The sequence below is a fragment of the Prosopis cineraria genome, unplaced genomic scaffold (genome assembly GCF_029017545.1).
Source record: "Prosopis cineraria cultivar Desert tree isolate PC_DT_omini unplaced genomic scaffold, ASM2901754v1 PC1, whole genome shotgun sequence".
Lineage (NCBI taxonomy): Eukaryota > Viridiplantae > Streptophyta > Magnoliopsida > Fabales > Fabaceae > Prosopis > Prosopis cineraria.
The window spans coordinates 27,654,576-27,726,664 of record NW_026555332.1 but is presented as its reverse complement, the minus strand read 5'-3'; the positions used below and the strand labels follow the sequence as shown (position 1 = coordinate 27,726,664).

Sequence of the window (72,089 nt, the reverse complement as noted above, 5' to 3'; positions counted from 1 at the left end):
ATCACCATCATTCATTTATGTCTATAAATGCAATTTATTGTTTATATTATTTATAAGCTAACTTCGAAACTTTCACTTTGGAGAAATGTTACATTCCGCACCGCCTGATATCACAAATCTGATTTTCTTTGAAAAATACTCTTAACCTAAGATGATATATGTGAAAGTTCTTTTTCTTAAATTTTGTGTCCAGGATTTAAGTATCTTTTGCATAAAGAAAACTTTGGCACTTAAAAGGCCATTTTGGGCTCCAGTGGGTAAATGGCAATTTTGTCAGAACCTGATTGAATGTTGAACTAATCAAGGTACTGATTTATATAATTGCAGTTACATCATGGTTTAACTATTCTTGATTGGAATAATAAAATTTAAAAATATGCATGAAAATAAAAATACTTTTGGAAATATTTTTTTATATTTTTTTATCATTTAGTGAAGTTATTTATTATTCATTACAAATAATCAAATATACTTCATTAATTTTCTAACCAAATCAATACAGGTTTTTATTATTAACTAAAATCACATTTCCTTAAAAAAAAAATTAACAACCAAAATCACCAACCAAGATATGTGTGCACGTGTGCATGCAAAATATTAAATAAAAACGAATCATCATGAGAGTAAAACACAGAAAATAAGATGATTTTATGTTATTTTTCTCAGTTGTGAAAGTTGACTGGATTGGACTGTAGATTCGTTCCCGGTCAATCCGAACAGTGCAATTCGATTCTAGCAACCCTTCCGGTGCATAATAAAATGTTGATATTTATAATCTTTTGTTTTTTTGACTTGGGGTTTATAATTATAATCCCGAAAATTATAATTGGATACACGGTAGAATGAAAACCTACAATATAGGCCAGGAACAAGCTCATAAATTAGACTAGGTAGTGTGGCAAAACATTTATGATAAGGGAAAATAATAATTAGAGACATTGTAAAGGCATTAATGATAATTGAAGATTTTGAAATATTGAGATGCTAGAAAAAATTATGATCTTTATTTGCAATTAAAATATTTTTAATTATTGAAATAATAAATAGAACATCACTCATGATTTAAGAAAAGTTGATTGTGAATTTAGGGAAGTTCACTTTGTGAATTTATAAAAAGTCAATTACAATTGAATAAATGGTTTCATGAATATATACATCGCTACTTGTGAATTTTTGAAAAATTACTTATAAATTTATGAAAAGTCAATTATAGATGGATATTTAGAAATATGAGACAGTCCTTGTAACAGTTCTCATCTCACCCCACCAGGAGTTTTTTAGATTAGGCCAACCTACCTCACGGCAATGGAAGTTAGTTTTTCTTAAGGTGCTATTTGGGTTATTTCTTACTCCACCAAAAAGATCTTTTGAAACCTTCCTAAACTCGAATCTCCAACCTTTACCAACTTAAGAAAGTTGAGGCAATGATGTGGCTATGTTTTTCATGTTATCATGTAGAGCTTGCTTCATGATCTTCTATCGTTCTTTCTCCCTATGTTCTGATATTTCCAGGGATAATGTAAAGAACCTTTATTTCTCATCCAGCTGCTTATTTATCTGGTCTTGAATTCCCTGCAACACTTATACCACAAGTCCGTTAGATATGATTAGTGGGTTGGGTTGTTCACTTCCTGACTTTGAGCCAGGGCTCGTGTTGCTGCTACTTGTTGTCACTGGCACTACGTGCTCACGATGTTCAGCTGCTTCAACATCAGATGATAAGTGTTTTGACCCTGTGTGCGAAGAGATCCCTTTTGGTTTGTGAGAACCAGCACTTGTTTCATTAGTCTTTTTGTCTTTTCGTGTCCTTACCATCTTTGTTACACAGGTCCCACTGGGCGTGCCAAAAATTGTTCATGGCTAAACAATAAATACCAGGCATGCCAAAGAAACTAGGTCTCAATAGATAACGAAAAGGGTCTTAAGCTCTTTTACCACAATTCACTCAAATGTAAAAAAATGTAAGGCTTTGGTAACAAGTGTTTGATTGTTATTGAAATATGAAATAGCTACAGATTAAAAATTGAAAACTAAAAAGGGCTAACGAATGTTGAAGTTGTGAGTCTTTGATTGAGTGTTGGCTAGTTTCTTCTGTATTTTCTCTTTATATTTATAGTGTTGGAATAGCGGAAGCCTTTCCTTTAAAACTTAGCACGTTCTACCGAAGAATCAGGAATTCTTGTGAAATTTATGGCACAGTCTCTTCATTTTGATAACTAGCCTGTTTCATCAAAATACTTAGGTGTAGACTTCGACATTACTTAAGATTGTGTCTTTGTGCCAACGATATAATATTTGCAGCTGATGATATTTTGGCATGTTTATTTATTATGGCCTTATTGAGCCTTGGGGCTGGCCCTCTTCATTGGCCCTAATGCTTTAATTACTGAACCCAACTAGCCTTGTGACCTATTTGGGTGACGTTTCATATTTAGTTCAAACAGTTTTGTAGCGTGACTTGATTTGGTTGTTAGGGTATGAATATTTTTGGAATTAAAATATGAGAATCTATGTCATGAATGTCTCTTTTTTTTTTGGGAGAATTATAAATAGCTCTAATTAAAAATTAATTATTTTTTCATTCTTATTTACAAGTTGTTAGGACTAATGAGTAATTAATTTTATTAATTTCCACTTGTATGTAATTCTCTCTTAATTTCTTTAGTCCAGGTGTATTTAAGCATGAACTGATATCTTTTCATACTGGGCTGATGTATTCAAATTATATTATTATGTCCTGGCTCTTGATAAGCGTTGAGCTTGACCATGAGGGTTTTAGGAATTGTCTTGCTTTATTGGGCCTAAAATTAACACCTTTTTTGTCATTTCTTGGAGGCGCAAGCAACTTCGAATCTATTCAAATATGATTTCAGTGTTCCCATTACGTTATGTCCCCTGAGTCGGGAAATGGGTAGTTCGTGAATTCAAGTCATAAACTTGGTTACTCTAAAAATGATTCATTTTCTAAAGCCAATCTCTTATTTAGAGTGATTAATATTTTTAAAATTAAAATTTTATTTTTTAAATATAAATTTTAGTGCTTAAAAATTTAAAATAAATAATAAAAATTTTAATTTTAGAGCATAAACATATATTTTAAAATTTAAATTTAATTTAAAAATTAAAATATTTTATATTTTTAAGGATAAAACAAAAATAGCTTAAAAGGGCTGATCGAACCCATTTTTCAGGGCCCATTAAGTTTGGGCTTCAAAGTCCTAAGTCTTTCTAAAATGTCATTTTTTTTAATTTAAATTTTTATAAAAATAAGTTTAAACAGGCAGTCAGTCAAACCCGATCCTTATTTTTAATTCTAAATTGTTATATCCTTTTAACAATTCTTGTAGGCTTCTTCCTGTTTAGATTGTGCTCCGCCTTTCTTGAGGGATTCAACGCTTAATGATTATATGGGATTCAATCCCCCAATTTTTTGCTTTGTTAACTAATATATTGGGCACTGCCTTCCTTTTTTACCCAAAAAAAAAAAAAATTTCTTGTAAGCTTATTTGTTATTTTTTTTGGGCTTAAAATACAATGTAAACTGTTCAAATCACTTCATTTTTCACAAATATTTTTAATGTAAAAGGTTTAAAATTTTTAATTTTCACTTTCAAAAATCTATGGTGTTACAATATGAAAATCTCATCTATAGTTGTCTCAATATTTGGATTAAAATAATTACATTTAACAAATGCTATTTTACAAATATATGAACATATTAAATATTGAAGAGCACCCAATTTTTATGAATTTTATATCCTTTATTGATATTAATTAAATGTATTAAATTAAATTATGACTAAGTTCAAATTTATGTTAAACTGAATAACATCAATTGCAATCGAATTTAAGGATAAAAATAACAAACATATGACAGTGCCATTTGTTATTATTTTAGGATGTTACGTGTCACAAATTTAAAATGCCACTTGCAATTTGGGATGAATTAGTGATTTAATTTCTAATCTTGTGTTAATGATTGATTAAAAATGAATTAATGATTTAATTTGGGATTAGGGTTCTAAGTGGTGAAGTGTTATATTAACTCATTGAGATGTTATATGAATAGATATGAGTAGAAGAGTAGAGTCTTGAAGCAGAGCGTGTGAGCATAGTGAGGATTTCCCTCACTATGCCACGTGTTGCGGTGGAGATATATGCACCGCGGCACATAGAGCAGAATTTAGATTAATAGGGACGTGTCCAACTCATGAAATAGAAGGGAGAAATGTGGGAGGAGAGCTCAGACGTGGAGAAGAGCAAGGGATCTGCTAAGGTAAGCTAAAACAGGAATGAGGATGGTGTCTTTGGCTTGTTAGTTATCGGGCAAGCCACGTACTGTCTTAACATCCAATTCTACCTTATTTTCTCTTAATTTTAACTAGTAAGAAATTGAATTTTGGAGTTTTAAGGAGTTAATTTCTTACCCTATAGTAATAGAAAGGTCCTTCGAAACTAAACTAGTACTTTGTGACTGGTTGGAGTCGAAACAATAAAGCTTTGAAGCTATAGGCAAGAATTGCTCTAATCTAGAAAGAAAGTAGTAAGAGAAATTGGCTAGAAATATTAAAGCTTGAAATGAGGGGTAATTAGTGGTAATGCATATAATTGAGAGTGAAATGTGAAGTTGATAGCGATTAAGTATTTAAATATGACATTTGGCACTTTTTGTCAACAGAGAAATTGACTTTGGGTTGCCAATTTTATGTAAATTTTAGCGTGTGACACATGAAATAAGAGAAAGGAGCTTGAATAAGGTTGTTGGAAAATGGGTAACCCTTTCTATCAAACAGAAGGATTGAGGTAACTATATAGTTTATTGCATTTATTAACTATTATAACTATGTAGAAGTGAATACTAAATGATAAATTGTGAATTTTATGAGTTTTATGCATGACTATTATTAAAACGGTCTTAGCATGATCTTTAGGTTGTGAAATGAATTTAAAAAGTTATTAATTTCAATATATATATATATATATATATATTTATATGATATGAAAGTATATATGTTGTGGAAATGTGTATAAGCAGTGAAAATTGTGAAAGAGCATGTCATAGGGGGTGAGAATTCACCCATGATATGTGAGGATGTATGTGTATAGAGATATGTGAGTGAAAAATTCATATGGTCAGGCTGGCACTATGGGATATTTGCTGCAGCATTATAAGGGCTGTTACCATAGGAAATCTGATACAACATACTATGGGACTGTTAACATGGAACGTCCGAACAGTCTAGCAACTCCCTAGTTTCCGTTAGGTGCAGTTAGGAGTTAACGATGCCTCTATCACAAGTGTGTGAAGAGGGAAAACCATAGTCCGTAAGTGGGTTATATTACATTTGGCCGGGTGTTTCTACTATTGAAAGTGTGCTCGGCTCAATATAGACAATTATCACCCTTGTTAAGCTCAGTGATGATGAACTTGGTTACTATGACATAGACAATTATGTACTCTTGATATGGTATACGATATAGTTTTTCAAGTTAGATTCTAAGCCAATTGGATTGTAGGTTATGTTTAAGAGATAACTAAGTTGACTCCCATCCTAGTCTTTATAGCTAGACTACCTTTCTCTTAGTTAAGATCTTTGTTGAATTTATATCCCCTTATGTCCTCTCAAGATAGCATGTTCTAGAAGGACTCTTACTCAAATAAAGCATTAAATAGATAACTAATATTTATAAAGTAAAGCAATTAGAAAAAAAATAATCTATAAAGTTTAACAGACAAGTGGATAACCAATATCTATAAAGAAATTAAGGAAAATATCGATCAAAGACCACTGGCAGATATATCAATTAAGGATTACTTATTGTCAAAACTTGAATGGATACTTGTCAATTTGGGTTAATCTTTTATCAATAAGTATCCATCAGATTTTAACAATAATTTATTCTAAATTAACAACAGTGTATTCAGGCTTTTTTCAATTCATTTTTTGACAACAACTAGTCTTTGACTAATATAAATTTCCTCTAGCGATCCTTCATCGCTATTTTCCCGCAAAATTATAAATATTTATAAAAGATTCAATAATTAATTAAAGAAAGTCATTAAAAAAATAACTAATTGTTTTAAAAAAATGCATCAAGAAAAGGCTAAACAAAAGTTAACTTACTGAGGAAAGCATGTTATAATCAAGAGATCCTTTTTATCATTATTAATGCCTTGCATACTATAATGCCCTTCTAATATTACAGACTACACGCTTACACACTTAGGATTAAAACTAAAAAACCATAGAATTGGTTGGTTGGGATCCCTCTTAAACTCTATTGAAAAACTAATTCAAATAGGTTAAAAGTTGTATCCATACAGAACAGAAGCAAAAATGTCACATATAGAAAGCATAAGAAGAAAACAGGAGTGAAACAATAATTTCAAGTTGAATTGGGCCATATGCCACACCGTGGCACATGTATCAGATTTTGCTGTTAAACAACATAGCTGATACAAACTTCCAACATGCAACTTTTTTGCATTCGATGTTCGATTGTGATGGTTCAAGTTTCCATACAAAGCTCATTTCAAAATCTAGCTAATGAAACTGGTTTTGTTTAAATTTGATAATTCATCTGAAAATTTGACACTCAGATGTAAAATGACTAGTTTAAGTAATTTTTAATCTCTTGAGCATTTCAATTTCCCACTAAGTGTCATTGGCTGTTTTTAGGAATTTGACCACATCCAATAAGACATTTAACACCTAATTGATCAAATATATACATAATATCACCAATACAAACAAGGTTGGTTGTTAAAATGCCCCTTTAAGCACACACTAGGGCAACACATGTTCTCATACATACACATATTCACACCTGGCCAAACGTTCACTTTTACACCAGGTAATCACACACACACACACACACACACACACACGGCATTGTACCTTAGCCATTGATTACACAACAATCATACACATCCTAAGATAACACATATTGGGCTAGGTTTCACACAAGGATACCAATGCATTAAATAATTATTCTTATGAATTCTTATGGCACATGTGTATACAAAATGATAGAATTCATGTTGATTACACCCACTAGCAGGTAGTAGTATTGTTATTGTTCTTGACTTGACTCTTTCCCTTTTAAGCTACCAACATCAAATCCTAAAAAATATAAATAATCATAGGTGAGATAATATTCTTAATAACCAAAATAATTCATTTAATATCTACTAATAGGAATAACTACATACAAGTAAACAAATCATTATAATTTTCACAAATACTAATTATATATCTATAGAAATTCATTTATAACCACTTTTCATAAAACCCAAAAACATACTTATATAATCATCTACCTACCGATCTTCCTAATTCCCTAACTAAAACCATAGATTTTATTAGACTAATCCATATTGATTCGAGCACATCTTAAATGGTAGAAAAACCCTGGCAAAGGTATTCTATCATACTTTTAAACTATAGTTTCCCCTTTTAATGCACAAATAATAGGGGTGTCGTTGACTCCTAAGTGCACCCTCACAAGCACTAGAGAGTTGTTAGACTACTTGAATATCCCATGGTAAGAGTTTCAAATAATATGCTGCACCAAATATCTCATGGTGCTAGCCCAACTATATAAATTTTATTTACATACATATCTCTACCATACATACATAGGGTGAACTCCCACCAATTGTCATGATTATGCTACTATCATACGCATATAGTCACTTTTACTTACTTCTATAGTCATATACACGCACGCACGCACACACATACTAAATTTTATTTTAAAACATTAATAATCAAGTAAACATTGTTAAATCACTTTTAATGCTAGAACATGCACATTGCAAAACATCTTAAATTAGAAGCCAGAAAATTATATTTTCACATTTGTAACATCTCAAAAATTATTCCCTTGATTAATTAAGTTAATGAAGGGTAAATTTATAAATTTAAATATAAATAAATTTGAGAATAGCTAGAGACAGCTATTGGGTTTAATTTTAGCTTTTGGATTGGGTTTAAATTATAGAAAAATTAAATTTTTAACACATTGTTCATTCTGCTACAACATAAAAATTTACAATGCAACATATTTTCTAGAACTAGCCTTTTTAAGAATGCAAAAAAAGAGAAAAACACCATAAAATAGAGGGAGGGCAACGGAGAGAGTGATTTCTCTATTAGGACATCAACTTTTAGGCATTTTAGAGGTAATTGGAGCTTGATTTCTCCTAGGTTTATCTCCCTTATCTCTTCTTCTTCTCTCTAAACGTTTTGGAAGTGAGATTTGAGGTTGGGAGATGATAATTTTTGAACCTAGGCTTTGGGTCCAAATCCATTAGTCTAAATAGGATTAATGGGAGCAGTTTGAGTTATCTAAGCTTAGATATAATAGTTTTATACATCCATGAGAGTGGGCTCTCAATTATGAACGAAATTATGCCATAAAGTACCACAAATGATAGTGGTTGAGATAAGTGGTTGTCATTGATGTCGATTACATTTTTGTTAGTGTTAGTTAGAGCTAATAGAAGTTAATAAACCTAATGTTGTGATTAAACTCAATAGTTGAAAGCTCTGGGTTATTAAAGTGTTGAAATTTAAGAGTTGAAGTAGGTAAGTTGTGACATTGATGATGATTTTAGGTTGTTGGATCATATATTAGTGATTATTTGAGTTGTTGAGAGCTAAATGAAGTTAAAAAAAATTAAGGAACTTATTAGATGTGAGGTTAATCTTGTAGCTAAGAAATTTAGTTATTGAAGTATGAAATTAGATATTAGAAGTAGTTATTTTAATGATTATTAGTGATGGGTGTTAATGTAAGTGTAGACTAACCTCACAAAGCACCTATAAGCTTGAATTTAGCTTGGAAAGCAAGTTATAATTAATGAGCAACCTTTGACCTCTCAAAGGTTTGAGGTAAATGGGGAAAACCTTATTTATATAATTGTATGTTAATTAAATAGTTGTTGAAATGTGTGGTAATGTGTGGTATTATACATGAAATGGCTTTTGAAAAATGAAGAGTTTTGTGCCTGATGTATATGTGTGAAGCAACGATGCCATTTGACAGTGATATTGTAAAAAATATAACATATGTGATATATATATATATATATATTAGTTATGGAGTTTACTGGGAGTGAGAAATTGATGTGGACATGACATAGGATTATGAATTTTGCCACATTTGCATAATATGAGTAACCTATGCATGGCATGATTATTGGCAAAAATTTGCCTAGCGAGAGCAGTAGATTGATGAATCCACATGGTATTGGCTGTGACCATTAAAATCGGGAGCTTGCCTTGGCACCAATTGCTTGAATCGAGAGGTAGCCTGTGTCCTATGGTTGATCTGGGACTATCCTACTTATTCTATGAGGAATTTGAACCTAATTAGTTTCCATCGATTCATGAGGAGGCTAGATTAAGGGTATGTGGTTGTTAGCATTAGGAGAAACTGGATTACACAAGTGAGTGAGTTGTCTCTAGATGGGTGGCTCCTCACAAGTGAAAGGCTGGGTCAGTCTTTAAAGGATGTGGCTATTGAATAGCCAACGATTTCATGTTAGAGGTAACAGGACAGTATAGGTTGGCATATGATCATGCATTTAGTCCCAATCATATGGTTGTTAGTATTATGGTATGATACGGTTTAGGAGTGCATGGTTAGTATTATTGTGACCCTAGGTTGTACATTATCAATATGTGTGTTTGTGTGTGTGTGTGTGTGTGTTTGTGTGTTTGAAGCTTGGTCACATGGTTGTTATTGTTGTGGCATAGGCTATACATTGTCATACATACTTTATATGTGTATTTATGGCCACTTGTATCCATTTTTGATTGATATGTAACTGTATAGATTAAGTGAAACTTGGTTACTTAGTGGTTTTACTCACCCTTCTGTTTAACATTTTACAAGCACTAGTTCTGAGCAAGAAAAAGGAAAAGCACTAGAGGCTTGGAAACTCAAGTTTCTATTGTAGGCCTCTTGTAATTTTAGTTGCATATATGTAATTAATTGATATTGCCAACTAAGATATTTATATTTTGTTATTACTTATGCTATTGAATATTGAGTACTGGAAGGTGTATTTTAGGCCAAGTGTGTATGGTATTTGTTTAGTTGAGATATATAAACAAGATCAAAATACTAATGCAAGTATAAATTTGATTATATGCATGGTTGAATTAGATTATATTGAGTTTTAAAGTTAAAATGCCTCCCCATGTTATTTTTTAAATCAAGGGGTTGAGGGTTGAAATTGTGAAATATGTGATATATGGTTATTGTGGTATGTTACATAGGTTGTCCTAAATCTATTGAGTATGGTCTGAGGGTTGGTGGGCTTTTCGCACTTGGATTGAGTTTTAGACACCCTAGTTGTGTTTTGAAATCATAAATGCTTGAGTTTTCCTTTTGGTGTTCAATTTTTGATTGAGAAATGATTTGAATGTGAAACTAGTGCCATTAGCTAAAGCTTAGAGAAAGCTTTCTGAAGACACCTAAATCACCTTAGTTAGACGTTGGATGGAGATTTGGTGTGCGTTGAAAGTTCATCTAGAAAATCTGCCATGACAGCTTGTTATTGTCGTGGATTCTGCTGTTTATCCCATAGTATAAAATTTTATGCTATAGCGTAATTATGCCAGAATTATTTTTTTGTTTGCTATTTTGACCCTAGTTTGATGTTATCTTACCTTGTAAGATGTTTATGCTTTCATATGCATGTTTTGCTTTGATTTTATTTTTTTAAAATGATTTTATATGATTTTATAGCATTTTAAGTTTTGAAAACTTGGAATCCCATTTAAAAATTTTATAAACTCAGTTATTTATTTGGGTTATTCCCATGATTACCTTGATTTTGTGGAGTTAATTGTGGATAAGTAAGGGTAACCTCACAACATTCACTTATATGGAGTTGTATTAGTTAATAAACATAACAAACTATTTAGTTATCTCAACCATTTTGTTCTTAAGAAAGGTTACCCATGGCACAATTGTCCTTACTCAGATTCCTTTTTCTCAGTCAATGTACAATTTCATAATAATCTATGGCAATTAGCATCCTGAGTCAATTATCGAATTAACTAAAAGTACTAATTATAAGACCTTCAATTCTTAAATGCAAGTTGGCACATACTTAACGTTAAGGTAGAGCTACCATGATATTTACAACTAATTTAATAATAAAAGATGTCATAGAAAGAAAAGGGTCAACCTTGGCTATATAAAAACTCAAAAAAAACTAAGTAAAAAAAGAATGTGGAGATTGGATCCCATAAATCATTTAATGTCAAAATTGATTTTAAAAGGTCATTAACCATTATACATCAAAGTTAAAAAGTATTTGTGAAGCATGAAAATTAATTATAGTTGAAAGTAAGTCAAAATAAAGTAAAAAGAATCATTTTCACTTAACAGGGATGTAACGTTCTCACTCCACTAAACAAAATTAACAAATGAAACTCATGGTCATCAAGGGTTTAACTCAAAGAGTGATTACTAAGGTTAAGTCTAAAAGTAAGTGTTCTTAAGTTTTCTAAATAACAATGAGTTTAAATTAGTCATAATCCTTCATATTAAAGTAAAAATAAGTTTTAGAAGCATGGGATACCTCAGAGAAATGAAAGAAGTCGAAAATTGTTGAAAAACAAAACATGTGCTGTGATACAGGGCAATGCGCCGTGGCTCTTGTACACTGTGCTGTAACGTGTTGCTCTCTATGCCATGCACCGTGGCTCAGGCGCCATGCACAGTGGCGTGTTGTATAAAATTTTTACTGGTTCTGCTATCATTTGATAGTAGAATTGGAGAACTTTTAACTAACCCTAATTCTTCATCCAATGTCCAAATGATGTGATCTAGGTGTTTGCGGAAAGCTCTTTACATGAACTAGCTAATGGCACAAGTTTTGCTTTCAAAACAAGTCATATTAGGAAGTTAGATACCTAAACACATTTTAATTATTTTTCAATGCTTTTACACTAAATAGGTGACCAAAACCCTTAACAAGTGTCAAAAGCTTTTTCCTAACACTTGGATAATGTCCAATGGACCTAGGACTATCAGTACAACACGTCACAAGCATCGAAGCATCAATATAATAAAATTTCACTCCTTAACCCCTTTTTTTTGCTAAAAATAGAGGGGAAGGTAATTTGTCATTGCATTTCACCAAATCATTCAAAACATATTTAAAACATTATTTCTATACTTATACTAGTATTTTAGCCCTATAATATATATATCTCATCATACACAAAGACTAGGGCCTAAAATACAATTTTAATATTTCCAACAACAAAATAATGCAAGTGTGGTGACATGCATCCTAGTATTGGCAATGCATATGCTATTACACAACTAAATCTAAACTAGAGGCATGTAGTAAGAATATGTTAATTTCCCCCTCTTTAGTCTTCTCTCTCTCAACACCAGAGCTAGAACCTTAAAAAATGTTAAATGAAAGGGGTGACTCTAGCCACTCAGTAACCAAGGTTAAACCTACCCTATGCAATTATATATCAATTATAAACCAAATACATGCATAAGGAAATCAAGTATGCAAAACAAACTCACATGTATTATAATTTATCATTCTATAGCTTCTTTAACTCACATAACTAGGTGCATTGTCACTATATTCTCAGAAATGTGACATGATCCATGCTTATACGACTTGCCACCACTTAATACGTGTGACATGTCATATGCTTACTTATGCAATGATCAACCAACCTTATATCCTCCTTATTTCCTTAGACTAAAACTATGAGTTATAACATTGACTAGGGCTTCGTTTTGTGACTGGACTATCCAAGCTCAGTAATTGTAAGGTGTGACCCGGCTAAAGATCCCCATTCTCGAATCCTTGAGATGTCTCATACCCTAAGCTATTCTCCTCATTGAACCGGTGGAGATAACTAGGTTCTAGTCCCTTGACAAATTATGGCATAGTCCCTTGACAAACAGTGGGATGAGGCTATAGCTTCGGTGCACCGGAGGGTAGCCTAAATACCATATGGAGTTTTCTTTACTCCCAATCCCTAGGCAAACTCCCGCCACTAATCATGCCATAATCATTACTCACTTATTCCTACTTTTCACTTTCATATACTTACTATTACAACAACCATGTTAGGCTCATGACCTTACGCTACCCAAGTGTGTATTCTCATTATTTTTTCAAAATTCATTTCATCACTAATACACAAATACCTCTACACATCATCACATTTATTTTTCAAAAGTATAAGCATTTTCAAGCTAAAAATAGCTTTTCATACACTCAATGAAACTAATATATAGTTTTTACTTTAACAAATCAATCCCATGCATGTAACATTCACAATTCACATTCAACTATAAATTAACAATCAATTAACATATAACTACCTAAAGTAAAATTTTTCCTCTATTACCTCAAATCTTTAAGAGGTCAAAGGTTTACCCCTCAATCAACTAGCTTTCAAGCTTGAAATTCCAATCAAATAGGTGACCAAGAGCTAAAACTACAATCAACTAAGTTGAATTCCATTAACATAACAAACTTAACAATTAAACCCTCAATCTCTACTTCTAAATTGCCCAACTTTTACTTTACAAGAGGTGAAGCCTAATCATTGAGTTTAATAATTACCTTTAGTCCCTAATAGCATTAATGAATCATTAAAACCCTATTAATGGCATCACAAACTTCCAACCATCCATAATAAATGAGATTTTCATATATTAATGGTGCCCAATAACCCAAGACACCAAACTCATTATATCTAGGTTTAGATAATCTAATCTACCCCCATTAACTCCATTTGAGTCAATAAATTCAGACCCATAACCTATATGGACTGAAATTCTACTTTTACTATTAAACCCTAACTATAAACTCATAAATGTGGAAGAAATTTGGAGATTAATGAGTACGATACTTATCATGGGTGTTTGTAGCCTTCAAATACTCCCAAAGTCGTCACTAAGTAAACCCTAACAGAGATTTTGCGCGTCTCTTCCTTCTCTCTTTTCTCTTCTTTCTTTTTCTGTCTCATTTCACATCTGATAAACTGCAGAAAATGGCCATGCGCCACAGCAAACGCACAAAGAGGTCCCCCTTCACTTAGAAATGGCTATGCGTTATGGCGGATGATCCTCATACCACAATGTGTGGCACAACAACTCCAACTCTTCCTTTTCTTCTCCTTTTGATGCCTGGGTGACCCGCCTCAATACCGAATCCCCAACTAGGGCTGAAATACCATTATATATGATTATTAGACCTCTCTGGCCACACACTACTTTGACTTACTTAATTATCCTAATTAGGTTTAGTTAATTAGGGAATTACAAATTGAGATGTTATAAGGGATACTTGGCTGCGACTAGAGAACATTAAGCCATGGCTAACACTTCCATTGAAGAATTGGCTATGGCTAATTCTCTTTTAGTTATAGCCAAATGATCTCAAGAACTCCTTTGGCTATAGCCAAAAATGTATAAGTTGTGGTTAAAGATGTCATGATAGCAATTATCATTATAGCTAGCAATTATGAACTTTTGACAAGCAAAACTTTTGACTCAGATCTGCAATTAAGGTGATTCAAGCATTCACTATAATCTTATCTTAATTACTTCAAAATCATTTAAATTGAAAACATTAAAAGCCTGGGGATCCCAAGAAAAAATTTCAAAACATTTTATAATTCACTTGAGTTATAAAACCCCAACACATACACAGTAGAAGCAATATCTATGCATGCATCAAGGACTAAGAATACATGTGCAAAATAGGAAACATTAAGTCAATTTTAGCACCGTGCATTGTAGCTTGTGCCACATACACCACGGCATGTGGCACAAAGGCCATATCTGTTTCGCTTTGTGTCGTATACCGTGGCATGCAGGTACATGCGCCGTAGCGCATATACCTGAATTTGCTGTTAAATTTTTAGTTTCTGATACAAAATTTAGATGCGCACCATTTCTACATTTGATATTTAATTGGGATGTTTAAGTACCCACACGAAGCTTATTTTGAAATCTAATTAATGATACTAGTTTCATCTCAATTAGATATTTCTATCTAAAATTGGACACCCAAGTGTATTTTGACCATTTTTTGCCAAAATTTTATCATTTAAGTGTCTCAATTTGAAACTAAATGTCATTAGCCACTTTTTGAGCTTTGACCACATCTAAATGGACAATACACACTTGATTGACCATATTCATGCACAATATAACACGCATACTCATATTTGGCTTGTAGACCGCCTATTTCATACTTTAGGCCAAAATTATATTTTCATTTGTATAATCTCATACATGGCCAAATTATTATCCATCCACTTCACATGTCATATTTCACACACATATACATTCTTTTACTAGCCCATTCAGTCATTTCACCATTCATACATATACAAGCACCAGGGATCTTAAAATCATCAAACATACTATAAATACAACTTATGCACATGTATAAATCCTATGGCAACTTATACATATTCAAGACTAATAACAACGACTTCATTACACCCAAAACCTTACAAAGGCTAAGTGAGAGATCTCTACTTAGGAAATGTCTTTCCCCTTCGACTCACTAGTACCAGAACCTGAAAAATATAAATAATCATGAGTGAGATAAAAATCTCAATAACCAATATAGTTCATTAAATGTCTATTTCCATAAATAACCATGTTAAAGTAATAAAAAATAAGGTAATATTACACACACACATACAAGTATAAAGACATCACACCATTTTAAAAAAATTCCACACAAATGCATACTAGCATGATCATCTAGTCACCGAACCTCTAATGCTCCCCAACACAAAACCATAGGCTTTCCTGGATTAGCTACTTGTTGACCTGAGCATACTTTCTGTAACATCATAATTTATTTTCCTCACTATACCACACACCGTGATAGGTGATAGATGTGTACTGGGGTCTATACAGAGGAGTAATGAGGTTAGAATCGAGCCTCAACAACTTTCAAGGCAAGCCTCAAACACACTAGCTCCTGTTTTAAGCACTGAAAGGTTACCCCAGTGCAGTATCTATGATAGATTCCACAAGGAAAAATATTGGTCCTATTTCAAGTGTGGGAAGCTGGGACACATCGCCAAGTATTGCTTTGAAGGTGGAGTTGAGATGGCAGAACAACATGCTACAGTCCAGGATAAGTGTTCGCTGTGAAGTAAGAAGAGGCTAGAGCATCTCCGAACCTAATTGAAGGTTTTATTTTTGTCTGTGGTAATGGAATTAAAGCTTTATTTAATTCAGGAGCTACACATTCGTTCGTCTCAAAAGAATGTGTAGATAGACTGAAGTTAGAACTGAAAGAGCTATCTGTGATAATTAAAGTGACTACGCCTTCTGGATCCTCAAGTATTACTAGTAAAGCATGTCAAAAAGTTAAGATTGTATTTAAGGATCAAGTACTTGTAATCGATCTAATTTGCATTCCCATGAAAGGAATTGATATGATAGTTGGCATGGATTGGCTAACAGCTAATAATGCTATGCTAGACTGTTCCAGAAAGCTAGTCTCGTTGCCAGTATTATTGGTAGGAACTAGTTCTAATGAGTAGACTAGATTTTTATTAGTTGTGTAAGCTGAGAAGATAATCAGACAAGGGTGTGATACCTACGTAGTAGTTTGTACAGCTAGTAGTGTATATGATAGGGGTATTAAGAATATTGGAGTGGTAAGTGAATTTCTCGAGGTATTTTCTGAGGAGATGTCTAGATTACCTCTGAAAAGAGAAGTTGAATTCTCAATAGATTTGGTTCCTAGTATTGAGCCAATTTTTAAAGCTCCTTATCAGATGTCACCCTCAAAATTGAATGAATTGAAGAAGAAGATAAAGATTTGCTCGACAAAGTCTTTAGCATACTGAGTGTATCACCTTAGGGTTTATCATAAGAAAGAAGGATGGTAGTTTATGGGTGTGCATTGACTACCAACAGTTGAACAAGGTGATGGTAAAGAATAAGTGCTTTTTACCGAGGATGGATGATCTGTTAGATCAATTGGTTGGAGCCTTAATCTTTTCCAAGATTGACTTGAGTTTAGGGTATCATCAGTTGAAGGTTTCTAAGAAAAATGTACCTAGGATAGCTTTTCATATGTGTTATGGGCACTATGAGTTCCTTGTCATGCCTTTTGGTTTGACCAATACACTTATGATTTTCATAGACTATATGAACCATATCTTTAGACTATATTTAGACTAATTTGTTGTCGTTTTCATCGATGACATTCTAGTTTATTCGGAAGATGAGGAACAATATGCTAAACATCTTGAGATTGTTCTTCTAATTCTTAAGGAGAAAAAGCTTTATGCTAAGCTCAGTAAGTGCATGTTTTAGTTAAGAGAATTAGATTTTTGGGCCATGTGGTATCAACAGATGGGATTTCTATTGATCCTCATAAAGTTGACGCTGTATTGAAATGGAAATGGCCTATTTCAGTTATGGAGATTCAAAGTTTTTTAGGATTAGCTGGATATTACCGAAGGTTTATCTACGGTTTCTCTCAAATTGCTTCCTTATTGATGAAATTAACTTGAAAAGGTCAACCTTTTGTTTGGGATGACAAGTATGAGACTACATTTTAAAAGTTGGAAGAGAAGTTAACTACTGCACTGTATTAATAATTTTGAATCTAAGATTACCATATGAGGTGTATACAGATGCTTCCCTAAGAGGTTTCAGCTTTGTACTGATGCAAGATGAGTGAGTAGTGGCATATGCATCAAGACAACTAAGGCCACATGAAGAGAATTACTTGACTCATGACTTAGAACTGGCAATAGTGGTTTTTGCACTAAAGATTTAGTATTGTTACTTATTTAGGTTAGTGTTTAGCGTGTTCAATAACCACAAGAGTTTAAAGTATTTAATGGATCAGAAGGAGTTGAATATAAGACAAAGAAGATGGATGGAATTACTTAAAGACTATAACTTTGAGTTGAAATACCATCCGGGGAAAGCTAATGTGGAAGACGCTACATATAGCTAGTCTGATGGTCCAAGAGCACCATTTAATGGAGTCTTACATTGATTCTTAACAAGATGCACCACTAAAAGCATTGGTTAGTGCTTATACTACTATAATCAGTAGTGATTTTTGGAAAGAGTTGAGAATGGCACAGTTAGAAGATGAGTATCTTCTTAAGACTTAAGAAGAGGTTGAGTTGAATCTGTCTAAGGATTTCAGTTTCAATAATGATGGATTCATAGTTTATTGAGATAGAATTTATGTGCCTAGTGATGGAGATTTGAGAAGGGTGATTCTAAATGAAGCATACTGCAGCAAATATACTATTCACCTAGGAGCTATGAAGATGTATCAGGATATTAAGCATTATTAGTATTCATCAGGAATGAAAAGAGAGGTGACTAAGTTTGTGGCACGGTGTTTGACTTGTCAAAAAGTGAAAAGTAAACATCAAAGGCCAGCTAGGACGTTGCGACCATTAAAAATACCTAAGCAGAAATACGATAGCATTTCCATTGATTTCATCTCCAGGTTACCAAGAACTCAGTCGGGGCACGATGTTATTTAGGTAATAGTTGACCGAATGACAAAGTCAACTCACATTTTAGCCATTAGGATCAGTGATTCTCTAGAGAAGTTGGCTGAGATTTATATCTGTGAGGTTGTATGTTTACATGGAGTGCCTAATGATATAGTATCTAATCGAGATCCGAGATTTACATTCAGGTTGTAGGGAACATTGCAAAGAGCCATGTGTACTACTTTAAAGTTTAGTACCACTTACCATCCTCAAATTGATAGGCAAACTGAATGAACTATTCAAACTCTAGAAAATATGCTACAGTCTTATGTGCTAGAGTTGTGTGATATTTGGGATAACTACTTGCCACTAGCCGAATTTGCATACAACAATAGTTATCATTCTAGTATTCAAATGGCTCCATATGAAGCTCTATACATAAGAAGATGTAAATCTCCTTTATTTTGGACCAAATTGAGTGAAAGAAGTATAGTAGGACCAGATGTTGTAGACCAGATCTTTCCCATGTGATTGAGCTTAAAGAAGTAGAATTGCAAGAGAATATGACCTATCTAATAGAACTGGACGAATAGTAGATGTGAAGGATAAGCAATTGAGAAACAAGACTATTCGACTAGTGAAAGTATTTTAGAAAGGTATGACTCTTGGTGATGTAACCTGGGAGACAGAAGCCAAGATAAAACAGCTATACCCTCAATTATTCCCTTAGGTATGTGTAAGTTAATAATCATTTTAATTTTGGTGACAAAATTCTTAAAATGAGGGGAGAACTGTAACATCCTGAATTTTTAATCTTGCAATAATGATTGATTAGGGATGAATTAGTGATTTATTGTGAGAATAGGATTTTGAGTAGTGAAGTGGTATATTGATTCATCGAAATGTTATATGAATAGATATGAGTCAAAGAGTGGAATCCCAGAGCAGAGCGTGCAAGAATAATGAGGATATCTTTCACTGCGCTACGCGCTGCAGCGGGTGATAGATACCACCGCAACGCATTGAGCAGAATTCAGATTAATAGGATATGTCCAGCTTATAAAAATAGAAGGGAGAACGTGAGAGAAGAGATCTGGCATGGAGAAGAGTAAAGGGTGTGGTAAGGCAAGCTAATTAGGAGCAAGAACGGTGTTTTCAACCTGTTACTCATTGAGTAAGTCACGTACTGCCTTAACCTTCAAATCTACCCTATTTTCTCTTTTTTCTAACTAATGAAAAATTGAATTCAGGAGTTTTAAGGAGTTGATTTCTTACTCAATAGTAATAAAAAGATTCTTTAAAACTAAACTAGTTCTTTGTGACCGATTAAAGTCAAAATAATAAAGTTTTGAAGCTGTAGGCAAGAATTGCCCTAATCTAGAGAGAGTAGTAAGAGAAAATTGTTAAAAAATGTTAAAGCTTGGAATGAAGGGTGATCAGTTGTAATGTGTGTAATTGAATATGAAATATGGATTTGATAGTAATTAAGTGTTTAAATGCGATAATTGGCACTTTTGGTCAATAGAGGAATTGACTCTGAATGCTAATTTTGTGTAGATTATAGTGTGTGACAATCGAATTACGATAGAGGAGTTGAATAGGGTTGAAGTTATATGGGTAACCCTTTCTATCGAATAGAAAGGTTGAGGTAATCATATAATTTATTATGTTTATTAATTATTATAACTATGTAGAAGTGAATATCAAATGATAAATTGTGAATTGATGTGTTTTATGCATGATTGTTTATTGAAATGATTTTTAGCATGAACTTTGTATTATGAAGTGAATTTGAAAAGCTATTAATTTCAATGGATATATACATATATAATATAGAAGTACCTATGTTGTGGAAAGGGATATAAGTAATGGAAATTATGAAAAAGCATGATCATAGGGGTGGGAGTTTACCCAGGATATGTAGGGATGTGTGTGTGTGTGGAGATATATGAGTGAAAAATCCATATGGTCAGGCTGGCACCATAGGACATCTGGTACAGCATATTATGGGATTGTTACCATGGGATATCCAGGCAGTTTGGCAACTCCATAGTACTCGTTAGGGTACGGTTAGGAATTAATGACACCTCTATCACAAGTGTGTGAAGAGGGAAACCATAGTCTGTAGGTGGGTTAGATTACCTTTAGTCAGGTATTTCTACCATCAAAAGTGAGCTCGGGTCAATATGTGGTTAACCCAGAAGAGCCTATGATTTCAAGTTAGGGAGCTTTGTGGATACTTGATCATGCTAAAGTGTAAAAGTATTTGAAACATCATTTATATGTGAAAGTGATGATTTAGTAGTGATATACTAAATATATATATATATATATATATGCTATATAATGATTTCAGTTACTTTAACATGGCTATTTGTGGTAATAGATATTTAGTGAACTATATTTGGTTACTAAGATTTTTATCCCACCCGTGGTTATTTATATTTTTTAGGTTTTGGTACTAGCGGGTCTAAGGGAAAGGATATAGGTTGAGTTGATTTCTCTCACCTAAATCTTTATAAGATATCCTGGGTGAATTCCCACCCCTATGATCATGCTCTTTCACAATTTTTACTACTTCCTTCATGTTTTCATAGCATATAATATCATAATATATATACACACACACCATTTGAAATCAAATAACCTTTTAGATATCATTTCACAAACCAATATTCATGCTAAAACCATTTTTTAATATCAAATCATGCAGAAAACTCATAAAACAACAAGTTTCCTTATTTGGTATTTACTTCTACACAGTTATTATAGTTAATAAAGATAATCAACTATATGGTTACCTCAATCGTTCTGTCCGATAGAAAGGTTTACCCATTTTACTTCCTTACTCAGATCTCTTTCCACTTATCTACTCGTCACACATAGAATCTACATAAAATTGGTATTCAAAATCAATTTCTCTATTGACAAAAAGTGCCAATTATCACAATAACACACCTAACTGCTATCAAATCTACATTTCACACTCGATTACACACATTACCACTAAATACCCCTCATTTCAATCTTTAACTTTTTCTAGCAAATATTCTGTCACTACTCTCCCTCTAGATTAGGCAAATCTTGCCTATAGCTTCAAAGTTTTATTGTTTTGACTCAAATCAGTCACAACAACACTAGTTTAATTTTTGAAGAAACCTTTCTATTACTATAAGGTAATAAAATCAACTCCTTAAAACTCTTGAATTCAATTTCTCACTAGTTAAAACTAAGAAAAAATAGGTAGATTCAAATGTTAAGGCAATATGAGATTTACCAAATAAGTAATAGGTCAGAAACATCATCCTTGCCCTAACAGATTCCTTCTTTTCTTCATCTTTAAGCTCTTCTCTTATGTTTCTCCCTTCTATTTCAGGAGCTGAACATGTCCCTATTAATCAAAGTTCTGTACCATACACTATGGCGCATCTATCCCCCACCGTGATGTGTGTGGCACATGAGGGAAATCCTCACTATGATCACATGCTCTGTTTCATAATTCTATTCTTTCACTCATATCTATTCATATAACATCCCAATGAGTCAAAATAATACTTCACTACTTAAAACCCAATCCCACATTAAATTACTAATTCATTCCTAATTAGTCGTTAATGTAGGATTTGAAATTTGAGATGTTACAACAAGCATCAAACAACTCCTAATGCAAGAATTGACCACCCACTACCATAAAGCACATACATGGGGGTGAAAATATAATTATTTGCATTTAAGTTAAATAATCACCTAAAACACATGTAAAACTCATTTAAGTTGTCAAATATACTTGTTCAATTATCTTAGCACACTATCATAGTCAGATTAGAGGTTGGACTCTACTAAGGCCAAGACAATTCAAAAATGACTAAATTCAATGTTTAGGGCTACAATGCAAGTAGACTTCAAATAACCATAAGTTAATATGAAATTTTAGATATGACAAACTACTCGAGAGAGGGGTGAATTGGGGTGTTTGAGGAGATTTTTTTTTCTTTTAAATCCTTTTTAGCCAAACTATGTTAAAGGAAGGTTTTGGCAATTTTGAATTCTAACTAATGTGAGTGAAAATGCTAAATTTATTTTACAAACTTAATATGTATATGAATATTTAAAAACAATCTCTAAGTGCAATTTTGAGTGAGAGCATGTAGAAATATCAAATTCAATTTGATACACTACAACATAACCTTGACTAAAGTTGCTGGAAATATAAATAGTTAAGGGAAGAGATTGTAAATAATGATTTATCTTAGCTCAGTTCTCTTCTTGAGCCTACACCAGTCTCAAGCAACTACTTCAGATTTCTTTACTATAACACAAGCTTGAGTGGGTCCTTGCCACCTCAATCCATCCACAAGTTTAGTCTAGGCACTTTTGAGCCTTTTCAATAACTCACTTTACTAGTGAGCTTCTTTTTCTATGAGAACAACCTCTCTTGATTCCAAGAAAAATCTCTCCCTCACCTTTATAAAGGTTTTAAGTATGTGAATTACTCAATTAAAAACTCTCTTTAAAAGTAATGATGAGTATAATAAAGCTCTAATACTCAAATAATGAAGATATAAATGATGTTGGCTAAAAAATAATGATTTCATATAATAAGTGTAGTATGAACATGAATTTCATAGCTCAATAATTTTTGAGGTAATTTCTTGTTCAGTCAGATCAATTGGTATGTTAATTTATAGTTTATAGAGTGAAATAAGTAATAGAGACATTAAATGACTATTTATGGTCGTTACACAGTGATTATAGCGGTTGATGCAATTTCTTGCAAGTGAATAGTGTTATTTCATGCAAGAAAATGTATGTTATAGTGCCTAAAAAACAAATCATGTAAGGGACCAATGTGTCTTCATGCATGATTTGGACTATAGAAGTTATAGAATGAGAAACATGGCTCTAGAGGTCATTTCTCACATGTGTACAAGGTGTTTCACACATGATTTAGCACACAAAGGCTATTCAGTATGAAAATAAGCTTTCGGATGTAGTTTCACATGTGAATGCAAGGTGCTCTCATGTGAGATTAGATACTGTGCTAAATCACATATATGTCTCAGCTACTCTAATGTGTGATTTTGTAGCTTCACTGCTCATAAACTTCATAATATCCTAACTTACTTAATATAACTCCTAATTTGACAAATTATATATCATTGAAAATCTCTTAAATTCTAATTTTCAATGAAAAAATTTCACACTCAACTGGAATATATATTTTCAAATATTATTAAAAGAGTAGATGAAGGTCAAGACTAAATGCTGTGCAAAATCAATATCTCAATACTCAACTTCTAAAGTTCATATCTTTCTCAATAGAACTCTATGTTGAATACTATCATTGAAAAGCTATTGGTTTCTATTTTCAAATGAGACATGTTTTACATTAAAATGATCTTTGTAGTGAGAGATATGACATGAAACATGATCAAAGGTCAAAATAGATTTCCTACACAATTTCTTTTTTAAGGCTTAAACTTTAAATGTTCATGAATTTTTTTAACTTAACTCTATTTTGAGTAAATAGAACAACTTTAAAAACTTTATGGAGTTAGGAATCAAAATATTTCAACCTTTGTGAGATATATATGATTGAAGATGAAAACCATGATTATAAAAAACATATCTCACTCTTTCTCTTAATAGCTAAAATGCATATTTTGATTTAAGATATCGTGAGCCAATACTTCATATATAAATCAATGAGTTTAACATAAAGACTTCTAACCTAATGATATTATACCTATCAACTCTAAGGCTTTCAAGGTGCATCCAAATTTGCATAAATGTTTTCATTTATTTTAAGCTCTTCTTAGATCATCCTTCTCTTTATCTTTATGTTCTTCAATCATGAGTGTAGCATACAAATGATGACTTCAACTTTTTTTCTCTTCATGCTTACTCTTTCACTTTGAACAACTTAAATGATATCTCATCAATAAAATAGTTAGTCCAAGTGTCAATATGCATATATCTAAGTTATGCAAGATAATACTATGAATACTCTTGGATATACAATCAATTCGAGATAAGAAAAAATATGATAGTATAAAATAACTTTGATGTATATAAATCATTTTCCAAATTTGATGTAATATGAAATATCATAAATAAAATAACTTATCTATATTTTTCATCATTAAAACTTAAGCTAAGCATAATGTCACAAGCCATTATGTCTAGCATAAAAGACCCTTAGTTGGTAAATATTGTATTCAAATTACATATAAAAGATAAAACTAAAGACATTATAATTGATTACTTAGTCTTTTGCTTCAGAGCCTCCCTTTTGCCCTTACCTTAATCCTCGCTTGTAAACATTAAACTATGAGAGTAAGATAAACATCTCGGTAACTAAGTAATTTAATCAAGCATATTAAAGTGTGGCAATCATAACAATTAAGTATTTAATATCACATAAGACAAACCAACATTATTCACAATGCATTTTTATAATGTATTTCACATGATCACATGCAATTGCCTTATATCACTCCTTATATCATCTAACCAAATTTATGGACTATTATCTCTTATATGTCTACCCTATATGGTTGGACTAGTCCCACTCTCTAATTGTCGGCCAAAGGCTCCCACACTCACTTTTTGAACCATACATTCCCCCTGCTCAAACTCAAACTTTAGGGTGTCAAAATTACTCGACCCACACTATCCAATTTAAGAGTAGTGATATTGAGCAATGTGCCTGACCTATGCCACACCTATATGTTGCTAGCAATGCTAAGCACATATAGTAATGAAATATGCCAACTATTGTGCAAAAAACTCAATAGAGGCTACACTATATAGATTTTCCATCATAACCCCTCTACTATGCTAGAGTGAACTTTCACCCATTATGATCATGCAAGTTCAATCAACATATGCAAATCTAAGCTCATGCATATCATGATAATTCATCATCCCTATAACATCCAAAACTTGTGTACTTATCACAATTCACACCACATTATAGTTTACAATAGCTCATGGAATCAAATCATAGCTAATCCAAGCCCACAATTCATATTTCAAACACCACATACATCTATATAAACAAAGCCACCAAGCACGTCATCACAATGAGTCATATTTTATATTGAGTAATAGTTTAAAATTACCATATTCATACATAAGCTCATTTTTCTTATTTCAAGGCATCTATAATAGTGCTTAGAGTGTAAATGCAGACACAATGATATATTGTAATTAAATTCCTGATTACCTCAACTCGTAGTTCACAAAGAGTACCCGTGAACATCAAACAAAGCCTCCAATAAGATCAATAGCACCAATAATGTTGATCTACAATCAAACACATTAATAGTCATTAATGAATAATTATGTTTAATTAACTCTAATTAAAGCTTAAACCTAAAATCTCATTGTGGTCATCTACCTACAACCAAATCCATTTTTAGGTTCCATTAGTTCACTTAGACTCCCATTAATCTAATCAATAAAATTAATAACTCATAACCTCCTTAGCCCAACTAATTAGCTTTAGGGTTTACTTCAAACCTTACATTGAAATCCTAAAACATTATTAGCATCATAACCCAAAGGTTATACACTTAAATAAACATCCATTAATCCCCATTGAAGTTAGAATTCTAGGTAAAGTTACAATCCATTTTTGAATTCCTAACAAACTACCCCAAAAACAGTGATGAAAATGCATAAGAGAAGAAGAGAAGAGGTTGTAGACACTTACCCAAGTCATTATAAAATCTAAATAGACTTAATTAGATACCCATAATAAACCCTAGTAGAGCTTTTCTTGTTCACCTTTGAACTCCAACTTAACTCCCTAATTTTTTTGACCTAAAATGCGAATCTGGAGACTTAAAAATTGAGCTTTAGCTGTGGCCAAAGGCCAAAACCAAACATGGTCCATCTAATTAGGCCCAAATGTGGCCTAATACAACCTAAGGTCCAATTCTAAGCCCTAATTAGGGTCTGATAGACTTATTAGCTGTCCGTATATTATCTTTTAATCTGAGTTAACTCTTAATTATCTAATTTGTCCTTAATTATCTAATTAATCTTAAGTTAAATTTTCTAGGATGTTATAGTAATTACATCAATTAAGTATCCACACACTTCCATCTATCCTTTCTAAGCCATTTCCATCCTTCTAAACTCTCTTAACACCTATAGTAGCCTTAGTACACTTCTTATCAAACTTTTACCCATTTTCACTTCTTATCAAGCTTAGCCATTAACTTCTAAACCAATTACAAAACCTTAATTTAACTCTGAAGAGTCTTTATATTACAAAAGGGTAAGAAAATAACACCTTAAAACTCTTTAATTCAATTTCTCTATAATTTAAACTAAGAGAAATAAGTACAGAATTCGAGCTTAGGGTATTACAAAACTTACTCAATAAGTGACAAGTTGAAAATATCCTCTAAACTCCTAAAACTTGTTGTCCTAGCTCTCCTTCTATCTCTTCTCTCTTTTCTTCTCTAGTCCACGAGTTGATTCATAAGCATTTAAGTCATTTTCTATACCATACACCATAGCACATGTAGCATATGCCTTGGCATGTGGCGTAGTAAAGAAATTCAACTTGCTCACACACTTCACTTCAAATCATCATTCTTCCACCCGATCTTGTCTAACATCCAAAGAAGTCAAAAGCTCAATTTTCCATTCAAAATCTTGGTTATCTAATTAATCAATTAAATTATTAATTTACCCCTTAATTAGTAATTGGTTTCTCATATTAAAATTTCAAGATGTTACATAGCCTCCTTAAGTGACTTTCTCCAAACTTGAGTAGCATATCCTTGCCCTTCTTATTCAATTCTTCTCTCAATTCCCTAATGGCTATTGAGAGAAACATGAACCATGGCCTGTAATATCTCAAAAATTTTAAGACTCGAATTTATTTTAAAAAATAAAATAAAATAAAATAAAATATCTATAATTAAATTAAAATTTAGAATAATTTGATACAGGCCCAGAGTTTGAATTTTTCTCAGCAAAATTTTGGTTTTATTTGATTTTTAACTATGGAAAAATTACCAAAGTTAACCCGGGCTTTGGTGCTATAATAAAAAATGTTGAGCCTTTCTTGTAATTTTCCCCAAAGTCTTATATCAGCTTTTTTAAGGGAAAAAACAGACACAAAAATTGAATTGGAAAGAAAAAGAAAGAAACAAATGCACGAGAGAGGAAGAGGAAGAAGAGAAGAGAAAGAGAGGGTGTTAGGCTTGGATCTAGGAGGCTTTGCGACCGTTGCGAGCTCGGCTACATGATAGGTAAACTCCCTACTTCAATCCTTTTTCCTTCTTCTTGATTTTCTTCAATTTTTGGAAGAGGAAATTTCTGGATTTTGATCTCAAAGGCTTTATTCTTGTAAGCTTTTATTTCTTTGGATCCTAATGAGGATGTTTTGAGTTCTTATATGGTGTTTTAATGTTTTGAGTGGATAATTGAATGAAATGAGGTGTTTTGGGCATAATCAAACCCCAAGAGGTTGGGTTTTGCTCTTTAAAGATTTAAGTCTATTGATTTATTTATAATTTTTACCATTTGAGCCCAATAAGATTTAAATTAAGGTTTGGTTTTCATTATAAGGGCTAATGATGAAAGTTGGTGACACTAAGTGAAGGTTTTTAATTGATTAAAAATTATATAAATTAAAAATTAGCCTAATGATGGCTAATAAATGATTTTGGTGGTTAGGTGATACTATGTGAATGGTTAGTTTAATATATGGACCATTAGGATAGATTATGACTCATTGACCCAAGTTATGTGATATGAGTTATAATCTTCATTAATGCTATTTGTCATGATAAGTGATGTGGATCATTTATATATTGTAGGGATTGTTGGTGGAATTTGTTTGAAAGTTAAGGAAAAAGCCGAGTCCAATTTTGTACAAGAGGAACCCTTTTGGTACCAAAGGGGTTCAGGTAACAGGGAAATTTATATTTCTTATTACTTTGTTTTAGCTATTTTTGAAAAATAGTACTAGCTATCATGCATTACATGTTTTAAAAGATTAAATGTGCTTAAAGGGTTATGGGGTACTACTTTGATTATAGTGCAATATATTTTCTAATTGTTTAACAACAATGTTTTTATGGAAATAAGATTTGTTTACATGTATTTTAATTATAAGGAATAGAAGTTGTACTTAAGGAAGTGTAACTAAGTAAGGTACCTTAGATAGGCTAAGGAACTGTTTAAGGGAGATTTATAAATGTTATACTACCTTAGAGTGTTGAAGTGGTCAATACTTAGGAAAGGTAGACACGAATAAAAGGCATGATCTCGGTGGGAGTTCACCAATGAGAAGGTGTGGACTTTTGATATTACATGGCACACTGCCAACACTCAGTGTTGCCTTATGTATTATGGGCTCAGTGTACTAAAGTGGTTAGTGTATTGAGTGTTTGACACCTCTCAGTGGGGAAGGAAATTTGAAATATGAAGTGTGAGGTTGAGTGCCTAGGCCAAGGTAGCCCTCACATGGAGAGTAAGTCGGGCTGGCTTTGGGAGGGAGTTAGCTTTGACTGCTCAGGATTCACGTCGAAAGGGCATAGGCAGTTCGGTGGATTAGATTATGCCTTAGATTATGTTTTTATGCCTGTGGAGGTACAAGTAGGTATAAGGTTTACTTGTGAGTTAAAGAGTTCCAGAGGGCATTCTGTTGGTCATAAAAGACCATACCGGCCTAAGTCATGCATTCATGCATTTTAAATGGCTAAATTATATACTATGTTAAATTTATTATTTGCTTATTTGATTATGGCTTGCTTTGTAATAATTAATGTAGATTTCTCTGTTACTGAGACTGTGGTTGTCTCACCCCTTTCTTTTCAATATTCTAGGTCTAGGCGAAGGAACTAGTGGAGGACAGGGAAAGGAGCAGAGCTAGAGGTTTTTTGTGAATTGTAAAGAACTGCAACCCCTTTCTTTTGAGCAAATCTATTGTAATGTATTTAGGATTAGGGTGCCAGTAAGATATGATTATGTATATGTGCGTGAGTATGTGTGGATTGTATAGCTTGTGTATGAATTTTTGATTGCTTGTAGACTTGTGGCTAGGAAACTTGGCTATGGTATGTGGTTTTGATGGATTTATTTAGTAGACCAAGTTTTACTACAAGCAAATATTTATTTTGATATATATGTGATTCCATAAGCAAATGCAAGTGGTTGCATTGCAAATGGTGTGTTATGGGCAAACATATACCTTGGATAGACAGAGTGGGTGCGTGGGCCCACAGAGATCTCTGAGCCAAGTGAAAATGTTTAGTGTGTGTATTCATATGTGTATATGATATTTGAAATAATTTTTGGCTACTCTTGTGTGATTTGTGCATTTTAGGGGTTAAGGTCCATTTTGGGAAATGGTACCCGAGTGGTCAAATTTTGGTATAAAGGGTTTTTCTACCATTTAAATGTTCTATCAGGTGTTTTTAGTCCTATTTGACGTGTCCAAAGTATTTCCACAAGTTTGTGACCATTAGGATGGGATTTAGACAATTTTGAAAATGGTTTTTACCAAAAACCTGCACTTTTACATCCGGGTGTCCAAATCTTAATCCGACCATCGATTTCTCTAAACTTTGGGTTACAAGTAAAACCTTTTATAAGCTTCGTGTGGGCTTTGGAATCATATCAATTGGATATCAGACGGAGAAACGGCGCACTCCGAAATTTAGTCCGGAGGAACTGTCATGACAGCAATATATGTTGATGTTACAACATGCACGAAATTTAATCCATTCGTTGCCATTTAAAAGTGATATGTGAGATTTGGAATCACTCCGATCGGGGGTCGGATGATGAAGTGGTGCACCCCAAAAGTTAGTCCGGAGGTGCTGTCATGACAGCAAAAATAGCCAATCTTTTAACATGTCTAATTTTAAATCCAACTGTTGGATCTTTTTAAAATTTGGTACACTTATAGTACCCTTTGAATGTGACGTGCGAGCTTTAAAATCATTTCAATCGGAGGTTGAATGATGAAACAGCACCTCCTGGAAGTTGGCCCAGGAGGGTTATCATGTTATTGTTATCATGACAGCATCTTTTTATTCCACTTTTATCTAACTTGCTTCCGTGCACTATAGGTAGAACCTATAATTTTTTTAAGGTTTTAAATGATTTATTTCTTAAGTTGGTTAGAGGATTAACTCCTTAACCACACTTAGTTTATTTGAATTATGTGATTTTTGGATAACACTCGGGGCAAGTGTTACATGGCCTATCGTCTAAGAAGATCTCGTGCTTCTCTAGCACAATTTTCAAGTCATTAGCATGCCTAATTTTTTTTGGCATATCTTTATACAAGATTTTTGGCCAAAGAATATGTAAGTGGTTGATCGACCTCTTGATCCTCTAATATCTTATGAATCTAATAAGATCCTTTGCTAAAGACAAGCCTTTTTCTATTAATTCTTCTCATTGAATATGATTCTAATGAAGCCTCTGCTTTCTTTGGGGAATTGCTCAATAAAACTTTCATGGAAATATTTTCTTCCTTGTTAAAATAATAAGATAGAAGAGAATATAATGGAGAGTCATGACTATGATACATATTTATTTAATATCAGTAATATAATTAAGAAAAGCCCTATTAAAATTTATGCAAAGAAAAAAATGTAGAAAATGGTTAAAAATAGATATAAAACACATAAAACTTGTACTAAAAATAAGCAAATAATATATCATTGCGTAGATAATGAATTTTGGAATTTTTTATTTCTGAATTGTGCTCTAAAAGGAGCTCCCACGTGACCATATGTGCCTTTGAAAAGTTCTAGGATGAAAAATTCATGAAAAAAATGAAAAAAAGGAATGAGGCCCACTCTTGGCATTAGCATGTGACGTACATATGCCATTATGGAGGCTAAATTCCACCATTGCTCCTCATCATTAGATTCTTCTCATCATCATGAATTCAACCATGTGTTAGATTGACCATAAAATGAACATGTGATATGCACACGTCGACCAAGCAAGTGAAGGAGAAAAAATAAATAAAAAATAATGAAATTAATTTTTTTTTTTTGCATTTAATTAGGATAGTTTTACCATCCTGACTTGAGTTAACCATTGACCCAATGCACCATGTTTTACTTATGAAACACAGGACCTCCATGATCTAAAACAAATTGAATTCAACCTTGACCTTATCTTGAGTTGCCTAACCTAGTTTTGGTTTAAGCAGCGAACTCAAAAACCCACCACCATATTTGGCCATAACTTCTTTGTTTGACCTCCGTTTGAAGCAACTCTGGTCTTATTAGAGTTGTCTCTTTACCCTTTACACAACTATACTAATTTTGCAAGCTAAAAGCATAGATTTCAAATACCCAAATTTTTGAAAAATCTCTCCCCTACATGTTTTAATGAATACCTTCAATGAAGATTTTGGATGCTTCCAATTTTTTTTTGACACATAGCTGCATAGCAAGGAAGAAGAGAGAGTCTACAAGTGATCCAAAACACTTATACATAGAGATCCATAATTAAAACACAAATCTAGAATATAAACAAAAAAGGTAAATAAATTCTAGAAAAAAAATGAAGACTAGAGCAGCACACATAAAATATATGACCACATTTAATACAGTAAAAAAAAATAGAGCGTGCTGAGAAGCTAACCAAGTCCTAAATCAAGATAAGGAAGCCCCATGATCAATAAATAGTCGAGGGATGTAACATACTACATTTAATGCATTAAAGTAAGGCACCAAGGTGCCTAAGTATGGTACTGTATGCCATAAAGTAAAATGTAGATGATTACACTCTTCATAAGAAGCCTGTGGTGCAAATAAAAATGAGTAAAGTTATAGTGCATGCATTACGAGGCAATAAATTAATGAGAAAAGAGAATTTAATGCATGTTTTACAATGCAAAGAGATAAGTATTTATGTGCATAAGTGAGGAGAAATAAACATTATTTTAATGCACATAAGATAAGGACACATTTTATAAGGCAACTAAATGTTCTGATGGGGACTTACATGAGTACATCATTTTGGCACACAAAACGAGGCAAGGTTAAGCCTGTGTAAAATGTTTGAGAAAATTATTCAGATCAAAATTAATGAAAGTCTGTGTAAAAACATGCATATAGTGAGCACAATTTCTAATAAATCAAGTAAAAGATGATAGTCAACCCCATAGTTGAAAAGTGTGCCAAGAATTCGGTGGCCCTCATACCTAATATAAGATCATTCCACTTGTCATAAAGATGATTCAAATTTTATATTTGAATTAAATTAAAACAAGTGGAAAAATTGATTCAAAGAAGACATCATATAAGTAAAACTTACCAAGCATGCTATTAATGAAGCTTACAAAGGAAGCCTAGTGTTTTAAAGTGAAAATCACTTCTTGCTTTCTTCTTCATTATGCAATTTCATGTAGAACCTTTAGAGAGAGAGAGAGAACGAAATGATTTTAAAGATAAGGAGAAGAGGAAGAGGGAGATCTTAAAGCTCCAAGCCAAATCTCAAAGGTAAATCATGAATTCTTCAAGTTCTCTTCCATTTTCTCTTAATTTCTAAGCTTACATGTGAGTTTTACTAGCTCAATCTCTTTTTATGAATTTTCAATGTTTGGGTTTGAAATTTAGAAATCTAGAACAATGTAATTCTTGAGTTTATGAGTTATCTATGCTGCATAGAATCTTATGGAATTTATTTTTCAATTGAACATGACTTCTCAAGGTTTAATTTGATACCAAGACCATGCCTAAATGATTTTTCTAGAATTAGTTATGATTTTTCAAAGTTAAGGTATAATTCTAGAAAATAAATTAATTGGGAAGAAACTTAAGAATTTATAAATCCAAAGTTAATGGGCCTTATGTTCCATGATTGAGCCTAGATTAAGCTTAAATTTCAAGGGCACTTGCTGTAACCTAAAGCTAGTCTTTATGAGTCAAAGAAGCCAAGATGAAGTTCCCTTTGAGGCCAATAATCTAAAGACATTGAGTTAAGAAGGTTTTACAATAAAGTTAAGTTATGTAACCTAATGACTGGTATCCTAGAGGCCTAGGGAACTTGTGCAAGTATATTTACCAATTATAGAAGATTAGTACATGACATGTGCTAGCATTGACTTGAAGTTAAAGTTTATGTTCCATGGCTTTGAAATTTATGTAATGCATATAAATTAATGTATTAGTTCTATGAGAGCTCTAAGAGGCCTAAAGAAATAAGTACTTGGTTGAGAGCATGAGGGCAAGTTTATGATTTATCAAGCTTTGTCTATGTCAAAGAATGTATATATATTGCTTATGTGTTATTGGATTATGGGTTATAAGTTAAGAGAGAAGTCTTCCTTAAAGCCATGTGATGCTAATTCAATTTCTGTTTAGAGTTGAAGTTATAATGTCATGTTTAATCTAATGGTACAGTCAAGTGTCCATCTGCTAGTACAAGTCACCTAATTTAATCCCTAAGTTAAGTTAAGCTAAGGTAGATTAGGGTGTATTGTTTAGTTATTAAAGAAGTTTTATATCAATATTAACCCTAGCATTAAATTCCTACGATAGGATTTGACATTTGTGAATGTACCCTAAGGTCAAAGGCTTAAGAGAAAGTAGTTGAGATAGGTAGCAAACTACTATGAAACTCGTATTTATTTCATGAGTATGTTATAAGATGATCTACTTTCCATGTATGATTATGAATGTTAAATTCATAAATGTTTCTGATGATGATGATGTTAAGTTGGATTCCTTAGCCAATGAGATTTTTCATGCTATGATTATGATGTTTATGCACATGGCTTTGACTATTTATGAAAAGTATATTATGCTTTAAGTACTTGAGTTATATAGTTTTGCCATTGAGATTCCCCTGAATCTCATCCCTTTTGACTAACCTTTAAGCACTAATAAGACTAATAAAGGAAATGTTGGGGTATAAGTTGGGTGGCTTGCAAGCAAATAAGAGTTTACTATTGGCTAAGTTTTTATGAAATATAGGGACACTTAGTCCACTTATCCTTTAGACAATAAGTTTCCATATAGGTTATGGCATAAAGATGTTATGATTTTTATTTATGACTATATAACATCCCAAACTTCTAATCCTGTATTAATTACTGATTACAAAATGGATTAGTGATTTAATATGGAATTAGGGTTTTGGATAGTGAAGTGTGGTATTGACTTTTTAGGATATTATATGAACAAATATAAGCAAAAGAGTGAAATCTTGAAGCAAAGCATGTAAACATAGTAAGGATTTCCCTCATTGTGCCATGCGCCGCGGTGAAGAATGGATGTGACACAACACGTGATGCAGAAATCAAATTAATTGATACATGTCTAGATCGTGAAAATAGAAGAAGAAGTAGAGAAGGGAAGGTCTAGCGTGAAGAAGGGTAAGGGCTTCTGCTAGGGCATTAGTTTTTAAGAGCAAGAGTGATGTTTTCAACCTATTACTTATTGGGTAAGTCTTATACTGCCTTAACCTCTAATCCTACCTTATTTTCTCTTAGTTTTAACTAGTAAGAAATTAAATTCAAAAGTTTTAAGGAGTTGATTTCTTACCCTATAGTAATAAAAAGGTTCTCCAGAACTAAACTAGTACTTTGTGACTAGTTTGAGTTGGAATGATAAAGTTTTAAAGCTATAGGCACAATTTGCCCTAATCTAGAGAGAGAGTAATGAGAGATAATATGTTTGTGAGGAAGATAATGGTTGTAGTGAGTGATAATTAAGTATGATATGCGTGATCGAATGTAAATTGTGGAAGTGATAGTGATTAGGTGCTACATTATTGTAATTAGTACTTTTTGTCAATAGAGTTATTGACTTTAGATGCCTAAATTGTGTAGATTCTAGTGTATCACGTGTGAATTTTAAAAAGGAGCTTGAATAAAGTTGTTGGAGCACGAGTAACCCTTTCTAGTAAATAAAAAGGTTAAGGTAATCATATAGCTTATTATGTTTATTAACTATTATGTTTAAAAGTGTATGTTATGAAAATATGAAAGAAAGTAGTGAAAATGGTGAAATAGAGCATGATTATAGGGGCTGAGAGTTCACCCAAGATATGTGGGGATGTATGTGTGTGGAGATATGTGAGTGAAAAATCTATATGGTCTGACTGGCACTATGGGACATCTGGTGCAGCATTATAAAGGTTGGTACCATAGGTAATCTAGTATAGCATATTATGGGACTATTACCATAGGACATCAGGGCAGTCTAGCAACTCCCTAATTTTGATTAGGGTATGGTTAGGAGTCAACGATACCTCTATCACAAGTGTGTGAAGAGAGAAACCATAGTCTGCAGGTGAGTTAAATTACTTTTGGCCGAGTGTTTCTGCCACCAAAAGTATGCTCGAGTCATCAAGTGATTGATCTAAGAGCCTATGGTTTTATGTTGGGGAGCATTAGAAGATTGGCAGCTAGATGATCATGCTACTATGTATTTATGTGGAAATATTTTGAAAAGATGAAATTTCTTCATACTTTGATATATATATATATATATATATCTTATATTATCCTAGTTTTGTTACTTTGGCATGGTTATTTATGATAGTAGACATTTAACAAACTATATTGGTTACTAAGATTTTTATCTCACCCATGATTATGTATATTTTTTAAGTTCTGGTACTAATGGTTCAAAGGAGAAAGACATTGGCTGAGTTGAATCTCTCATTAACGCCTTTGTAAGATTTTGGTGAAATGAACTTGTATATTGTTAGTTATAAATGTGCATAATTGTCTTAGGATTCAAAACATGTGCATAATGCGTTGAATATTGTGTTTTGTTGGTTTTAGATCCCTAGCTCTGTGTATATGTGTGAATGTGATGAAACGATAGTGTGGGCTAGTGTATGAAGCTTATTGGGTGAAGATATGATACATGTGTGAAGTGTATGTGGATATATGGCCTTGCATGAGATTGGAAAGAAGAAATGTAATTTGGTCCAATGTATGATATAGGCAGTTTATAGGCCAATTGTATATATATGTGTCGTATTGTATATATGAATGGCCAATCAGGTGTGTATTGTCCAATTGGATGTGGTTAAGGCCTAAGAAGTGGCTAATGATGTATGGTTTCGAATTGAAATACTTGAGTAGCAAATTTTAACTTAAAACAGTTAAAATACACTTAAGTGTCCAATTTTTAAATAGGATATTAAATTGAAATGAAATTAGTGCCATTAGTTAGATTATGAAAAAGCTTCGTGTGGGCACTTGAACCACCCCAACCCAATCAGACATTAGATGTAAAAATGGTGCACATCCGAAGTTTGCACTAGAAAAACTACAATATAACAGTAAATTTAGGTGTGTGTGCCACGGTGCATGTATTCACATGCCATGGCGCATAGCATAAAGAGTTATACTGTAGTCTCTGTGCCACATGTTGTGACACATGTGGCAAGATCCATGGCATACGTCCCATATTTTGACCTAATTTTTACTAAATGCATATGTTCTCTTGATCTTCAATGCATCTTTAAATATTGCTTCTACTGTGCAATGTTTTGTAATTTGAGTAATTTATGAGAATGATTTTGATAATATTTTCTTGAGATCCCAAAGTTTTCAAATTAAATAATTTTTGTGATTGATTGGTAATATAAATAAGAGGGTTTGTGTAGTAATGTCAGTAAGGGCGTTACAAATTGTATTTGCATATGTAAGTACATTATAATATTATAAGAGGATTAAGGTGTATGGTAAGAGAAAGAGAGTAAGAGGCCACATTAAATTAAGAAAGAAAGATATAAGAAAGATAAGGATGGGAATCTCATTAAGGCTCAAAAGACATGATTAAATGTAAAAGAAGAGTTCTTAAAAAATTGTTATGAGCTAGATAGTGATTGATTCTCCTAGCCTATCTTCCCTATGTATTCCATGCTACAAAAGAGGTAAAGATGAGTTTAATTAATCAAGAAACAGGAGATTATGTGGTTATAAAAAGAGTAGTAAGGAAAGAAGTTTATTTTAAAAGTTTTACTGCATAGGCTTTATAAGTTCTCTTTTATTAACGTGCTACTAATTAATGGCATACTTAGAGTATAAAGGGATAGATGTGTTAGGGGAGCAAAGAGATGCATGTTGTACATTCAAGCGATATATATATATATATATATATAAAAGACTGATAAACTAAATATAAAATTTATACTAGTATAACCCACAACAATAGCCATAGGAACAACGCGACTCTAATGCCATTAAAGGAATATATTAAATAAATAACATATTGAATAAAGAGTTGAGTTAGAGTCTCACCAAATCTGGGTATAGAAGAGTCTACTCGACTACTCACATGAGTTTAGACTACTAGAGTCTAAACTATAATACACAGCAAATGCACTGAAGAGAAAGAGAGGGAGAGGAAGAGTAAACTAAAGAACTGTTTTCTTTGGGATGATTCTACCTTAACTTTTGATCACTATAAAATAGTAAAAGGAAGTCTTTGTATAAAAGGAAGATTCAATTGGCATTAATTCATCTCATTATGGAGGAAATATGTTGATTGGAATAATCATTGTAACATCCTGAAATTCAATCCAAGAAAATTAGCTACTAATTAGGGGTAAATTAGTAATTAGAGGATTGATTATGGTTTTGATGTCAAGTTGATATTTTATGTTGGTTGGCTATTATATTGATATGATTGAAAGATAAAATAGCAATTTAAGGCAAAACGTGCGAGCGTAAGTGAGATTATCCTCAATGTGCCATGCGCCATGACACAAACTACATCCGTAGTGGCACATTGCACATAAATTGCTTAAAGCTGACATGATCAGCTCATGAATTTAGAAAAAAAAGCGGTGGAAAACACATATGAGAGGAGAAGGAGTTCATCTTTGTTAAGACAAGTATTATCTAGCTATCGAAAGTCTACTTCAACTAGTGACTTGTCGGGTAAGTATTGTATAGCCTTGAGCTTCATTTCTACCTCATTTTTATTGAATTTGATTAGTTGGAAAATTGAACCATGAAGTTTTACAGTATTAGAATCTAAAATAAATGTTTAAAAAGGACTTTCAAATATGAAACTAAGGTTTTATGACTAGTCTGGAGTTAAATGGTTGAGATTTAAGGATTTAGGCTCAATTAGCCTAAGAAGTTAGGCTAAAATGGTGAAATTGGGTGAATAAATGAGTTAGGAGGTTGTTATAATCATTTTGAATAGCCTATAAGGCTAATGACTATAGGTGATAGACTTATGAATTAGAAAGGTATTAGTTGAACCATTTTGTATGTTAAGGGATTCAGTTTAGCCAAATCAATACCCATGTTAAGTATTAAAAATTGACTAAAGGATACTGTATTGTGTACATTGAGCACCATAGGAATCTACACTCTCGAGAATTCAATATGATTGGTAACCCTTAGTCGTAAGGGTAAAAGGTAACTGGAGTAACTCTTTTACTTGATTTTTTGTGAAATTGTTCGTAAATATTTTTATATAACTATGAGAATTATATTTATAAACTGACAAAGTAGCAATATTGTGAAAGAGATATATATACGAGTGCGTGAGTAATGTATGAGATAAATATGAAGGGATATGTGCAGATATGTGCATTGCATTCGTGAGTATACTCTAGACTAGGATAGGGGGTTGAGGCCCTACTCTAGGAAAGTCTAGAAAGTCTTAAAGGCCTTGAATATAAAGCTTGACTCTGCCAGGAAGGAGGTATGAGATCCTAAAGGTTTCAAGCATAGAGCTTGACTTCGCCACAATGGACCTAGGATAATGATCCACGAGTATACCTAGACCAGGATAGGGGGTCGTGGTCCTACTCTATATAAGGCTAGAAAGTCCTGAAGGTCTCGACCATAAAGCTTGACTCTACCATGATAGACCTAGGGGACCACTTATATGTGAAGAGAATACTTAGTCTAAATAGTGGTATGAAGGCCCTTGTTTCATGAAAGACTGGAAGTCTTAGTCTGAGCATAAAGATTACTCCACTAGGTGGAACCAAGAATGGATGAGCATGGGCATGATGGATGGATATAGATGAATTATTGTATATGCATATTATACTATTTTTACTAAAATAATGTTATTTTATCTCTTGTTTATGATTTTGCTTACTAATTGGTATTTGGGTTATATTCAAGTTATATGTGTTTACTCATATATATGTGAATTGTATGTGAAATTATATGTGTTTTTGAGAACTTGACAAAAATGTTAAGGCTAAGCCCCATTTAGAAGAGTCTAGTATATTGTGATTCTCAACCATATGGTAAGGCGGAGCCCTATATGCAAGAGTCAGATAGTTGAAAGTAGGACAAGTTTATGTTTATATGTGATTGTTTATGTATTCCTCATATAAACCCACAATTGTATAATGTGTTATTAAGAGGTCAATATGAGTAATTGATGTAATATATGTGATTAGAAGTGTCAATCAGCTATATATAGTCCTTTCGGACTTGTTTCAAGGCCCAGAGTGATTTAATAGGACAAGAAATGAGAATTAAGCACTTAGGGTACAAGTTTTAAAAGAAAAAGCAGCTTTTTACACTCAAGTATTCAATTTTAGATCAGACTATCAGATCGAGTCTGAACTTATCTCATTAGATAGATTACATTGTAAGCTTTGTGTAGGTGGTTGAATCACTCCAATTGGATGTCAGATGTAGAAATGGGGTGCGGTAGAAGTTTGCCTTTTTAACTACCATATGACAGCAAATTTTACTATTATATGCACCGCAGCGCATTGTGTACCATGCCATGGCATATGGCATAGTGAAGAACAAAGCACGTCGCTCTGCACCACATGTCGCGACACATGGTGGTGTGAGCCACAGGGCATGGCACTTTTTCAAAGAAAAGATGTTGTACCTCTTTGAGTCATACAATTCTATTTATACTTTCGTTAGCTCTGATATTTGAAAATATATTATAAGAAGTCATCCCACATTTTGAAAACAAATCGAGGTCTATTACTCTGATATTATGTGATTATTGTTTGATGATTGTGTATTTGAGAATGTAAAGTCCGAAATAAGCGGGACTTTACAATCATTATTATGACAGAGGATTATTTCCTTTTCAGGCTATTAATCATAAATTAATACTAGATTTTGATCAACTCATTTTGATTAGAATTATTACGAATCTTATTAATGACTCATTATGGGTAGAAATTACACAAATTCAACATTCTAATAGAACTAAACTATTCTTATTAACAAATCCATCAATGAACCTATACAACTAAGTAAAAACAAAACCACATCATAAGACTTAATCATAATAAAAGCATCCACAAACTAGGCTAATAGGGAACACTAATTGATTATAGCAATGAGTCAATTTTGGGATCCAATAGTAGTTGTCTCATTTTGTGTGGGGCTTGATCAACATAGATTTTTTAAGGGCAACAGGGAACTCTTTTTTTAAATGTATGTTAGTTTATAGTGTTTAAATTTTTTAAAAAAATAATCTTATCATCTAAAAAAATCATAAGATAATATCTATACTTATAAAAAATTAAAATTAAAATATTTACAATAAAATCATATATTTAACATATTAGTTTTGACAATATAAATAATATAAAAATCATATTTATAATGTATTTTATATTTCTCTATAAATAAATCATTTAAAAAATATTAGAATAAATATTCAACTTTTGATATAATTAAACATACATTACTAAATACTATAATAAATTTAAATAATTAAAAATGAATTTGTTCAAGATTTTTTAAATAAAATTATTTTATACTCACTTCTATCCATAATATATGTTTATTGGGTATTGGTAACTATTTCATTTTCACAGTTCAAAAAAGAGTTAGTTGAATGACTTATAATATTTTAAAAATCTATACATCTCAATTGTATCTTCATTAAATGACCACTATAAGTATTTTAGTAATGACAGTTAATAATCTTATATATATATATATATATATATATCATATTTTTTCAAAGGAGAAAATAAATGGACAACCTAATCCCTTATATTTTGGACTAAGTAGGCTTCAAAAAATGTTCTATATTATAAATTAGAGGGAGTGTGTATTTATTGTAAACAAAATAAGATATATGTGCACATACGTGTGTGTGTGTGTGTGTGTGTGTGTGTGAATCCCATTGGCCATGACAATCTACCTCTTGATATATACCAAAGTCGAACGAGTTAGAGGGTCATGACCTACCTTGAGTAGTAGGCCTACTCCATGTGCATAAATGCCATCCTTGTAAAAGTGTCCAAAAGAGGGGTGAATTGAACTAATAAAATTTTGGCAAGTAAATCTTACTTAAAAAGATAAGAGATATGAATTATATCATCTTAGGTGTTGGAGTAAAGAGAAGAGAACTTCACATGAGTAGTTTATCCTAGTTTGGCCAATCCACTTGCCTACATCTAGTCCCTAAGTTTACCATCAAGATTTTTTACTATAACCTCCAAGATTGATCCGAGTTCTAGGATGCCTCAATACAAACTAGACTAACAAGTTTGGAACACTCCCCCTTACAGAGGTAATGTATCACCTAGTTGAGTTTTCCAAACTCAAAATGCTCTATTCTAAGTGTATGAAAATGAGGTTGATCACTCAGTGATCAAATTCTTCATAAACTCTCAAGAGAGTAGATATATAATCAATATGCTCTCAAGAATTGAATATAAGTGCAGAAGAGTAGTTGAAGAATTTAATGAAATAGTTCGCATAATAATTTCTCTATCTTGGTCTTTCTAAATGAGCTCTTCTATAGTCTTCATGCCAAATGTTTGTTAGACTCATGAATCTATCTATTGTGACTTGCTTCTTGTTAATATGAATGTTGGACACTTTATCCAGTGTTTATCTTCTATGGCAATGCTAAGTTTCCTAGAAAAGATGGAAGAGAGAAGTTTTTCTAGCCAGGTAGCGTGTTTTAGGCTTAAAGCAAATTTGCATCAAATGATTTGACATTATTACTATTGAAGCAAAGCATTGAAATGTGTCTAAAGAAACTTGAAATTATATAATTTTTAAGCATATAGGAATTAAAGAGATAAAACTCCTTTAAAGGTTAATCTAAAATTTAGAAGTTATTAATCTGAATCTAAATAACTTTAGAAATAATATAGGGTGATTTTAGATTAAGTTAAAAAGATAATTAGATGGAAGATTAACATCCAAAATTTGATGAGATTGACACAAGAGGAAGCTTTAAAGTTTTGGAGAGAAGCTTTGAAGCTTTTGAAAACAAATGAAAACTTTGATAATCAAATAGAGAAACTTTAAAGAATTTAGGTTTAGAAGAGAAGATTGAAAGCAAAACTTCAAAGTAATTAATCTGATAAGATTGAGAAACTTTAAAGACGAGAGGAAACTTTAAAGAGTATGAACTTAGTTGATAAATTTGAAAGAAAATCTTAAAAGTTCTTAGAGAAACTTCAAAGTTTTAAAGAGATATAAGCAAGTAGGTCAAAACTTCAAAATAGGATGGAGCAACTTCAAAGTTTAGAAGGAACTTTTAAGTTTGTATGAGGTTAGATTGGAAGGCTTAAAACATATTTAGCTAAGAAACTTCAAAAAGTAAGAACAAACTTTAAAGTTTTTTTTTTTGTTTTCTTTTTAAAGAGATGCACGAAACCTTTAAAAACTTTGAAGTCTCGAAAAGACTTTAAAGTTTGATAGATGAAATATTAGAAGTAATGGAAACTTAAAATTTTTTAGACAAAGATTTAAAGTTTTGAGACACTAAAGCATAGAGACAGAAAAATTTTGAATAACGTCCATAAAACCTGGGAAGATTGGACAGTATAATAATTCACAAAGAGAGTAAACTTTGAATAATTAGAATAAAACTCAGAAATTTTAAAATTTTGACAGAAGCTAAAACTTTAAAGTTTAGGAAATGTTTGACAAAAAGAAAAAAAATTAAAAGTTTAGTCTACCAAACTTAATCCCTTAATATATTTCTGAGTAAATTAAACCTGTTAAGCACAAAATCTTATCTTTATCATAATCAAATCAAGGAAATATATTTTTACAATACTTGTAAAGTAGATCTTCATGGCTTCCGTTTTAGATAGCCTATGTGCTATCACCAATATAATGGTTTTAGAAATCAAAGGAACCATGACCTCCTATGAACTACACAAGCATAAGAATATTAAATAAAATTACCACTTCCATAGATTGTCTTGACTGTTTGGCATATGAGATAATGCAAAATCAATTTGTTACATTCCTTTTCATACTTGACCACCACTAGTCTTGCTTAAGATCACAATACATTTTGGCTATCATGGGATGTATGTGGTATACTTAATCTAATAAGCCTCTCCCATTAATGTCTCTCTCTTATCCCCTATCTTCCAACACATATACTTGCCCCTTGTAACTTACGAAACCATTTGAGTCCACTTGGAACTCATTCTTTCTTCCTTCCTTACCTCCTTCCCTTTCCCTCAAGAGGTATTTGTAGCTAGTTGGGTTCATTGGAGCTCCTTCCGTAACTCTCTAGTAATAGTCATGACATCCATACTCGTTATTAGTTTCAATAATTAGATGGCATGGATAGATTTTCTACTCAATGTGCCTACAGTAACATTTGCCTTATTTGGATGATATTTTAGTTCATTGTCAATATTTTACGAATTTCATCCATTGTCTTTACCTCCTATTTAACTCTTTCTAGTCAATAAGGTACTTGAGGCTTTTGTCGTCATTATAAACCTTAAAGTGATATCCATAAAAATCATAGTGTCTTCAGATCTTCAATGCAAAGACCACTGTCGTTTAACTCTAGGTCATGTATCAAGTAGTTTACTTTATGCAACCATAATTGCCATGACTATAACTTTGTCCTTTTGCATTAGTATGTATGATCTAATCCCTTAATTTAGGCATCAATGTATTGGGTGTACTAAGGGACAAGTCAAGAATGCAAGTATTGGTGTAAAGGTGAGTCTCTTCTTCATCTTTTAAAATGCTCATTCATACTTTTTAGTTCATAAGAAGGATTGATCCTTCTTTTTTAGATTGGTTAAACGCATTATCATCTAGGAGAATCGTTGAATGAATCTCTAGTAATAGTCTATCAATCCTAAGAAACTTCATATCTTGGTTATCATCTACGGTCTTTCCCATTTCAATAGAGCATTTGCTAAACTTGTATGTAAAGCCACACCTCCTAACAACACCATATGGCCTAAGAAATGAACATCCTTAAGCCAATTACATCACATTTACATAGCTTTTCTTGTAACTTATGGTCTCATAAAACTTGAACAATACTCCTAGATATGCTCAATGGATAAGAATGTCATCAATAAAGATTACAATAGCTTTATCAAAATATTAGTTCGATGATTGATATTTATTGCTCGTTATTTTATGTTGATTTGTTTAACAATCGATGTAGAATAACTAACCTTTTATGCTAGTTTGGGTTTACAACCAACGTAGAAAAGCATTGGTGTTGGTTTATTAGTCAATGTTATTCTATGTCCCTAATATTTACTACCTATTTATTACCAACCTAAAATGCCGCAAATAACCAACATAAATAGTCATTCATACAGTAGTGATACCTATTGCTAGAGAGATTCTTGAGTTCCTTTGTTGAGCTTGAACAAAGGAAACTATGTATAATTTAGTTTGTATACATGTGCGTTTCATTTTTTAGTTTTTCAAAATTGTATTTTATTTTTTTATTATGAAAAAAAATGAAAGAATTGTTTGTCAAAATCTAATGTAGATGGATGAGTTTTTGGTGAAAACTAACTATTAAGTAGTGAATTTTTATACCTTTATACACTAGTGCAAAAATATCTTTTCATAGCAATTAAAAAGATATTTTCGTGACCAACAAATAGAGTGCAAGAGGAGTAGATTGAGTAGAAATAAAGTAATCAATATAGTTAGTAATGGAATTAGCACCTTAAAAAAATAATGGCCACAATTCATTTGGTGAACTGTCATCGTAATTAGATATTTAAAAAATAATAATTTTTTGTACAACATTAAGCCTTGATTTAAAAAATTAAAGATTTCATTGTCACGGACCTATATGTAATTTTTCCTTTAAAGGAAAAATCATGTATAGGTCTCGTGGAACAAATTTATTCACAAATAAATCCCACAAAATTCAAAAACCATACTTAGGACTTAGTGTAATTTTAAATTAAGCTACAAAGATAATAATACCCCTATTGAACATATATTACATATATCAATTAAATAATTAATTTATAACTATTTTATTAGCAATTTATAACTATAAGTTTAACATTTTATAACTATAATTTCACATATCCAATATTTAAACTGATCAATTTAATTATTGGATATGTGAAGTTATAGTTGTAAAAAGTTAAAATTATAGTTATAAATTACTAATAAAGTAGCTATAAATTATTTAATTGATATAATGTACATATATTTAATAGTGGTATTGTTGTCTTTTCACTCTAATTTCAAATTATACTTAGATCCCAAAGAACTTAGTTGTGCCTTCTAAATTTTATAGGACTTATTTATAAATAACTCTGCTCCATAGAACATATTTGTAATTTCCCTTTGAATAAAATTCTAATTTAAAATAGCTTATATACATAAATGGTGTAAATATTATGCTAAAATTTAATTGAAAATGACATGGATAAACAATTTAACTAAATAAGAACATAATTTCCACAAGTTTTGCACAACAAACACATATATAAGAAAATAAATCATTTTATACAAACTATGAACCTCTATAAAATAAAGTATTATTTATCTACTTCCTATCTACATACCTATGTCTCAAAAAAAAAGAAATTATTGCTTTTACTTATTAAAACATAACAGATCAAAGTAATTTTGGTATTTTAGTTCTTGCAACATTCTCTTCTTCCTCTTCAAGCACCATAATGAAATCATTGTTGAACATCTTTATGCAGTTTTCTAGCACTAGTAGTTTACTTAATTTGCCTCTATTGATTTTTTGAAAAACAAGACATTCAAATGAACAGAGTCCCTAAACTTGAAACCTAATACAATCAAATAATATTAATAATTAAGAGACTTACCATCATAAATAGTCAATGTTAATTTTCTTATTAGAATAGCCAATATCAATGAAATCATAAATGAATTAATACTTGTGGATAGACAAGTGATAAAATACTTAATTCCTATACACCATGCCAATATTAACCATATTGTCTTTGCCAACATAATCTGCTTAGTCATATAGGAAGATGTATAGAAAATGGAGGAGGAAAGCATACCTTTATAAGTTGAGTTGTACCAATGTAGGAATGTATGCAAGAACAAAGCCACAATAGGACTTAGTTCGAGAACATAACAAATTCACTCTAAAGGGAAGGGATAAAAAAGCACAGGAAAAACAATATCTTTTTGCCCTTGTAACTGGAAGGAAGATAGTGATAACCATATACCCTATTTAACTCCCATGCACTCAACCTCATTTTCAGACTTGCATGAGCAACAATTTCAATAAATGTTCCCTCCAAAAGGTCAATGGTGATATCGCACATAAGGTCCCAATTTTATTTTTCTCATCGACACAAACTTTTACTTTATTTCTGATAAAGTGCCCCACACTAATGGGCTTTGTTTCTAGGCTTTGATCCATCAAGGATGGACAACCTAACAGAAGAAGTATCCAAGTATGATATAGAACTCTAAAAGGAACAAGAAAGAACTAATTAGCGGTAAATAATATAAACTTGTAGAAGCATTCACAAGGTATAAATATGAGGTTTGCCTATTATTCAGGACATTGTCATAATTGCATCTTTATAAACATGCTTCTCAAACAACTTCTCTCTTCCATTATGCCTCTGGCGGTATAGCAAGAAAGGGAAATTAATTAGTTAATTGTTAGAGAATCATTATTCCCATTTATACTATATCCAATAAACAATTCAAATATATCTATTCCTTGAGAGATATCTTTTTCCTCATCTCTCATTTTCCTTTTCTTCTCATCTCATCTCTACCTTTAGATAAAAAATGAATGGTTTTAATCTAATTTTTTTACAAAAAAATTATTATTATATTACATTATAAAATAAACAAATAAATTTAAGTGGTTAAAATTTGACCTACACAGTTTATAACTAAAATGAAAGACATAAATAAAATAAATTTATAAAAATTTAAAATTGTTATTAATATTAGGATTTCATGTGAATGTCCATTATCTCATATTCTCCAATGTCTTTTGGTTACTATAATATGTTTTAGTTGTTATTATCTTGTATATTTATTTACTTGAATTAATATATTTGTGCCTATAAATAGAAGGTGCCTCAATTGTATTCTACACACTAAAATAAGAAAGCTCTCTATTCTCTTATTCTCTTAGTATAGTTTTCTCTCTTCTCTCCTCCACTCAATCTCCATCTTTATAATACGTTATCAACATGATTGTTCTACTTTTAGCATCACTAGGTGAGTACCCTTATAATTATTGGATAAGAGATTAATGCTTATGCCAATGAACATTTTTAATGGAGATGGAGGAACAATTGGTTGCATATTGAGCAAATTTCTATCATTCATGCACTTTGTTATTTATTGAATTTATTTCTTGTTCAATTATGTTCTTCCACCCTCAATTAATCAAATAATTGCATATAGTGTATCACATCCAAAAGTATGAGGCATAATATAATTTTTAAATAGTGGATCTAGAAGTTATCCACATATAATATAAAATGGATCTTGAAGTTATTCACATTTAATATACAGTGAATCTTGAAGTTATTCATGTAGAAAATATAAAGTGAATTTCAAAGATATCTACATACAATATAAAGTGGATTCGAAAGCTTACTGTAACATCTGAAAAATTCAAATCTAGAATAAATTAACAAATTAAAGGATAAATTAGTTAAAAATATGATTAATTAATTTAATTATATTTTTAGATTGTTAATTGGCTTTTTGGGTCATTTTGGCTCTAAATTGAGTTAAGATAGAAGTTGGATTAAACTAGATAGCATCAGGGTGAGCAAAAATGACATTTTGCTCGCTATGTCTAGGTCGCGGCTTGTGTGTCATGCGCTGCAGCGCAAGCACAACACAGATAAGTTAAATTTTGAAAATCATCAAAAAAAGGAAGTTTTTGTAAGGGAAAACCTAGAACACAAAAGGGAAGCTTTGGGCACTACTAAGGCTTCATTTTGGGAGAATTTGAAGATGGGCCTTTAAACTCTTAGGTAAGTTTCCTACTCTTCTCCTCTACCTTTTCATCTCATTTTCCATGAAATTTGGAAGTGGGAGAATTTGCTCTCAATGGATTAAGCTATGAGTCTATATTTTAAAGATCTAAATTAATTCTAAAGGTTTGATTTAAGTTTCTTAACCTTGAATAAGTGGTAATATGAAGCTACTTTATTGTTTGGTAAAAGTTGGATAAAGCACTAGCTTAATTATGGGATTTTGAAGTGTGATAAGTTGAGATATTAAGTGTTATGTTATGATGGAGCGAGATAGAGGTTTGAGGGTAATGTGTGGATAAATTGTAATCCTGGCAAGCTTCTTTGTTGAGAATATGAGTGAGAAGTGGGAGAATTAGGATGTTATTGATAGCTAATAGTGCTTACATTAATTGAAAATTAACATATAGTACTTATTGATTTAGATTATGGTGTGGGAAAACTTGCCTTTACATAAGAAGAGATTTAGTAACATGGGTAACCCTTTTAGTAACAAAAGAGTTGAGGTAATTAGATAATTTACATTATTTATTACCTTTTATAAGTTATTCTTAAGTTGTTCTTGCATGATTTGTTAGGTATATATGTATAAATTTTGTAAAAGTTAATTATTTTAGAAAATGAGTGAAGTATCAATTTGTAAAATGTCATGTTCTTGAAGTAAGTGACAGGATTCATTATATTGGTTTAGAAAGTGACTTATGCATGGTCAAGTAGAGATATGTAGTGAAACGTGATATATTAGAGGGTAGAAGGTCACCTTAATGGAGTTAGTAAAGATTAAGTCTATATAACACTATTGGTATCTCAGGATGCCAGATATAGCTCATATTTCTCCTTAATGCCTAAAAAGGGTGCGGTGTTGGTGACTTACTCTCCTTAGTATCCAAAAAGGTGCGAAGTTGGTGACTTACTCTCCTTAGTATCCAAAAGGGTGTGGAGTTAAAGACTATGCTCCTTCACATCCGTAGGATGCAGTGTTAGAGTAACAACACCTCAATTACTTGTAATAAGGGAAACTTGCAGTCCAGAAGTGGTTTAGGATACCTTGGCTGAGTAGTCCTACCATGGATAGTGAACTTGGGGACCATACAGGCAGTTTGGTTTCATAAAATAGCCTACAGATTAGGTCGTGGGTATTAGAGGACCAGATGATTAGTGATCATGCATTTGAATTGTGGTGATTGTATATGGTGTGTTTGTTACACATGTTTTAAAGCTTGTTTATAACTTGGCATGTTAATCAATATTGTAGATTATCTTAGTTACTGAGATAAAAGTATTTTATACTAAGCATGTTTTGTAGCATGATGTAAATGTTGCATGAAAATGGATTTTAAGCAAAGAAATGAGTAAAGAAAATTGTGATTTCATATGGTATGTATATATATATATATATTATGCGGGGGAAAGTATGTAAAGTGGTAATTGGGAACCTTTATGGTTCAAAAAGCATGATTATAGGGGTAGGAGTACACCCAAGTAGAGAGGCAGTGATAATACCATATGGCATATTCTCCTTAGTACCCAATAGGATGCAGTATTGAAGAATTATACCTCCTTAGTGCTTTTCAAGGTACAATCTTGGAGAATATCTCATTAATACCTATTGAGGTATGTGTTGGAGATATCAAACTCCTTAGTATTTACGTGATACGGTGTTGAAGTCAATGACACCTCATTGTGTGTATTAGGAGAAACTGTAGTCTGAAAGTGAGATAGAACACCTTTAGCTAGGTGATTCTACCACTAAAGGTGAGCTCAAGGCCAATTAGTGTGTACATTAGTTTGAGGCGAGCCTATTGTTAGGGTGATTTGGAGGTTCGGTTGATAGTGATCATGCTATGTAATGCTATACGTTGTCATATGCTATAAAAGTGGAGAAAAGTGATGAAACAAGTGTAAAAGAAATGAAATGACTGACATGGGTAATATTTGAAATGAAATATATCATATGTTATTTTAAAAGGTATATTATGCTTTACTTTCATATATTTATATGTAATAGTTAATAGGAGTGAGTTATTCTACTACTAAGATTTTTATCTCATCCCCATAGTTACATTTTTACAGGATAGGGTAATGATTAAGGTAAGGAAAGAGAGTTTGGACCGACATAATGGTGTCATAGTTTTGAAACCCTTTTGAGTTTGTGTAATGAACTAAACATTTATATACATTAGTGAATATGATTTGCAATAGGATTGTATATATGTTTTGAGTAGTGATTTTGTAAAATCCTAACCCAATTGTGTATTTATGTGGTGAAATTAATCAAGGGCTAAGATTTATGTGACTTTGTGTTGACAATGTAGTGATAATAATGAGTCTTAAGCTCATGTATGAAATTATGATGAAATGAGTAATTTGAAGCTAAGATTGAATTATGAATATGATAAGGATGTGGTTTTATGTGTATGCATAGAGAAAAGGGCCAAGTGAGCTAAGTTGTGATGAGTAACAGCAAATTACTAAAAATTGTGAAATGTGGAAATTGGCTATTAAGGAGTCAAATTTCATTATATGTATTTGTGATATAATGTGGTCAATCAGGTATGTTAGGTCATTTTGGACTTAATTTAAGGTCTTGTGTGGTCTAATGAGAGAAAAGGATCAATTTGAATGCTTGGTGTACAAATTTTTTTAAAAAAGAGACTTTTTGCACCTCGGGTGTTCAAATTTTGATCAAACTATTAGATTGTGTCCAAACATATCTCATTAGTTAGCTTATAAGGTAAGCTTCGTGTAAGCACTTGAATCACTCTAATCGAATATTTTATTAATTAAAATAAATAAAATATGAAAATATAAATATTTTTAATTTTTTAAAAAATAACTATAATAATGCAATCAAATATATAGTATTTTAGTATAAAAGGACATAAAACTTAAATAATTAATTAACATTTATTATATTTTATATATTTTTAAAAAATTATTTTTTTATTTCTGTATTTAGGCTTAGCCCAAACCTAATTGGACTTGACCTAAATTTTCTCGAGCTTATTTGGGTCGAACATTAAAAAATCAAATATGTTTTTTAGGCTTGGTCCTAAATTTTTGGGTAGGTTCAGGCTGACCTATCAGACTTGGCCCAAATTATTGGTTCTATTCTTAGCCTTCTAGAGAATTCACACAACATTCAATGCTCATCTCCATTGGCTACTTGGCATTTTAATCATAATACTACTTAACATACACTTGCACTAGTAATTTGGCACCACATCACTACTTCATCACGTAATACATATTCTAGGCCAAATTACAACATCACACCAACAAATATTTCATGTAACTTCATTCAAAACATATGATAATCCTAGTTGGTAATATCAACAGATATATTCCTATTTACACATTAATTAAAAATAAAAGGGCATTTACATAAGTAGGAAAACAAGTCTACTCCTTACCTTGATCTTCCCCCTTGTCCCTACCAGGGCTTTTACAAATACTCAAGGTGTCGTATTGCTCTAGCCTACACTCTTTCAAATGATAATTGAGCTTTTAGGGTTAGAGTTTGTTCACACCTTAGAACCCATCTAAAAAAATCTATAGAATCCATAATCCTAGGTATATAAACTTAAATCCATATACATATCAAGTGAAAGGCTTCCCAAATTCTTGATAACCAAATTTTCCCTAGATATCATCTAATATTAACAAACATGGATTGAAACTAAATGAAGATTAAATGTATTAAGAAATGTTCTCTTCCTCTTATTATGTTTGAGTTGCAAAATGTTTGCTTTGCTAGAGGCACCATCCTCCTCCTACCAAGCACCTCGCTTGACAATGGTAATCTCATGATAGTCAATTTGCCAAAGGACATAGGGCCAAGAATTGAGGGTGCATAAGAAGAAGCCGGCCTTGGAAAGGTTGAGCATGGAGTTGGAGTAAAAGATCTTGAAGACAATGAGCCCAAGGTAGTCGAAAGGTGAAGGTGGGGCGATGAAGAAGGCTTAGCCAAAGCCATTAGTGAAAGAGGAAGTGATATGAGAAAGCAACAATGTTGATCTAAGAAAGAAGGAAGCAATCTTAGCATACTAGTGGCTTCTAGAAAACTAGAGATCAAGCTTTGTCATCGTAAGCTTTGGCAATCTGAGCATTAGGGAGCAGTGATACCGATCTAAGAAAGAAGGAAATGTATAGTGCCATCATAAAAGAAGATGAACTTGGTGGTGATCTTGTAGTGTCGTGGAAGGAGATGAAGATGAACCAAAGAAGATGACGATGGAGGGGGGTTTGAGAAGAGGAAGATGAAAGATGATGGGACCTACTACCATGTATTACTCCTATTATTATTATTATTATTATTATTATTATTATTATTATCTACTACCTATTTTTTCCACCTAACTCAAGGCAACATTACACCATTTAAAAAATATCAAGGCAACATTACACCAAAAGATACTTTAGAATACCAATTATGCTTGAATAAAAACTTGAGTATTTTTGCACATCAATCATCTATGATTTATAAATAACATGATTTTTTATAAAGTTTATATTATATATATATATATATATATAATGTTGATATGTTGATTTTTTTTTTTTGTAGCAAAGTCAAATTTTATTAGCAAGCAAATGATCACAAACAAACACAAGACTCAAAGGCATGAATCCTCTTACCTTGGACACAACTTAAAGACCCAACAATAGTCACGCACTCAAACTGAAAACTAAGCAAGCAGATCGAATTAAGAACAAACGAAGACAATAGCCCAATCAAGTTGCTTCTGCAAAAGACTCACAATGTGCTAGCTGTAGCTGATCGAAGAACATCATGAATATACCAATTGAAAGCACAACGAGTAGGAAAGTACGTTGTTTAATTTTTAATTCTGAGCAATTGGACTACAATGCACTCTTCAATCTCCCCAAGGATTTTGACATCCCTCGCGTAGGACAGTAACACAAAGGATGGTATGGAAAAGAGCAGTAGTTACTTCATGGGTAAGCTTTCAAAACTTACAACCACAAAGGAAAAAAATGAAAATAGCAGCATTACGTGTTGGACCTCCAAATGGTAGCAAAATAACTTGAAGGTCCAACATGGAATCATATAAACAAACAAGGCGATTTAGAAAAAACCTCACCTAAACCATACTCTATTTTTGTGTAAACACCTTAACTTCTATGAGTGGTGTGGTGTTAGGACTCTAGGTTATGGGGTGCAAGATTTTTAAAATTGATAGTTTAAAAATAACTAAAAAAATTTTGAACCTAAAATCTTTAAAGTTACGCCAAGTGGTGCAAAATATTTGGGTTAAGAGGTGCAAAATATTTGGTCAAGGAATGTCAAATATTGTAATACATGGACTTTTCTTATAATTTTCTCCAAGCGGTGCATTTGCCCTCCCTTGGTTTCAATTTGGTGTCACTCATTATATCATAAAAACACACTAATAGAACAATCCTCATGAAATTTGAAAGACCAACATAAAGCCTAGGTAATGCGAACTGTAAGAGAGAAACCAAGAGAGCAGTTATTACGAACATGACCAGCTTTAAAGCAAAATTGAAATATATTCTTGACAACTACTCATCATGATAAATGTGAAATTCAAAACCAGCTCCATTGAGAAAAAGAAGAGATCCCGCAAGCTAGAGAGGTTGATCTTGATCAAGAGGAACCCATTACTGCAGACCGTGGCAACAAGAATTACAAGCTTCATCAGAACAAGGGAACCTATCTAGAGAATTACCAATGAACTTGGCGAAGGAAAGAGAATAAAAGTCAACAGGAAGTCCTCAGATATATGAATTCGGATAGGAACTGATGAAAAGTTAATAGCATGAAGAGGCATGAAAGGAACCCATTTCTGTAGAGTAACTAAGCAACTGTTAAAAACCCAAGGCCCCTCCTGTCATAAAATCTAGATCCAACGAAGAAGGAAAGAAAAGGAGAAAATTATTGCCATGAAATTGTATAATCAAAACATCTCCTTTAAGATTCCAATGACGATTAATGTAAGTTTGAAACTTTGAAGGATGAAATCTTCTATGGTCATGAACACGTGCAAAGGCATAGTGAGCTTGCTTACATCAAGTGTGATCGACAAAGAGAGAATCCTTATAAGAAACCATGCCAACAAAAGAAGACATGAAACCACTGATCTAGAACCAGGTGAAGATGAGGAAGAAGAAACAGAAGAACAAGGATGCTGAGAAGAAAAACCATAAATAAAGCATGAGGAAAAACCTCACTGCTTAGAGAGAAAACTCTCCTCTATTCTCCTCTCATTATATTAATATAGGCTAAAATATACTTTTAATCATTTAATTTTACACGATATTTATTTTAGTTCTTTAATTTTATAAAGTGTTTTTTTAATTTTTTAACCCTAACAATATTAGCTTTATCTTAATAAATTTTTACATTGAACTTTCAAATATTGACAAAACATTCTCAAATATTGATATATTAACTTTAATTTTTTTCAAAACAACAATAATTAATACAAAAAATAATTATTTGAAAGTAATGTTGTCAAGGTTAAAGGATTAAAAAGATAATTTATAAAATTAAAAAATTAAATTAAAACCTTATATAAAGTTAGAAGATTATAAACATACTTTAGCCTATTAATATATTGATGTTTTTAAAGTGTATATGATACTTTCTTGGTAAAATTGCAAAAGATAAACCTCAGGCATAGTCATAAAAATTGGTAGAAGGAACTTATTATAGCATTAAACAATGTGGTGGTTTATGGACTCTACGAATAAAAAAATATAGAAATTAAAGCAATATATGTTGGTGAAAAAACTGCACTGCCCACCTATGATTTGTTAAGCATATATATGAATTATTTTTACAGTGAAAACATAATAAATTAAATCTATCTAAATCTGTTCCTAAATGAGAATTAAAAACAAAAAAAAAATAAAAGAAAGTACATATGTAAAACCAGTAAGAGAGTTTCTTTGATCCGCAGCGTATATGAACCCTTGGGATTTGGAGATTGCCAGTCAATTTGGGCTTGTCTTTTTGCCAAGGGGGTAAAAAAAAGCAATAGAGGAAACCCCCCGTCCTTTAAAAATACTTAACGAGAAGCTTCCTGGAAGTCGTTTGCCCATAGGACTGCCCCACCACTTTTAGAATTTTTTTTTTTTTTTGCCAAACAACTTTCTACAATTATCTTGTTCATAAATACTATGCACATGTGTGTATATGTATATACACATTACGAGTGAAAGAAAATATTTTTTAATCCTATTTATAAATTATATTATTAATTTTTAGTCATAAGTTTTTTTAACCAATTGTTAATGAAAGAAAAAATATTGTTAAAGTATATTATATTTGTTAAGAGGATAGCTGAAAATTTATTAAATTTTTTATATAAATTTTAATTTTTTTAATTCTAGTAAAATATATTATAAGTGATTTATGAATAGGATCAAATGAAGTATATGGTTGTGATGCATTTTAATTATATTTTTTATTTTTATTGATAAAGATTTTAATTATGTTTTATAATAATCTGATAATCTAAAGATTAAGGACTACATAATTATAAATTATATTATGATTGAAATTCAAGTTAAATATTCAAATGGAAAAACACAACTATTAATCTTATAATTTTATTGTGTTTTGTTATTGGTCTTTGTAATTTGTTTTTATTGTTTCAGGTTCCTTTTTTTTTATTTAGAATGTTAGTCCCTCTGTTTTTAGATATTCCCATAAGAGGATGAGCATGCGTACTGTCAGTGTTAAATTATTTAATATGTAACTAATATCATTTCTTTGCCCGTCAAATAATGGTTGAGTTTTATTTCATTCATTTTTGCAAACGCTAAAGTCACCTCTTCACCTCTACTTTAGTTTCATTGGCCGTATCAAGATACTTTGTTTTAATTTTATCCCTCTAATTTTGTAGCCATTGGTTGTTATTTTTTTATTAATGATTTTTTTGTCAAATATTTCTTTCATTAATGTTGCTGTTAGAGTTTATTTTGTCTTCGAGTAGCCAAGCATAGTCTTCAGTTTTTTGGATGATCTTTGTTATTTTACATTTTGTGATTTTCCTCCTTTTTCTCTTATTTTAATACTCAATTACCATTAGTTACAGTTAGATAATTTAATAAATCACCATCCTTGTAGGCATATTTAAAAATAAATCGAATAATGTTGCACATGAGAAAAAACTATAATTAAGAATCTGAAATGATAAAATCAAAGTACAACTATCAATAACAAAATACCATAAGGCTATAGGACTAATAACCATATTTTCCTCATCCAAATTGATAGTACATTTTACAGCAAACTGATAAATTGGGCAAGAAATAGCATTATTTAAATTATTAGAATTTTATTTGAATGATTGGAGTTTTATAATTAAATTTTATTAAATTTAAATTAATCAAATTTTTAAAAAGAATGCTTAAACTAAATATATGATAGAGTTTTGGTTTTTACCGTGTTCATCGATTAAATTGATAGAACAAAAAGAGAAATTATTGTTGCAACTCAATTTATGATCATTTATGAAGGGAAAATTACATAAAACCCTCAAACAAGGGATTTATTTTTACTTAGCTTATATACTTAATATATTTTTATCCAATCAAATTAATGTATGTGAATTTTAATATAATAATAATAATAATAATAATTTGTTATAGATTAAATAATTTGTAAAAACATACTCTCTCTGTTCAAAAAGATAAGATATTTTTTGAAGAATTGAATGTTAAAAAAATATAAGGCATTTTTAATCTTTTAAGATATAATCATTATCTTTTTTTCAAAAAATAGCTTTATTGATAATGACTTTATATTTATTATAGGGTATTTAATAAGGGTAAATATAGAAAGATAATGTTAGTTATAAAGTAGATAACTACTTCATTGACGAATAAGATTCGATTAAAAATGCCTTACATTTTTAAATAAAGGGAGTACATGTCTTGATTTAATTGAAAATAAATATATAAAATTCAATATATGAGTTTTTACCTTACAAAAAATACACCAAAGTTTATTGGGACCTAATCACAAGATGCAACAAGGTAACACATCACCTGATGTAAACTTTAAACTTGTTTAATTGTAAATTATGAAGATCAGTTGTAAACATAAGTTCACCAGAATGTCATTCTTCTTTCACATATACTTATGATTATAATATAATTAGTTCTCACGCATTTGCAAATGAAATTTCTTTACTTACACCCTTGACATATTGTAATAAAGATCTCATCAAGTAAAACTAGAAAACCAGAAGGCCTCAAGTCCACAAATCCTATTATCTCATATCTATTAGTTTCCTATAGATCAACCCTTATTAATCGGAGTTTATGGCAATGCCTCAAAGCCCATGTTAATTTTTTTAATAAAAAATAATTTTCACATTGTTAAAATACATATCGAAGATTTAAAGAACAAATTAAAATGTTAAAGTGTAAAATGAGTAATAAAAATTCAAATTTTAAAATATAAACATATTTTGATATCTAAATTTAGTCTAAAAATATCAATATTCTCTAATCCTCTTAAAAAAGTAAATATGAGTTTAAATGGGTCACTTGAATTCAATCCATTTTCTCCGAACTGACTTGACTTGTCTGGTGGGGCTCAAAACTTGTACTGGTTTCGAACGTGTTTTTGTAAATTTTTTAGATCCATTTATAAATAAGTCTGATATTTGAGATTTATACATAATATTTGAGATTTAATATTTAATTTAATAATATAAAATATGGCAAATTTATATTTATAATTTATAAATTAACAAGCGATCCATGGAGTACAACGGTAACATAATTCGGGCGGAAGGCGTGGCACATTCATAACTCATAGTACAGTTACCACTTACCAAACTTCAGACGTATCATCGTCGCCCCTCGTAGCCGATCTATCCAGGAACAGCAAGCACTTGTTCCTCCGTTCTACTAGTTTTCACTCCATCTTCTCCCTTACGCTCTCACAAAGATGAACGACGCCGATGTCTCTAAGCAAATCCAGCAGATGGTCAGGTTTATCCGCCAGGAAGCCGAAGAGAAAGCCAACGAGATCGCTGTCTCCGCTGAAGAAGTAGCCCCGAGCCCCGACCCTTCCTCTCTTTTGTTCCTTTTTTCTTTCTTTATCGATTTATATGTATAATTACATTTGTGTGAACTCATTGGTCCTAGTACATTTAGCCCCATTTTGGATTCGATCGCCAATGAATTCATGCTGAACTGTTCTGCTAATTTTCATAGGAATTCAACATCGAGAAGTTGCAGTTGGTTGAAGCCGAGAAGAAGAAGATCAGGCAAGAATACGAGCGCAAAGAGAAGCAAGTCGAAATTCGGAGGAAGATGTAAGTCGTATTTTTCTTCCCAATTCGGAAAGTCCTAATGCTGTTTTTGTTGCATATATTTATATGTGGGAATTGTTAAATATTGAAGTTTAGAGATGAATGAATTCCCTCCCTAACTCTATTTTAAATGTTGAGACTATTAGGGGTATTCTAAAGGCTCTTAATTCATGTGTGCGAGATTGACACGATGACTAATGAGCGTATATGATGCTGAATCTTGACTTCGTGTCTAAGTATAACAGATCTTCTTTTCTTGTTCCCTTTTGTTTGATCCGGATCAGTGGAAACCATAATTAAAGTTTGCTTCCTTCTGAACGGGCTTGAGTTTAATGACTTCAAAGCCGTCGGAATGTTGAGGCAATTCTTAAATTGAGGTTTATTGCTGAATTTTGGCATCTAAAAGCATACTCTTTTCTGTGTGATTATGAGTGTGTGTTCAGTTCTAGACGTCTAATATGTTTCTTGATGCCAAATATTCTATATTTTCATTTTCTAACTTGCTAAAATGGTGTAAGATAAATGGAGATTCATGGCATCATTTTTGGTTGCAGTGAGTACTCTATGCAGCTTAATGCTTCTCGAATAAAAGTTCTTCAAGCTCAGGATGATGTGGTTTGTTCAATGAAAGAAGCTGCATCTAAAGAACTTTTGAATGTGAGCCGTGATCATCATGTGTACAGAAACCTTCTGAAAGATCTCATTGTTCAGGTAAATAAAAACCAGATCTCGTGATTTTAACCTGAATTTGTTTTGGTTGCATGGTAATCTATCGTGCCTTGTGCCCTAGTTGGACCAAGCTATCTGACAATATAGTGCACACCTTATTAAAATACCATAATTAACTATGTATAGAAAACCAAACTAAGCCATTTCTGTACGAAGATCTCAAGGAAAAATTCATTAATAAAACACATTATCAAGACTTCATTCATAAAGCAGACCAATGTTTAACATAGCTTTTAACCCCCTGTTTGGTCTCCTCTTGTTTGGCAAAGTGGAGTGAAGGGTAAATTTGTTCCTCCAAATCCTCGCCTCCAAATTGGGGGGATTGGCAAGGATTTCCCCCTCCCCCTCCCCTTCATTAAAATTACTCCCCTCCCCTCCCCTCTAGCCAAACATAGCGTGAGTCTCTAAGCTTCATCCTGAGATGTTTGAAATTTTAGATCAATTTTCTGTAAGTTTTAACAATCAAAAGCACATCATTCTTGGAATTGGAAATATCTAGTACAGTTAAAGTTTTAAATAACCAAAATTGAAATCATCAAAACAGAATTAGAAGATGCAATGTGTAAGTTTATCAATTGTTGATGGTGAAATGATACAGAATGGGAGGCCTAGATGGTCCCAGCCCTTAAGGAAGAGTTGACTAAATTCTCCCCAATTCCATTGGCTGCCACTTTTAACCAAGGAACACTCACGTTTACATTCAGCTCATGTACACACTACATGCACATTAAAATTGATCATGTAGAGCTGCTATAGCTGTGGTACAAGAAACATGCTATGCTACTTCCTTACCATGGCACAGAACTGTAGAACGCTCCAATAGAAGCTTTAGCAAGCCATTGATTACCATGGTTTTCTCTTTTTAGGGAACACCTTCATTACTTAGATTTCCATTAGAAGTACATACTTGTACGCTGATAACTGATGTTGATGCTATTAATTTTTTTCATCTCTTACTTCTGTATTTTATGTGATCAAGGCTTTATGCATATTCCCCTTGGGTTCATGTCCGCAACCTTTTGCAATTTACTTGTGACACCAATGAACCAGTGTTATCATTTTGGATTGCCTATCTGCAAATTATGGTATTAGTTTCAGGGCCTATGTGTTAGCATGTGAACTTCGAAAGTTATTCAAGAATTGTCTGTTACAGAGTTTGCTAAGACTGAAAGAACCTTCAGTCCTGTTGCGTTGTCGAAAAGATGACCTGCATTTGGTAGAGGATGTGTTGAATCCTGCTGCACAGGAGTATGCTGATAAAACAAATGTTCATCCACCAGAGATTGTAGTTGACAAGCAAGTCTATCTTCCACCTGCACCCACCCATCATGATCCTCATGGTGTCTTTTGGTAATGCTCATGTCTTTCAATTATTAGTGACTTTTGGCTCCCATAATTCAATTTCATGTTGGTGGCTGCAAAAATCAGTTTATTGTTCATATACCATACTTTGTGTGGTACTTTGTGGTGGATGATTGTTGTATTCTTTTCTAGATCTGTTAATCGGGACTTGCTTGCTGCTCACTTTTTTATTTTTATTTTTTTTGTCTTCATATACTAATGCAAAGAAGTTCAATTCTTTGAAGGGTAGCATGCTTCCAGTGTTGTAATTGGTTTAGAATGCTTCCTGAATTTTGTCTGCAATACTGTAGAGTAGTGTTGAATTTATTGTTTTCAGTATGCCTCATTACATTTACCAATGTTTAGCTCTGGAGGTGTGGTGCTGGCTTCTCGAGATGGAAAGATTGTGTGTGAAAATACCCTCAATGCACGATTGGATGTAGTATTCCGAAAAAAGCTTCCTGAGGTAAATCTTTGTGGAATGTTAACTTTTTCAATATTTTTCAATATTTTTTTCTGTCCTGTGACTTCTCTCATCTTTGTTATACGATGAAGATAGATATGTTTTACTTTGCTGTTTAAGTCTGTTTAGTTGAGATGTTAATCTAAAAATGCAGTTTTTGTAAGGAACTCAAGATTTCTTGTTTAATTATACTCAATTTTTTTTTAAGTATTAAAAATTATATTTTGATGGGGTGGGTTGCGAGTGGTATTTAGGGTTCAAACCTTCTGACCATTTGATGTAGTACTATTGAGTAATTTATTTACTTTGATGGACTGGTAGGGTCAAGGGTAAACAAAGTAAATAATCTACTAACTCTCTCTAAGCAAGTATCTCACTCAAAGAAAAATAGTAGCCAAGTCAAAGATTGAAAAGAGACTTTGATTAATTCTAAATATATCTTCTACAAATAAGCAGGCCATATAAATGGGCTGAAAAATAATTGAAGACTCTAGAAAACTACCCACTTCCCTGAATTTCAGATTTAGTGTACAAAACTGACTCAAACAGACTCATAACAAACTTGATAATGTTTATTGAAAATACTAACTACCCCCTAAAATCTAGGACACATTCAACAGGTTCTTGAACTTGGAAATAAACAACTGAAAAAATAAAATATGACAGAAATATTTGAACTAAGTCAGTCACATTTCCTCTTTGTACTGTACGTGAGTAGTGATGGACTATCACATCTCCCCCCTTCAAATGTCACCTTGTCCTCAAAATGAAATTCTCGAAACTGAGCAGCAAACAAGTCATAATCTTCAAGTGGCTGGTTTTTTCCAAGCTAGCAATAATTCCAGCATATTCCCAGAAGGCCATTGATGATCCAATGTACAATCAAGTTGCAGTAACAGTTCCTAATCATTGGAAATTGGAAGAGGAGCTGGAGAAGATGGTGGTAAAATACCATGTGCAGGACACAACACGGAAACATGGAAGATGGGAATCCCATCATGGGATGGATTATTGCATCAGATGGAAGTTCCAGCTCATAAGCTAGAGCTCTGATTTTCCCTATAATTTTGTAGGGTCCAAAGAATCTAGGAGATAGCTTCTCATGCCTCTGCTTTGAGAGAAATTTTGTCTAAAGGGTTGAATGCGCAGCAGCACATAGTCGCCTTAATGAAAAACAAGCTCCTTGCATTTCTTGTCTTGCTGATTTTTCATTAGACCTTGGGCCTTGAAGAGGTTGTCTCTTAACAAATTCAGCATCAAATCTCTAGTTAACATCTGCTCTTCCAACTCAGCATTAGCCATTTCACTGCTCACAATTGGGTGTAAAGGGGGAGGATCCCTCCCCTAGATCACCTTGAAGGGTGTAGTACCTGAGACACAAGGAATCTAGTATTGTATCAGTATTTTGCCCAACATAAATAAGCACTCCTCTTCCTTGTCTATTCATGAGCAAAACAATGAAAGTGAGCTTCCAAGCAACTATTAACCACTTTTGTTTGGCAATCCTTCTGCGGGTGATAGGATGTGCTCATCTTCAACTTGGTTTGGCATAGACAGAAACAATTATTGCCAAAAATAGCTAGGGAAAATGGAATCCCTGTCTGAAACAATTGAGCAGGGCATGCTGTGAAGACGAACAACTTCCTTGCAAAAAATTCTAGCCACAATTTTTGTTGAATAAGGATGAGAAAGTGGTAAGAAGTGCTATTCTTGCTCAAGCGATCAACCACAACAAGTATAGTGTCGACTCCTTGTGATTTGGGGATATCAACAACAACAAGTTTTATCTTACTAGGTGGGGTTGGCTATATAGATTATACAATGCCGTTGTACTTTATTATCTACAAAGCTTCTAGAAATGTTAACAGAGGTTTTAGTCAACAACTTTCATAAGTGTTCTTTTTGACATTTCTCTCTCTCTTAATAGGGTTTGGAATTAGTCATTTTACTCTCCTCACTGTTGTCTCCTGCGGTCCTTTTTGTATATGTTTAAACCATTTCAAATGATTGTTTACCATCTTCTCTTCAATAGGTGCTACGCTCACATTTCTCGTATATGCTCATTTTGAATTATATCTTTATGTTTATGCCAACGATAAAGTCAATAGAGTTGTCTTCCCAAATTTGTCCTAGGATTGGCAGTGGCTATAAAAATCTCACAAGAGCAGGAGTTTCATTTGTTTTTTTTGAAAAGTCAAAGATTGCTGAACATGCAACTTCACATCCTTCATTTGGGGCCAATAAAACTGTTCAGTAAGCCACTTAAGAGTCTTCAAATAACCACCATGGCCACTTGTAGGGGTTTCATGTGCTTCCTGTAGTAGAGTAGCATGCACATTGGTTATAGAAGGGATCACTAGCTTGCCTTTGTGAAAAAGCATGTTGGCTGTCCCTTGAAAATTTGGCCTTGAATTAGCTATAGATAAATTTATCAATTCAGCTTGGTGTGGTTTTCAAGAAAGGGCATCTGTGGCTATATTTTCCTTTCCTGCCCAATACAGAATGGTGAAGTCAAAAGGCATTGGCTTCAAGATAAGCCTTTGTTGTGAATTAGTGTTAATACGCTACACCAAGAGATGCCTTAAGCTGCTATGGTCAGTCCTATAAAAATGATGCCCAATTAAATAATGTTTCCATTTCTGAACAGCAAGAACAAGAGCCAATAATTCTCTATCATAGGCTGATTTATATCGATTAGAAGGAGAAAAACCCTTACTGAAATTCAGCAGGGCCATAGTGCTCTTGAAGCATCTTCATGAGTTCTTCCTAGTAGAGCATGGTTTGTTCAATGTTGATCCAAACAGTGATCAAGGGCATCACCTTCAAGGTACATCCCTGCAATATCTACTTTTAATTCATCTGGTGTTTGATAATATTGAAAATATTTTTCTGCCTTCAGAATTCATCCTCTCAAGTCACCACCTTCTAATTTGGGAAATTCAATTTTTGTATATGGTCACTTCAAGGAATTTTTGAGCCACTTGGGTGTGTCATTATCATCTTCGTTGGAGGCACGGACACATGCCTTGCCTTTGTCTTTGTTGCTTCCTTCAGCATGAGATTCACTATGAGAGGCCCTAAGAGCAGCCATCTCAGTGTTAAGATGACCTAACTAAGCAGCCATCTTAGAAAGTTGTTGGACAAAGGTGTCTGGAAGGCTAGTTTGTTGTTGTTCAGAGGAGCATGACATCTCGTAACCAAGCTTGATACCAAATAGTAGGATCAAGGGTAAACAAAGTAAATAATCTATTCACTCTCTCTAATCAAATATCTCACGCAGAAAAATAGAGCAAAGTTGAGGAGAATCTCCAGTGACTGAAAAGAGACTTTGATTAATTCTGAATATATCTTCTACAAATGAGCAGGCTGTATAATTAGGCTGAAAAATAACTGAAGACTCAAGAAAACTGTCCACTTCCCTGAATTTCAGATTTAGTGGACGAAACTTATTCAAACAGTCTCATAACAGACTTGATAATGTTTATTGAGAATAATAACTAACCCCTAAAAGTTAGGACACGTTCAACAGGTTCCTGAACTTGGGAATCAACAACTGAAAAAATAAAATATAACACAAATATTTGAACTAAGTCAGTCACATTTCCTCTTCTTTCTACTGTGCGTGAGTGGTGGCGGCCTATCACTACCAGGACAATAACAGGAATGAGGGGGTTATTTAAGTGGGTGAGGTATTCCAATTCAGGCACTTCGCATACAACAGGATTCGATCCTTTTAAGTGAAGCACAGATGCAAGATAATCCGAGGGATAAGTTCATGCCATGTGGCAGTGAAAAGTGGAAGAGTACTTTTAACTCTGCAAATTCTCCTCCCGTGTGATAAACACGTTCGCAGGGGCTCTTTATCTTCAAAAGCACCTAGCTTCTATTTTAGTGTCCACCTGAATCTGAGTTAGAAAAACAATTTGTCCCGCATTTGTCCGCTTCTCCAGTGAGCTGATCACTTTGTCTTCAATATATGTCAAGAGCTCAGTTCTTCCAAGCTGTTAATGGAAGAAAGCCTTTCTTTCAAAGCTAATACTATACTAATTATAGTTCATCATACAATATGAAGCTCCACCCACATGGCATACTTTTCAGCAAATGTTGCTTTGTTCCTGGAAAGTCTTCTTAATTCCCTAATGTTCTATTTTAATGCTTTGACTGATAATGCAAACCATTCACCTTTTTCATGTTAACATCAAAATTCCAACATATCTTCCCAAGAGTAATCCGCATCTCTATACCTCTAACAGCACGCGTTTGTGTGTGTGTGTGTGTGTGTGTGTATAAGACAGCGATGGAAGCTTGGCAAGCCTTCATGGAGTGCAGCATTTGAAGTTATTCTGAATCATTGGTGAAGGTACCTGTCAAAGCTTCTGGTCAAGAGATTGATGGAGTGCAACAGCATTTAACACACACCAGAGAAGTTTCTGAAAATTATGCTGAATCGGCATTCTACTTTCCTCTGCCACATCGCAAACTCATCCCTAAGATGCATCTTACAGCCATGCTTCATTTGAATGGATTAAATCCTGTTGTATATGAATTGACTGAATCCAGACCTGTGGGCGGGGGGGCTTAATGACTAAAATTTGCTCTGGGCGGAAATAGGCACTGATTCCTATTCGTCTAACAGATTTCTTTGAACTAACATCTATTGGTTGGATAAATTGTAGGATTTATGATTCAGTTTCATATCTTTGACTATTCTTTGACTGCAGTGTGGACTTGCGGTATTCCTAACTATTTTGCACTCAATATTATTTGGTTATAAATAAATAACTTTTTCAGGAGGCCTGAAAATCTCGGAGACTTTTAATTTTTTTTTCTTTTTTAATATCCTGGGCCTGTTATATGTATTTTTTTAGGGTATTCCAGTGATTTTTCCAACTAATAGATACTTTTCTTCTACAAAACTTCTGCTATTGTCCAACTTCTGTCACTTCAATTCAATTATATTTTGTCGTCTTCATATCATGTATCCTGTAAAATGAAATGTTTTTTTCCCCAACTATCAGGTGTAATTTTTTATCTTGAAGGTGTTTTTTTTTTTAATTATTAAGAGGACTTCTTTTAATTTTTTTTTTTTTAATTGCATTGGGAGAGTTTGATTTAAATTACTATCCACACCCCATCTTACTTTGCCATCTGAACTCTCTAGACGGGTAGCTCAGTAATTTTATCTGATACTTCGGTCTTCAGTAATCTCATTTCGACACCCCTCATGCTGGCTGCATGTGGTGTATGAAATGGTTAATGATCTCTGATAGTGCTCAAATGCTTATTTTATTTTATTTTTTGGTTCCTTATTGCAGATCCGCAAGCAGCTCTTTGGACAAGTTGTTTACTGAAGGCATTTAGGTCATCATTTTGTTGGCCCTAGATTATTTATATCCTGAATCAAAACCTTGTCTTTGACCTGAGCATCTGTAGTCATTCTATTATTGCTCTTTAAATAACTTCATTTTCCATCCCATATTGTATTTGAAGGAGAATGCAGCTTCATGAATTTTTGAGCAATAAATATTTCTGTTGGGGTAATAAATTTTGGCTTTAGCGTATGTCTTCTTAAAAGTTTCCTTGGCCGGTAAGTGAGCCGACATTTGAAGAGGGGATGATATGAAGTGAATTATTTGAATTCCTGCGAAGTGGTGCTAAGTCATTGTCAAGAGAAACTCTTGGGGAAAGAAACAAAGAGTATGGTGCTTGCCTTATTTATATTTTACATTGTTGGACTTTGATTTTGATGATAACAAATTAGAGAAGATCTTGTTTAATAGGAATATAATTATTTAAAAAAGAAAATTTGAGGTATGAATGTGCTGCTATGCTTTAATCTTCGTGTGTGTGTGTGTGTGTTTTTTTTTTTTTTTTTAAATTTTTCTAAGTATTACTACTGGCACTGGGTTGATACAGCTGGTACTAATACGAATCTCTTATTTTTTAAGCCTTTGACCATTTTGAACCAATTGGTTGCACACTTAATAATTTAGACTAAATTAATCAACTATATAATATAGTGGCAACTTAGGTCATCTCTTAAAGAAACATTTAAAGATTAAATTTAGAGTTTCTTTATATAATTAAATTAAAATAAAAATTTCAAGAGTTGATTGATTTTAATTGATTTAAACTAAATATTAATTTACATAATTTAAACATAAAAACCTAACTTAAAGAGTTTGTAAAAATCGGATAGAATAGGGCACTTGGAGTTAGATTAATGCTTAAATCTTAACCACTTATGTAATGTAAATTAGCCACGCTTAATTCTTCCCCCTTAACTAAATTATGAAGTCATTAGGATAATTCTCTCTAACAACTTAACTTCACTAGAGATCCTAATTAAGCTGAGGGTTCTAGAGCTTAATTCAACTTCCTAACTTAGTTTTAGGCTCAAATTAGATGATTAATGGCAAATTTCAACAAGTATGTTCAGCTTTTTACAACTCAAATGACCCCCAAAATTATGGTAAATTACAAACAAGCTCAATCAACACTCATCAAGATTATGTTGAAGCATAAACTAGGTTAAAACACTCAAGAATATTCAAAATTATGACACATTCAAGAGTGGCTAAAATGTATAGCTCAACATACCAAATAAAATTTAACTATAGTCAAATCAATTCTCATATAAAAATATCAACCAAGATTATGGTTGTAAAGTTAAGATATAGCAATTCAATATTATGGTCTTGCAAGTCTATTGATGGAGAAAAAGTAAAAAATAAAATAAAAGCATTACAAAATTGAAGATCCAAGTGGTTCATTGAGCTTTCATCCTCCTTCAAGTACCCAAAATGATTTAAGCCTTTAAAGTTCCTGAAGTCCTCCATGAAAAGCTCAAGTTGGCCAAAACCCTTTATGGAGCCAAGTAGAGAATGAGCATGAAATGGATGATCAAGTGGTAGGGAGGTGTAGAAGGGAGTGAAAGGAGAAGAATGGGAGTGATTTGGTGATAATCCAATGGTTAGATGAAGAGAAATGAAGGAGAGAAGGGCGTTACCATGGTTGAAAAAATGAGAGAAAATGAAGAACAAAAGAAAATATATAAAATGAAAATGAAGAAGGCGGTAAGAGATTGTGTGTGGGGGTTAGGGTTAATTTTTTTTTGGGTGAAATTAGCTAATGTGTGCGTGCATTTCCTGCTGAAAATGGGGGGAAAAAATAAAATAAAAAGGAGAAAAAAGACTAGGGTGAGACCCATTTTTCGTATGCTCAAATAGGGGGCTTTCTCTCATTGGCTCAAAGAAACTTACTTGTTTAATCAAATAATTTGATTATTCTCTCCCTTTTCAGCCTATAAATGATGCCACATTTGTCCTTTTTAGCTCTCTTCCATGATCCTTAACTAATTGCAAAATGTCCCAGTCAATATATGTTACCTAAGTCATAAAATATACTTAAAATCAAAATCAAATATTTATGTGACCTAATAATTAAATCCTTACACATGAAAATAATTAATTTTCATCGAAGGATATTAATAAAGTAAAATTCAAGGGTTATGACATGTGAAAACTCATGCATGCACATAAAACCCTAATTCGATAGTTAACAACCCTTGAAATGTAACTTGTATTTTATAACTCCCAAACCAAATTAAATTTTGAAAAACTAATTTCATATTCATTCTTCCGAGCATAAAACACATGGAACACAACATTAACTCAATTTTTCATAAAACGTGCAATTTTGGACCCAAATACCCTTAGTGCATAATTTTGCCCCTTATGTGATTTTTTTACTTTTGACACTATGAATTCACTAAAGTAGGATATAAAACATTTAAAATGGGTCCTAAATGAATGAATAAAGTGTGTAAAATGAGTTTTTATCAATTCTCCCACATTTATCTTTTACACTCTGGGCAAAGTCAAGACAACAAAATTAACTCTCAACCCTAGAAAACAAAAACAAAGCAAGCAAACAAAAAGAAAAGAGATGCTTAGAGATGTCAAATTATGAGTGGCAAAATTGGTTTCTATCATCAATCATGTGATTGCAACAAAGAAAGAATTATGAACATCACATACAAATTTTAACCAAGAGTCAATTACATAAAGTAAGTCTTACAAGAAAAAGTGTTTGCACTCTCACTCAAAGTATTTGGGTTATACAATTTCACTCAAGTTCTCTTAGTTATTATCCTACCATAAGCTTGTGACACCTCTACATCTCTACCATAAAATAGCACTCAATTAAAAATCAAGAGGTTTTATTGAGATGTAATGTAGTGTATGCAAGGATGACTTTGAAATGCATGTGATAACTAGGGTTTGGCACAAAAACTTGTCTTGGCCGAATCAATGCAACTTAATATGCAATGCATAACAAAATTCAAATAGGTGACAATCTTTAAGAGTTCAATAATGAATAAAGATGAAAATGAGTAAGGCAATTATTTTGAGCTAGCAACCTTCTTTCTTTATATTTCTTTTTCCTTTTCTCTTTCTTTTCAACTCTCTCTCTCTCTTTTTTCAACAATATCTTTCTTTCTTTTTTTTCTTTTTCTATATCTTTTCTTTTGAGTTGTTCTAACTCTCTTAAATTGGATCTTACCTTAAAGATGGAATGGAGGCCAAATATGCATAAGTGGATAAAGGGGTGAATGAATAGATGGACGGAACATGAAAGATAATCACCATGTGAACAAAAATATGCAAAACATTTTAAGAGGACAAATGAATGTACATGCAGTTCATGAGAAAATATGGGATGGATGTTTTTAAAAGAAATTTTTCAAGAGGCACAAAGTGGCTAACAAAATATATAACAATCAAGGGTTGGCCATTTGGCTTTAGCTTTATGAAATGAATGCCATCTATCATTTTCCTAAAATCAAGTGCATGAAATGTGATTTCAAATAAGAAGTGAAGCAAGTTCTAAAGGGTAAATAAGCAAAGAGAACAATCACACAAGAGTGTTTGGATTTTTCTAATAAAGGTATAATGCCACTCTAATTCATTAACTCAAGGTAAAAAATGATTACTTCTCAGTTACTCGAACTCTGTGGCAATCATAATTCAAGAATTAATGTTCAAATCCAATCAACTCAATCATTAACAACTTCAAACAAAATAAAACAAAATTTTTTAAATCAAAATAAACAAAACAAAATATTTATTCCCTCCCCCACACTTGAATTGTTCATTGTTCACAATGTATGCAAAGACACATGATGTGACAATAAAAATTAAGAATGAATACATGAGCAAGCATGAATGAAGGATTTTTCTTAATGGAACAAACAAAACAAACAAACAATTAAGAAAAATAACTAATTTCACTACTAGAGTGCCCTCTCCCACACTTGACCAAGCAATTAATATCCAAGTAAAAGGCACGTAAGGAGAGAGACGACCTAGTCAAGGAGGCTCATGGTTGTAATGTGGAGTGTTCCATTCGAACTTCTTGAAAAGCTTGCATAAGTAGCCATTGATTTGAAGTATGGAACCTGTACCTTTATTTAAAATTTTGAGAACACTAAATGGAAGCACTTTGGTCATCAAGTAAGGACCATCCCACTTTGACTTGAGCTTTTCAATCTTATGGATGTTGCAAGTGATGTACAAGAGGGCATAGTTGTAAAACCTCACTCTACTAAACACAATTAATCAATAAAACTCATGATAATTTAGGGAAGAGTGATTATCAAGTTTTAGTTTAAATTTAAAGGATCCCAAGTATTCTTAATCAAAATGAGTTTAAAACAATTGTAACTCTTATATTAGAGTAAAAATAAGTTACGAAAGCATGAGATACCTTGGAAGAATGAAAGAAATCAAAACAGTAGGAAAAACAACTCATGTGCTATGAATTAAGGCAATGTGTCATGGCTCGTGCACACTGCGCCACGACGTGTTGCTCTCTATATCATGTGCCATGTAAATCTTAGCAGATTTTGCTGTCATTTGATAGTAGAATCGAGGAACTTTTCATGCATCTTAATTCTCCATCCAATGTCCAAATATTATGATTTATGTGTATAAGGAAAGCTCTTCTCATGAACTAGCTAATGGCATAGGTTTTACTTCCAAAATAAGTCATACTAGGAAGTTGGACACTCAAATATATTTTAACCATTTTTCACACATTTCACATAAAAAGGGTGTCCAAAACCCATAACAAGTGCCATAAGCCTTTTCTAACACTTCGACCATGTCTATTGGACCGAGGACTATCAATATAACATGTCACATACACTAAAACACAAGTATAGCATAAAAATCACTCTGCAACCTTATTTCACCAAAAATAGAAGGGGGAAGCATTTTTCAATTACATTACATCCAAACCAATTAAAACATGTTCAAAACATTATTTCTACACTTGGACTAGTATTTTGGCCTTATAAACACATATATCTCAACATACACAAATACTTATGGCCTAAAATACAAATCAAACATTTACAATAATAAAATAGTATAAGTGTGATGGCATGTAACCTAGAATTAGCAATTATATACTATTATACAAAATAAATCTATACTAGAGGCATACAATAGAAATGTGCTAATTCCTAGTCTCTTGAGT

General features: G+C 32.3%; 1 protein-coding gene across 2 annotated transcripts; it reads left to right on the top strand.

Moving 5' to 3' along the window:
- The first annotated feature begins 58,488 nt into the window (after window positions 1-58,488).
- Window positions 58,489-67,108, top strand: LOC129313562 (V-type proton ATPase subunit E-like). 2 transcript variants are annotated; one of them, XM_054956793.1, is made up of 6 exons: window positions 58,489-58,749; window positions 58,917-59,017; window positions 59,569-59,725; window positions 60,897-61,093; window positions 61,451-61,550; window positions 65,843-66,236. In XM_054956793.1, the coding sequence occupies exons 1-6, from the start codon at window positions 58,648-58,650 to the stop codon at window positions 65,903-65,905; spliced, it is 720 nt and encodes a 239-aa protein (XP_054812768.1). In that variant the 5' UTR covers window positions 58,489-58,647; the 3' UTR covers window positions 65,906-66,236. The 2 variants fall into 2 exon arrangements, with proteins under 2 accessions (XP_054812768.1, XP_054812776.1); XM_054956801.1 differs by lacking the exon at window positions 65,843-66,236 and adding an exon at window positions 66,863-67,108 and having other exon boundaries at window positions 58,491-58,749.
- The last annotated feature ends 4,981 nt before the right edge of the window (window positions 67,109-72,089 follow it).

What these genes read in the sequence shown, in the direction of transcription:
- LOC129313562 (XM_054956793.1), top strand. Translation starts at nt 58,648, where the DNA reads ATGAACGACGCCGATGTCTCTAAGCAAATCCAGCAGATGGTCAGGTTT. An exon ending in TGAAAGATCTCATTGTTCAG is followed by an intron (nt 59,726 to 60,896) that starts GTAAATAAAAAC and finishes TGTCTGTTACAG; the next exon opens with AGTTTGCTAAGACTGAAAGA. An exon ending in GATCCTCATGGTGTCTTTTG is followed by an intron (nt 61,094 to 61,450) that starts GTAATGCTCATG and finishes ACCAATGTTTAG; the next exon opens with CTCTGGAGGTGTGGTGCTGG.